The following is a 71005-nucleotide window of genomic DNA, read 5'->3' as shown; positions in this document are numbered from 1 at the left end:
ACAACATCCTTCTGCCGAACCCAGGTGATTGCATAGCCCCCGAGAGACTTCGCCACTGCACTGTAAAATAAAATAACTTTAGTGAGACTACTGTTGAATGCAACACAATGGCTCCTGTAATCATGACTTTGCAGTGCTGGCTGAAAAGAGGGCACACATCAGAACTATGTATAAGCTTTATACATTTAATTACTAAACAATGAAATCATACTTAGGCATAATCTTTGTTTACAGCATCTCAATACAGCAAACACTGGCTAAAATACCTGATACATGAAGGAGTGTCTCAAGAGAAATGTGAATATATCACCTTTCCCTTCTCACCTTCTACCATCATAGTTGTAGGCTACTGTATGAAGACTGAGAGTTGTGATATGTGTATAATCCATTTACCCCAAATAATCAGGAATGCAGGAATGCAGGATTAAAAAATGTTTGTTGACAGATGATAGATAATGACAACAGAGTCTATTTGACCTCCATAGGCAATATTTCTTACTTTGCTAAATGGCACTTATTAGATAGAACTAACTGCAGGGCACTCGGATATACTAGCAGACCTGAGGCTGAATTACTGTATTTTAAAAAGCCTTTATCATTTCATGTTAACAGCGCATGCACAGCCATTGGTTGTTTCAGACGCTGATGCAATTATATTTAATGGATACTGGACACTAGGGAAGATACAGAAAATGTCATTTTCGCTAAATAACAGATGTTTTTAATGAGACTATGGCCCATTTTAATGATGAACTCTTAAGCACCTCACTAAAACGCACACCAGTTTTAACTGCGTGAATAACGACCTGGTAGACAGTCAACGTATTAAATGTAGCCTACGTTTCACAAAATACCCACTCGGTGTTACTGATATCTAACCAGGACTACCACATCGCTTTCAGAAGAGGATCGACCCAATGCTTCCGCTAGCTTCACACAGTACTGTGTAAGCACAAGAAAACCATTGAATGGCCAAGTACCGCATGAAAAAATGTAACTTACGGAAACCCACTGGGTTATTAAAGAGAATTACAAGCGCTTCGGCAGCATAGCGGCGACACATGCCATATTAACCGGTATCCAATTACTAAAAATCATTAACAAATGAATACACTTAGTGAAACCCAATGCACTGTAATGTAATCTATTTGTATTTCCCTTTGTCTCCTCATAACACCGCCCGCATTCGAATCCATAACGAAACTAAGCAGAAATGTGCGCTACTCACTCAGATTGGTGCAGGGCAATTAAAAGAACGCCCGATAGAACACTTTAAACGCTGTTGATTCTTGTCATGTCGTGGTCATTGAAGCACACTCTTCATCTCACTGTTCTTGTGGCAGAGGCAAATAGGAAAACCGACTACGTGACTGGACTGCAATGTCCAAACGAGGTTTGCTTTAGAATGCAGGTCCGCTCCCCTGACGAGCGCTCAACAGTGCAGCCAGTAGAGGCTGCAGCTTCACGCGTATATGCAGAACTGCTGCGAAGAATCTCTTCTTACTTCTTCTGCTGATCCACTGGCGGCCCGTTCAGTTCAGAACTGATGCTGGAACATCGGTGGTGGTGTTGAGGCTTTCAGACATATAGCCACAGCTTTGGGCTTCAAGTGGGGTTTAATGTTACTCCCTAGGATGTAACCCACTGTACAGGGCGCGCACATTCACGGACAGTCTTGCATTTATTATCGGAACAATATCAGTGCAGCAACCCGTGCAGAAAAATAAATCTCTTCCATTATTTCCTAATGCTTTTGCCAGTGAAATATGTTTAGACAATCGACAGGACATTGTTTTAGACTTTCACTTCAGTTAATCACGGAATTCCAGTAGTGTGTTGGATTTGGTGAGGGTTGTGATACTGTCTATTAGGACATAGGTGTCTTCCGAAGGACCCCTGTGCTTTTTTGAAGTAGGCCTAATGCAATGATTGTATTTAAACCGCTCATGTATTTTGCCCTCTGCATTTCTCTCTAACCGTTTAACAAGGCCTTATTTTGGTTACCATGGAAACTTTCTGCCAGCTGGCATCATTGCACAACATCTCTACTGTGGCGACTTTCTCAACTATCAAACAGAAACCTGCAGGTAATCCCATAGCCCTGCAAATTCATGTTATATTCATCATGTACAAAAATGGCAAACTTTGCATCTGATCACACTGACTTATTTTGTTAACTGTTCCGTGAAATAGGTTACCGGCAGACAGCTGGATGACAGCGGAAGTGGTTTTGACATCATGGAGGAGGTGTGGGGGAAGAACTCCCGCCTGTGCGTGTAGGCAAATCCACAGGGGTGAATTCAAGTTTATTGTAGTTAGCAGAGAAAGTTGACATTTAAATGCAGTTATGGGGCATGGTTGAAGTGGCCTTCTCAGAGTCCAGATGCCATCATTTTAAATACACTTGAGATTGTGATTTTGGTTATGTAGGCCAGCTCATTTTCCCAAAGATTCCTACAATCTTACATCACTGTGCCATATAGTCTTCTACCTGAATTTATAAATATATCCCAATTTAGCTCAAGTGGTTCATTTATGAATATCATTTAGTAGTTTGTACCTTGGAGGTATAAAGTATTTCATAAAATGAATACAGTCCCCCATGCTAATGTGGACAATAAACTACATCACCATTTGACATTCATTATGTATTTAAAATAGGATTTCAAAATGTTTTGAAGGTGGTGGAGCTACCACGGTTTATGAAAGATTTGTAGAGAAACCCTTTATGCAAGACTATGTTTTAATGATTCATTATGTACTTACCATTTAGTTTCTGCCAGGGTTAAAACCCCTGTTCAAGTGTGAAACCAAATGTGACAGAACTATATTTAAGCTTACTTCAAGCAAAGTAACATTAAAAAACGGAAGCTTTTACATGGCAAACTAAAACCCATATGCTGTTTGGTTCTTCAGATGCTATGCCACATCTGATTCTGAGCACATTCTTGTATTGATTTTTGGTCTCCATCATGCTAATGCCTCAAAGATAATGGATAGGTCCTAGCCATACATTATAATGCAACATCTTAACTGTCCAAAGCCACACAAAACACTGAAGCACTGGGTCTCTATCAAATAGAGAGTTTCTGTTATGCTAAAACACAGATCCACATGACATGACTTGTGTGAAGGTACAGGGTTATGTAATGTAATGTGATATACAGACCCCAAAATGACTTATTAGAAAAGCCACTCTGGGATTTGGTAGCTTTTATTTCTATTTAAGAGCATGGTTGCCATTCTTGTGTTAAAGGTAGAGTCCACGATTCTAATCTAGTACACTTTTCAAATGCAGCCAATTGCTCGCGCTCCTCCAGCTGACCGTTCTGTGTGTGCTTGTACACAGTCCTGGCTCTATAAATAGGAAGCAAACATAGTGGACCGAGCCATAAACAATTCCAGGCAATCAACCAGGTGCTTCAGCAGCTTGGAAGGGAGGAGTGTAATTTGATTGTCTTTTGAGCTCAAATATCAGCAACCTTTTGCCAAATCGCAGACACTACCTTTACTACCCACTGCATTATCTCTGGCATCTTGTTGTGATTCATTTGACAAATTATTACTGCAGGATCAAATCAATGATATTGTTTCTTTTATTTTTCACTTAGATGTATTTTGACATTACAACCTACGTGGTATAGTACATCCTACTACTGTTTTTAGGGTATGGTTCTGCATTTCATTCCTCTGTGCTCAGTTTCATTTGTCTTTGGTTTTGTGACTACCACCATTCCCTAAATGGGTAAACACTAGGATAGAATTAAATATCAGCCAGTCCCTAAGAACTATTGATGTGTCCTTGCGCGGCTGTCAAATACTTACACTGCCAAGATCAATGGACTTCCTTTTAGAACATAGCTGTTTGGGGGGAGTGTGTAAACTGCTCATTGATTCACTTAGCAGACTTTTGCAAGAGGTATGCTTTACACATCCAGCTCAAGAGTGAAATCTGGTTGAGAGTGTTATAGTGTAAGTACGCAAAACAGGAGCTGGTTTATAATCATGGAGATGTCTTTACTAATATGATTGCCCTTGCTTGATTCATGGCAAAGATTTGTTTAAATGAGAAGTTGGGCTTAACGTATCTGCACTCGGTCTAATATCAAGACATGTTTCACCCACCACCCCACAATAATTTTTCATTCACAGGTTACGACTGTGGTCAAACTTTTGAATTGACTTAGCCTCAAGGCGTTCGTTAATTAGCTCGCTGGGGTGTCACAGGCAGCCAAGGACACTGCAGACACAAGGCATCTTGGGACAGACAGAATCCACAAGTTATTGTAACCCACCTCAGTTAATTTGCCCTCTGCCATGCTCACGCAGACCTCAGACAAGGACAGTGGGCCCTGAGCTAAGGAAAACTGCTAGGGCTAATTACACAAACCTCCCCTTTAATTAGGATTTAAATTGGTTGTCATGGGAACCTGGCCTTCAGAGTTTCCAGGTACACCCTGGCTAGATTAAGAGTGCAGTGATTCCAAAGCCATTACACGGCTTCTGTGCTGCTGCAGTGCATCTAAAGCCAGCCAGCTTTCAATCAGGTTCGGTTTTTTCTTTGCTTTTTCCATGAGGAAGAACATGAGAACATTCCCGAGGTACCTGCTACTCTCTATTAACGATGTGGTCTTGTATTTCTTGTGAGACTTCTTAAAAAAATAAACTTTGGCTCACAGTAATACTCACAAAACGATGTCCCTGGATGTTGGGTTTATGATGTAACTTTGGTGCACTTGTTGTTACACATAATACATCAGTTTACAAAAGAGCTTAGTCATTGTCAAAGATTTTTCCACTCTGTAGATTGTGACATATGATATTTTTCAGGAGAACTTGATTTGCTTATGTAAAGCTATTCTGTCTTTTTGGTGCATTGCCTCTTGTTGAGTACATTTAAAAGGGTCAGCTCCAGGGACCCTGTGATTATGCTCCTCTGCAATGAGAAGAATATTAAACTAGAGTTGCGTATTCAAACAGCACTGCACTGTAAATATCCTCTGTGCCACCTGTAGGCTCTCTGCTTCCCACTGTCCTGTGGGGTCGAAATGTGCCCTGACATGGTTGTGATAACCGCTTCACTAACTGACGCTGATGCTGAAATATAGCTGTCATTGTCAAGCTCAAGCATGGGCAAATCATTTTTGAACGTCACTGGAGCTTTTTCTCATATTAGACTCTACAAACTCTAAATTCGACTCTCAATCTGTCATACTTCACAACAGCATTTTTAAAGATGCCTTCTGTCAAAATGACAGACATTCTCATGAAATGTCTCTTTTTGCTGTGTATAGGAAATTATGTTGTGTGGTTATATTATATTTACTTGGCAGTTGGCACATACTATCCTTGCACTCATGCTCATACTCAATGCTCATCTATATTCATAATAACTCTACTCTAACATGTATGTCATTCTCTGTGGGAATCACCACAGTTTAATATCCATATCTCTCTTTCTGAGTAATTGTATAATTGAATCATAGCTATAATATTACAGTCTAAGATATCTGGGCGATGTACAGAAACCTGTCTATAATTGATTATATATATATAATAGAAAAAGAAAGTATAAATTATGTATCAGGGCACTAATGAATATTGACATTTTACAAACGAAAGCAGTTAACCCATATGGTGTCATTTGTTTTTGTTTCATAAAGCATACCATTCTCTATTACCTACTGGTCATTTTCAACTGTGGAATAATAAAGGTTTAAAGAAAATGCACTGCAATATCACAATATTGCTTAGCAGTGAATAGTCACACAAACATACAGTGGCAATGGGGTGTCATGGATACCACAGTTACCCCTCGCTGCTGACACAGACTTCAGAGGTAATTAAATTGGTCTCCAAAGAGCAGAGAAGTGGAACTGAGAGAGAACATATAATCCTTGCCAAGGCAATGAATGTGTCTGCATTGGAGGAGTAATTTCTGTTTGCTCACAAGATGATATAAAACGACATAATGAGCCTCGCTGGTTGTTTTAATAAACTCCTTATTAAGATAGAAAACTATGTTCATGATCAATTAAACAATGAGCAAATACATACTATGCATCGTATATGACCAAGACATTTATCAACACTAGGATATGCTTTAATAAAAAGATTATACAGCACAACTGTTCCACCAAACACCATTTTGGACCTAAAACAAAAAGAGGAATACACAGCATAATCTCTTGCACAGTGGTGCTCATTGTTATTTTCACTGTTTTGTTATTCACTGACAGGAAAATGATGTACTGAAATCTTTAGTTAAACTGCAGAGACTAAGTCTACATATCGCTGGACTTTCAAAGGGGGAATTTTTATTTTTTCACTTCAACCACATGAATTTTCTACTCATGCTAGACGAAGTACTAATTTGTTAAAAATGCTTCTTGGCATTCCACTGGGGCCACATACTGCAAAAGAAAATTAAATGAAGTTTGGGACAACCCACTGCGCAGGCCCTGTGTTTTTCACATACTCACTGAGAGGCACATTATGCAGTCTGTGGGATGTCTATTTAGCATCCACTTTCTGCTGACCTTTGAAATGGTGGGTGTTTAAGACAGTGCAACTGAGATTTTGAATACTTTTAATGTTCAATAACATCTAAATGAATTCAGTTGGTTTGGTCAGTGTTTGATGCTTGGACTTGAGACAACACAAGGACCTCCGTCCCCCTGGTCCAGCTTTCACATTATCTTCATTAACTCCTTTAACTCATGGACATTCATTGGACATTCTTTTGTAATACTGGCCCCACTTAGTCACGTTCAATCAAATGCAGTGTCACTCTGTCACAAACGGTCCAAAACTAAAGGTGTACCGTAACCTGATGGGCAACCACAGACACAATAAGCACTGTTCATAAGGGGTGAGGTGAGGCACTGCAATTCACATGTATGAGAGCAAAACTTGAACAGTCTCAGGCTGCATAAGTGAGAGTGTCACTGGATGTCACCAGTGCACTCACCCACTCTTTTACAAGGGCTACAGTCATGGACAAAAGTTTAAGAACACTCTTTCTTCTGAGCGCAGTGATTGCATCAGAAATTAAACTGATTGCGTGAGATTGCATCATTTTTACGTTGGCCGATTGTAGACCAGTCATTTCACTCTGTTTTGCCTTTGCTGTAAATTCATGAAAATGGGTAAAGAGTGTCACTCACACTTTCCATCTGAATAATGACTGCATTGTGAACATCTTACTACACTTTAACTAATCACTTGTTCAGAATATCCTTCCTGGTCAAGAACCACAATTTGTGCTCTCTGGACTTCGTGAGTAACGCTTTTTTCCCCATTTTCGTGGGTTTTTAGAAAAGGCAAAACACGGTGAAATGCGGCACAGTGACATTTTTACTGCGTGATGGTCGATTAAAAAGTGATTACAATAGGCTGACACAACAATGACACAATCTCATGCAATCAAGATGTTTGTCTACGACTGTAGTTCCAACAGCTAGCTCCAGTGACCTGAAACAAAGTTTAGTGTAATGAACCCCTAAACAATGTTTTATTAGCTATGCACTAAATTATATGATTAAACTGTGAGGAAACATCAGTGACGGGGTTATAGTGACAAAATTCATTTTTATACAAATCAGCATTTTATGGGTTCGAACTGGCTCAACAAACTGTCTACTGTTTAAAATCATCCTGAACCTTGCCAGGCCGACCCTGACCTGGAGTCAACCATCTGGTACATCTCTACGTCAGTCTAGTCTAGTAAACTCTCAGCCCCTGCCCACCCCATCCCTCTCAGCCCCTTGCCTGCTTCTTAGCATTTTTTAAATATTATGCAATGGGTAGAGGTAGGCTCAGAGATGGAGCTGGACTTCTGCTTGTTAGAAACAATATAATTTGAGTCTCAAAGTAATCACAATGAAATTGTGTAATGACCCAAATGCACTCTGACCACTGAACAGAGATCAAATAAGCAATAGGTGATAATATCCCCTGAATTTCCCATTGACATGAGTGGGATAAGTGGGATTGCATGTGTGATAAGTATGGGTAAAACATGGAGGAAGCAGTTGCCATAATAAGCAAGGCCATATTGACATTTTTGGTTCAGGCTACTCCCCTTATTCATTTTGCTTTTGGTCCAATTACAAACTCAGCAAACACAAGTCATCACAGATGCAGAATAGTGTTTCATTGTGTATTTTCCGTGTGTTCTCCCTTTGGTGGCAAGGAAGCCTACTGAAGTCACATTACACAAAAGAACAATAGCCTACTCCGGCGCTGTCCTGAGGTCGATGTGCAGATGCATGCTGGAAAATGCACAGCATTTTTCATCCCATTCTGACCCTCCATCCCAGCAAATGAGTGGTTTGTCTGTCACCTTGTGGCCTTCTATAGTAGTGCAGTAAATGCTTCTTTTTACGTAAAAAAAAGGATTAATTAAAATATTTTGTAATTACATTTGAAATAGTGCTAAATAAATACACACAACATGTAGGCCAATACTAACCAATAATAATAACCTATCAAAATTGTGTGACGTAAGAATAAGAAATTAGTAAGAACAATGATTCGGGCTTTTTTCATGAAATCATGAAGGATACGTTCATGTCTTAGGATGGACATGACGACATTGCAGGCCTGGGATGCAAACACAATAGACATTTCGAAATATAATCATAGATAGCCTACATAATTAAAACACTGATATCATTTTTATGTTCTGTTTTGGCGAACATATGTATTTGTTTTAAATCAATACAATTAGTGATAATTATTGAGCTAGGCTGTAAGGGTCAACGTACCAAGAACAGCTGACTGGTTTAATTAAGCAATTCAATGCTGAACATTTTGGACCTGTGGTGGTTTATTTAAGGGTGGTAAACTTACGCTTGACAGTTCAGCAATGATGCACATATTTGCTAAGTGTATCTGTGCGATTCAAAACCGTGCATTATCATGGCTATTCTCTCGACGGATCCCAGGCTACTGTGGCCTAGTGGAATGACTGGAGTCACTGGGGTCCGCGTTACTATCGCGCAATACTGGTTCTAAGCAAATCAGAAATCATTTTGCTGTGCAGATTCCGCCCACTAAGACTACGGAAGTTAGGTTGATCCAACAGCGAGAAAGCAGGTAGGATAGTTTTGATGCAACCCTGCAACTTGGTTAACTGTAATAAATAATTATTTGAGTGGCAACAAACGTTATTCGAATTAACGAGGAAGCATTCTGTCTGTATATACATTTGTTTATTTATTGTCTTAGTCACCAGTGTGTAAGAGAAGTTATGACATCCCTTTGGATGCTGTAACGTTACCGTTGCTAGCTAGCACGCTGCATGATAGCAGAGCTGATGATGGGTTGTTAGCCATGAAATGTTAGTTAGTCTAGCCTACAGTTAGGATAATTGGCTTGCTAGTTTAGACATTGACATGTAGGACTTTACCGATATTCACATCACTGTCACGTTTAACTATTACCTTCACGCTATTGATTCCTTATGGGTGCGTGAAAAATTGATTTCCGTTCAGGTCATGCATCTCCCAAAGCACAGGAAACGGGTGACATTAACTGTTAGCAATGCCATCTGGGCTGGTTGGGAGCAACATATCTATTGATGAAAGGTGTTGGTTAGCCGTGCCAGCATTTTATTTGGAAGCATTGTTTTTGGCACAAAGCAGCTTGTGAGGGAGCTTCCAAAGCCATAGAGACGATTGTTTTTCTTTCCACATGGTGTTCTAGTGTGTCTCACTCAACTCTGTCTGTCCGATATTTTGCATCAAATAGTCAGAATCGCGCTGTTGAAGGCAACGAGAAGTACAATCCAGCTTGGGAAGTGGGTGTCCACCCTTCACGCTTACCGTCACTCGGCATCATTGAACTGCAGTACCAAAGTGTCAGCTGTAGTGAGAATGCCGCTTACAAACAAGTCCAAAAACGCCGACTACAGTGCGGCCCTGCCGACTGGTTCAGATCGCGGAGAAGGACACCAGCCCTCACAACCAAGAGACCAGGATGTGCCTCCGGGGGGTGGGGGTGGTGGTGGAGACGACAATCCGGGAGATCCTGAAATTGTGAAGTCTCCCAGTGACCCCAAGCAGTACAGGTAATTATATACAGTGACTCCATATGTTCCATGAGGTCAATAAGTTTAGACCTGTAGAGTGAGTGAGAATTGAACTAAATCACTGACTGACTCATGTGATAAAATTCTGAAATTCTCTCCAATCACGTCTCAGAAGCTTATTTAAAAAATCCTTGCAGATCACTGTTACTGTTCTTCATGAGTTCATGTGGAATTTGATCGCATCCTTAAAAAAAACTGAGGCTTATGTTTCATGTTAGAATGTAATGAGATACCCTGGTTTGCAGCTCTGTCTTCAGAGTTTTGCTTGGTTTGGAACTTGTTGTCTCTCACAGAGACAGTAGCTGGGGTGTTGGGTACTGAGTGTGCATGATGAAGTCCCTTCTATTATGCCATTATATTGATTGAGGATTCAACACAAACTCAAGATTCTGTCTCTCTCTCTCTCACACACACACACACACACACACACACACTCTCACTCTCTCTCACACTCTCTTTGAAACCCAGGTACATTGTACTTGGGAACGGATTAAGAGCACTCCTCATCTCAGACTTCAGTGGTGCCGATGGTAAGGCGGCCACCGAGGATGATGATGAAACGGAGGAGGAAGAGGAGCAGGAGGAGGAAGAGGGGAGCATTGAGGAGGGAGACTCAGGAGAAGGCACCGACGAAGAGTCGGAGAATGGAGATGATGAACAGGACAGTGACTTTGAGGAGCTAGACGATGAAAACGATGGGAGGAAAAAGAAAGCAAACTCTGAAAAACAGGTCAGCAAGTCTAAAAGCTGTTCAATAATTAGAGGTGGACAAGCCTAATGGCAGTGATCCCTCAGCTGCGCACTACGTACAATAAAACTGTGCAAATTCGTTGTTATCTGTTTTACAACAGTGATATAGCAACGCCAGTCATTACTTATTTCAAACGGTGTGTAATGGTATTTGTGGCCCAAACTCGTCTCTTACAGCAAGAAGCAGCCAGCATATGAAATCACATGTAAAGATGAACTCATATTGCTGCTGTTTGGTTTTCTTGTGATGTGAGCTGTGGTCCACACTGAGAGTTGTGGCCACACAGCCGGAGCCCCATCAGCTTCTGTGTCACCAGTGCATCCCAGTTTAGAAACTGCCTCTGTGAATGATGCAACATGGGAAAGTTACATGGTATTGCATTGCATAGAGTTGGAGCCATCAGGTGTGGGAGGTGAACATGCAACTTGCACCACTATTATTTTTGTCTGCTAGTGCAGCTGTCTGTGTGTTATTACAGAGAGGAAGCTAACTGTTGGTATTTTCATGAGTAGGCCTGGGAAGTAGTCGGGTGAACAAGCTATGTTGCTTCATAAGAGGAACCGGCTAGGGATGTGTTGATAAAGTTTAGATTCACTAGATATAGATCTGCGGCTCTTGAAACCGGGTTGGCGCAAGGGTTTGTTCTGTTTCTCACACTATTTGCCTTTGGTGTTGTGTGTTGAGACTCTCACGGGTTCACTTCCTGTTTTCTTATCTGCTGAATTAGTCTGCTGCTGCACTCTGCATTGGCGTGGGGAGCTTCAGCGACCCCAGTGATCTGCCAGGACTAGCCCATTTCCTCGAACACAGTGAGTAGCTCACAAATGATGAAACATTTTGGTGTCATCTGGGTTGGTTTTCAGAAAAAAAATATTTTTTATTATTCTTGCTTGCTTTTGTATCATCTCTCTCTTTCGCTCTCTCTCTCTCCTCTCTCTCTCTCGTTCCTTCTCTGGCTCTCACCTTCTGCCATCCTCCTCAGTGGTGTTTATGGGCAGTGAGAAGTACCCATCAGAAAATGGCTTTGATGCATTCCTGAAAAAACACGGTGGCAGTGATAATGCCTCCACGGACTGTGAGCGGACGATATTCCAGTTTGATGTGCAGAGGAAACACTTCAAAGAAGCTCTTGATAGGTATGCTGTGCTGGAGGTCTGTGTGTCTCAGTTTATTATCCTCATGTAATCACAGATGTGCTGAGAGTCACAACATATAGCATCATCTGCTTCAGAAAGTAAAATTAGGAAGTCTAAGATTCTTATACCTCAAATTGATATCACCTCACAACGCTTCTTTAGATCCAATGGAAACTGAACAAATACCTTGGATATAGCCAAACGTTCCTTTATTCTGCACTCTTCATGGTGTTCATAAACAGCATACAGATGTCTACACTCTAAGCATTATCTTTGGGTGGAAATATTAAGGCCAAACTATCATCCCTGAGCAGCAGCATCCTAGTGCTAGGAAAACCTCATGCTAATCAAGATATCATGCTGACCTCACCCATGGCCTACTAAATGGAGAGAGAAAACTCAAGAAATGAGTAGATATGATGCAGACAACAAGTTTATAAAACTCAGTAGTATGCAGTTGCTGTTGCTGTCATTAGTCAGTAGTTTCATGTTACATGTAGATACAATCATACCTTTCAGCATCATATCAACTCGTATATGCAAATTTAATAACACATAAGAATCTCAGAAATAAACTCCGCTTCCTCATAGTCTCGTCTTGAGTATGACTGATGCTTCAATGTTTTATGATCTATCTGATGGTCAGTGTTAAACAGATCCTTTGGAATGGAAGAATATATACTGCAAATGTATATGATAGTTAGGTAACCGTGATATTTTTGAACATATGTAATGTAATATTTGTCATGTAATTCTAGATGGGCACAGTTCTTCGTGTGTCCATTGATGATCAAAGACGCCATTGAAAGAGAGGTGGAAGCTGTTGACAGTGGTAAGAGAACTTGTCCAAACATTATAAGATGATAGATGTCCAATAAGCATTCCAATCCTTGAAACCCATCCCCTTTCTTTCTCTGCAGAGTACCAGCTGGCCAAGCCATCTGACTCCCATCGCAAGGAGATGCTTTTTGGGGGTCTGGCCAAGCCCAACCACCCAATGGGAAAATTCTGCTGGGGTGAGAATCACTCGGTTTCACATTGAACTGGCCCCTCACTCAGGTCATAAGTGACAGCTGTCTATAACCTGTCTAACTGATAATCTAATTATAAAGTGCTGTTGATTTTGTTTTTCGTCTTCCCAGGAAATGCAGAGACTCTGAAGCATGAACCCAAAAAACAGAAGATCGATGTTTATAAGCGTCTTCGCGAGTTCTGGAAGAGATACTATTCAGCACATTACATGACCTTAGCGGTGCAGTCTAAAGGTATGTGTCCTAAATTCAGCCTTTGTCGACCCCTCTCCACAACAGAGGGGGGCTCTTCCCTCTTCCCTTTTATCTATCCGTGCCAATATACAAATGCTGCGTTCCTTTCTCACAGAGAACTTGGACACTCTAGAAAAATGGGTGAGGGAGATCTTCTCTGAGGTTCCATTCAAGTAAGTTGAGCAAAGTACAATGACCTAGTTCCCAGCACGTGCTTCCTTTTTCTGACCGTATTCTCTGATTGATGGCTCACATTGTCACTGCTTCTTCTGCTTTTTAGTGCTCAGCCACAACCAAACTTTTCTGACTTATTGGATCCTTTTGACACCCCATCTTTCAACAAGCTTTACAGAGGTATAACTGCAAATCATCTAGCTTTTTGGACACCTTGTTTTGTACGCCATATTGTCAAAGTGTTACGGCAAGAGGTGTTTTTCAATGTTTTAATGAATTGCTTAATAATTTGCTTCAGATGTTTAAGTTTGTGGCCTGCGGGATTAACCAGGACCACACATACTGATGAATACCTATCTTGTATTAAAAGTCGTTTGTCAAAAAAAGTTCTTTTAGCAACTGGTTGAGCAAAGTGCTAACAGCACCAAGTCATGAATATGACTCCTGAGGAGCAAACTGGCAAGATAGTATACTCTACCTGTGGCAGAAGCTACTTTGGATAAAGGTGTGTTCATAATAGACAACTGTTAATGGATTACCATCTCTGTTGCAGTGGTGCCCGTCAGGAAAGTTCATGCCCTCACCATCACCTGGGCCCTGCCCCCTCAGGAAAAACATTACAGGTAAACACTGGGATTCTTAACCAGACCCAAAGCTATCACCCATTGCCAGCTGGTTTCAGCATCAAACCTTGTGTGTCTTGTGTGTTTGTTTCCAGGGTGAAACCCCTCCATTACATATCTTGGCTTATCGGCCATGAAGGAACTGGCAGCATCCTCTCTTTGCTCAGGAAAAAGTAAGTGTTGCCTTGTCCAGACTCAGAAAGGAAATGACAGCCTCTAGCTTTTCCCTTACTGATTCTGTCGGCACACCGCAGGTTTCCTACATGAAACAAAGAGGGGCATAGTGTAAAGCTATTTTGATTACTAGAACACATTCATTTGGCAATATCGAATCATGCACACAGATCTATGTGCTTTCGTGGGCATTTCATGTGTTTGAGGAAGGATTTCTGCCACACTGGCACACACATTGCATATGTAATTTAATCTCTACACAGTTTGACAGCATAACATTGACCACAGGGTTAATACATTGACCAATAATCTAACTCAAGAAAATATGCTACCAAATGGCTACGTAGGCTAGCTCTACATGGCACACAGTGAATAAAAGAATCCTCTATCATTTATTCGGGGCCTTCTGGTCTGCGCAACAAAAAGTGAGACAATAAAGTATTATTTTACAGCATAGTACCACTCAGTTTGGACCACTGATCAATGTGTGGTTCTCCCAATCACCACTCTAAAATGGCCTACCATCTCTCAGTGTAGTGGCAATGAAAATGGGCCTAAAGTGAGATTGCAATTATGTGTGTGTAATGATTTATGGATTTAATTTCAACATATTTCAGTACAAAGGTCAGCTGGTTGAAATTAACACAATATGTATTGATGTTTAATTAACATCAAATTACTGCACGATTGTTGAAGCTAATTTATTTGCAATGAACGATCAGTATGCTATTCAAGCCACGGTGCGCTTTAAATGAGAACTTTACTTATTTGATACTAGACAGCTATCTAACGAGAACTATGCCTATAGCTATCTTATTTAAGAGCCACGTCTTCAGGCTACCTGTGATATGGATTGTGAAACTATTCCAGAAGAAACGCAAATGTTTTCTGGTCTCGCTGATTGAGGTCTCAGTTGGGCCAAAGATGGCCCTGGCCCTAGCCCTCGCGCTGACCACATAGTGGCAGAACGACTATCGGCTCGAAAGACACGTTTAACGACACACCCACAAATTAATATGCCACCTGTCCCACAAAGGCTCTGCGCTAGCTACACCAGCATCTTATGAGTGCATATATGCAAATAACAATTATGGTCGACAATTGTCCCTTGTGCCATTTGCGTCATTGTGTCATCATTATGGCACACACGTAAGGCACAGCTCATTGGCCTTTCCGAGTAGTGCTCTGAAATTCTTCTCCTTCTGTGATGAAACCTGCGTCTCTTGTGTCTTGATCTTGCCCTCAGGTGCTGGGCACTGGCTCTCTTCGGGGGAAACAGTGAAACGGGCTTCGACCAGAACACCACCTACTCCATTTTCAGCGTCTCCATCACGCTGACGGACGAGGGCTTCCAGAACTTCTATCAGGTCAGTAGATCCTCTCCAGCTCTGAGACCCAGTACCCATTAGTTCCCTGTCTCTGAGACCCAGTACCCATTAGTTCCCTGTCTCTGAGGCGTGATGCTTTCATTTGGCTTACAGCACACTGAAGTCCTCCCATGTAAAAAAAAAAAAAAATAATAAAGGAAAAAAAATACAAAATATGAAGCATTCTTAGATGACCAGTTGTGGCTTAATCCCAAAGGCTCCCAAACCCTCCATGTGTTATTGTACAAGTCACACTTAACATCATTACAGTAGTGCACGGCTCTCCATACACCCACTCCCCCCCCCCCTCCCTGCATTTTACTGGAGTAAATGTAGCAGGATTGATGCATGCGTCTAATAGGATTAGCAGGGCCCAGGGCCAGACAGGAAGCAGGTTAAAGCAATCCAGTATCCATTATCCACTGGGTTTATTCAGTCCTACGGCTGCTTAACGCTCCCTAATCAAGTTTAGTGCCTCACTCCACACCCGGAGCCTCATTGGTCATCTCCCTCTATACTCATAACATCGGCTAGGGAAGGGAGGCAACGCATGTCATGTGTGTAGAAAAGAGACTGCACTTAGCGGAGGGCGAGGCTAGAGGGGGTAGAGGGCTGTGGTGTTCTGTTGCCTGGGGTGATCCAGTTAGGTTGGTTCTGATGTGAGCTGAAGGTCTCGGCTGCTTTTGAGAGCACCTCCCTTCCTAACTGGCACCTGACTAGCGCTTAACTTGCACTTCAGCAGTTACATTCCTGCACTTCTTTTTCCTTTTTTCTAGGTCGTTGTTTTCTAATTCTCATGTAAAGTAGTATTTATTGTTACACCATGCTTTTTATTGCTCTTAGCTTGACTGTTCTCTCCCTTGGACGTCGCTTTGGACGAAAGCGTCTGCTAAATGACTAAATGACTAAATGTAAATGTTTTGCAGGTGATCCACCTGGTGCTCCAGTACATGAAGATGCTTCAGACCCTCGGGCCCCAGCAGAGGTAGGTTAACTGCTGTATTTTTAGAATAATAATAATGGATTTTATTTGTATAGCACACTTTAAAATACAAAAGAAATCTCAAGGTGCTTAACATAGTATAGACAGTCACAACAACAATAATACAAAGTAATAGAAGTGCTAATGAAGTGCAGAAAATAAGATAATATAATATACCAAAAAAGATAATATATTAATTTAAAATAATTAATAAGATTATAATGAGATCGAATAATATGTATTAAAAACAGAGTAATTTTGGACAGAGCAATTAAAACAATGCATTCTAAAAACAACACAGAAAATAAACTAAAACAAAGACCAGGACTTTAGGTGAAGGCAGAGATAAATAAATGGGTTTTGAGGTGTGATTTAAAAGCAAGAATAAGGGCCACTGCAAGTCACTCCTGCCCTAGAAATGAAAGGACAAAAATGAAACATGATAATTACGTGCGTTTGCTGGCCACTCATGTATTGTGTTCCTTTTCTCTCGGGTTCGTGTTTTCAGAATATATGAGGAAATTCAAAAGATTGAGGCAAATGAGTTCCACTACCAGGAACAGGTACATACCAGTCATTCTCTTAAATATTTGTTCTAATTCACAGTTGATTTTGAGCAACTAGCTCACAGAATGCAGCATGTGCGTGCGTGCGTGCGTGCCAACATTTACGTATTTGTGTTATTGATACTGTATACTTACTTGGCCGTCGTCGGCTACTCTACAGACAGATCCAATTGAGTATGTGGAGGACATCTGTGAGAACATGCAGGTGTTTCCAAAGGAGGACTACCTGACAGGAGACCAGCTGATGTTTGAGTTCAAACCTGAGGTATGTACTTGTCATGGCCTCGCTGTTTGCCTTCATCACTATTACTTCACCTTCAGCTAGCCCTGAGGTAATAGGCTGACATACTCTAATCAGAAGGCCATTTCATTTTTTCCTACTCCCCACTTTCTCTCTATTTATCCTCCCTCGTTCTCTCTCTCTCCCGGCCCCCCTCTTCTCTCTCTCCCTCAGGTGATTTCCGCTGCTCTGGCCCTGCTGACCCCAGACAAAGCCAACCTGATGCTGCTGTCACCGGAGCACGAAGGCCAGTGTCACCTGAGGGAGAAGTGGTTCGGCACTCAGTACAGCATCGAGGGTGAGCCGTGAGACACACACACGCACGTATGGGGAACGGCGGGACAGTCCAGACTTGGCGAACCGTAATCGCTGTTTACTGTCAGATAACCGAGTTCCTCAGAATGAATCGTCAAACTGGATTGCCATGTTTTATTTGTGGGCTCCCTGAGCCTTAACGCTCCCCTTGTCTCCTGGCCTCCGTCCCCCTGCAGATATCCAGAAGGAGTGGATTGAGCGCTGGGCAGGCGATTTTGAACTGAACCCAGAGCTGCATCTCCCGGTTGAGAACAAATTCATTGGTACGTGTGTCCAAGATGCTCCACATATATACGCGTGTGTCTGGCTCCTTTGCTTTTCTTCAAGGATAATCTGCAAAAAAATGTCATTTAACGGAAGTACTGTGGGCCATATTATAACACAATAGCATGATGTTAACTTGTTGGTTTCACTCTTTTATATGCAAATACTCCTCATGTTGAGGTGTAGTTTGAACCAGCTAGCATGCATTCATTTTCAAATAATTCTTAAATGTATTAAAAATGGTTAAATGTACTAAAACTAGATACCTTGCAATGGTAATGGTATATTGCCACACTGGAATTAGAGTCCCACATGTGTAGGAAATTGATGTTGTCCACCCTCTTCCCCATCAGCAACCGATTTTACACTGAAAGCATCTGACTGTCCTGACACGGAATATCCTGTCCGAGTCATCAACAGTGATCGAGGATGTCTTTGGTATAAGAAGGACAACAAGTTCAAGATACCAAAAGGTATCAGCTCGTGTTTGTTTTTCTCTGTGAGAGCAAATGAGAATTCATAAGAGAATATCTTTTGGTGATAATGTTGTTCTCTTCACCTTTAGCATATATCCGGTTTCACCTAATCTCGCCCGAGATTCAGAAATCTCCTAAAAAGTAAGTCCATATAAATGCTGTGGAAATAGGTTTGACATAGGGTTGGGTATAGGATGATTTGCTAGGGTTGTCTGACAGTTAACGGACGGATATGTGAGGACCAGGTGACATTTGTTTAGTAGTTTCTTTGTTATTGACCAACTCTGAAGTATTTGGTAGGAAACTGTCCAACTGTCCAAATAAAGTGTCACTTAAAGTTGATTTACAACCTTAGTTGTAACCCTGTTCTTGCTCGTGTTTACCACGCTTGTCTGCTCTAATCAAATGGGCTGTGAGTTGACACCTCAGCGTGATTCCTCTCCCTCAGCCTGGTGCTGTTCGACCTCTTCGTGAACATCCTGATGCACAACCTGGCCGAGCCGGCATACGAGGCCGACGTGGCTCAGCTGGAGTACAAGCTGGTGGCTGGGGAGCACGGCCTTGCCATCAAGGTCAAGGGCTTCAACCATAAGCTGCCTGTGAGAAGATATACAGGCACACACACACACACACACACACACGACACAAGTTGCAATGAGAGGACATATGTCTGAATACACCCACACACACACAACCAACACAAGCACATACATTCATTTCAATAACATTTGCAAGTGCAAAATGAGGCCACATAAACATGAAGCCTTTTGACACATGTCTGTGTTGGCATCCTGATGAGAATACACAGGCAATTAATATCAGTGGAGAATTGGGGAGTCATGTCTTCCTGTTTTCCGTGTGGTTTCAGCTGCTGTTCAACCTGATAGTGGATCACCTGGCAGACTTCAGCGCAGCTCCGGATGTGTTCGCCATGTTTGCCGAACAGCTCAAGAAGACCTACTTCAACATCCTAATAAAGCCAGAGAAACTGGGAAAGTATGTCAGGCATCTAAATATGGCCAGCATTGCTCTAAAGCATAATGTTTTCATTTAACTTTCCTCCTCCATGTTGCTTTTTTTTTGTCCCTCAGGGGCCTACTTAGTTCCACCAACACCTGCAGTAAAGACTGAGTAGGATCTAATCCTCTGTCGGCTCTGTGGGTTCTTCATGTTCTCTCTCTCTCTCTCTCTCTCTCTCTCTCTCTCTCTCTCTCTCTCTCTCCTTCTCTGTTCTGCTCCTTCGGGCCGCAGGGACGTGCGACTCCTGATTTTGGAACACGCCCGCTGGTCCATGATCCAGAGGTACCAGGCTGTTGTGGACAGGCTCACCGTGGCCGACCTCATGGACTTTGTCGACAGGTTCAAATCCGAGCTGTACGCTGAGGGCCATGTGCAGGGCAACTTTGCCAGCAAGGTGGGTGTGGACTTGTGGGTCCTGGTGGAATAGTGTTTCAAATGGAGGATTTTGCCGTTTTAATAAATACAATACCCATAACAGTTGTCATTCTCTGTCAACAGGAATCAGTGGAGTTCCTGCAGTATGTAACAGAGTAAGCATTTGTTCTTGTCTTAGTTCTATGGTGTTTTGGACTTTCAATGGAATTGGAAAGAATGTTAAGAAAACTCCTCCCCCGCCTCCTTTCTTTCAGTAAGCTGCAATTCAAGAAGCTGCCAGCAGAGGTCCCTGTTCTCTTCAGAGTGGTGGAGCTGCCGCAGCAGCATCAGCTGTGTAAGGTTAAGTCTCTCAACAAAGGGGACGCCAACTCTGAGGTCACTGTTTATTACCAGGTGTGTTCAGCTAGATCACTCTTTTGGGGGTTTATAAAGCAGTTTATTACCAGGTGTGTTCAGCTGTATCACTCTTTTGGGGGTTTATAAAGCAGTTTATTACCAGGTGTGTTCATCCATATCACTCTTTTGGGGGTTTATAAAGCAGTTTATTACCAGGTGTGTTCAGCTGTATCACTCTTTTGGGGGTTTATAAAGCAGTTTATTACCAGGTGTGTTCATTTGTATCACTCTGTTGGGGGTTTATAAAGCAGTTTATTACCAGGTGTGTTCATCTGTGTCACTCTTTTGGGGGTTTATAAAGCATTGTGTTTATTTTCTTATTGTCCTTGCTTGCTTGTAACTGCCTAGGATAGAACAATAAGCTGAGTAAATGTAACTATAAACAAAGACAATGGTCTTGCCACATAATACACCAGCAGTCTTTTAATGGACAGGTAGGAGTGGTTCTTGTGATCCAACAACATCTCACTGTGTCAAGTTGCCACTTAACCTTCATTAACGTTGCTTCATCAGAAATTGCCAAAGGGATTTAGATTGGTGTAGTTGAGTGTCTGGTTTTGATAAGCCATTTCACCTCCTCTGGCTCTCCTCTGCTTGTCTCCCTCTTCAGTCGGGGCCCAAGAACCTGCGCGAGCACACACTCATGGAGCTGCTGGTGGTGAGTAGGCTTCAGTGAGGAGAGGACGGCCATCTCAGCCACTCTGCCTTTGGCTGGACGGCCATCTCAGCCACTCTGCCTTTGGCTGGACGGCCCTCTCAGCCACTCTGCCTTTGGCTGGACGTCCTCCGAGACTAATAGTCCTCAGTGGTTCTTGAAATCACTCTGGAAATAGATGGGAAGGAGGATGTCGAGTAGTCAGCTAGTGCAAGCAGTTAACTGTGTGTGTGTGTGTGTGTGTGTGTGTGTGTGTGTGTGTGTGTGTGTGTGTGTGTGTGTGTGTGTGAGATATATAGATAGTATTTTATTGATCCACAAAGGGAAATATCAGAACATTTCTGTCAAATTTCAGTGTGTGTGTGTGTGTGTGTGTGTGTGTGTGTGTGTGTGTGTGTGTGTGTGTGTGTGTGTGTGTGTGTGTGTGTGTGTGTGTGTGTGTGTGTGTCTTACACTTCCCCTTCTCTGTCCTCATTTTTAGATGCACATGGAGGAGCCGTGTTTTGACTTCCTGAGGACGAAAGAGACGCTTGGGTTAGTCCATAATCCAGTGTTGTTTGTTTGTTTGTTTGTTTGTTTGTTTTACCAGGAGTGTTTGTGTTTGTTCATGACCGTTTCATCACTTTCCTCGCAGGTACCATGTGTACCCCACCTGCCGAAACACGTCCGGGGTCCTAGGCTTCTCAGTCACCGTGGAGACGCAGGCGACCAAGTTCAAGTGAGGGGCCCTGATTTAATTTGCAGTCTGCAAATCTACTTCCAGTGATGACTGTAATCACTGCTAAGAGGCGGATGATGAAGAGACCACAATTACCCAGGATGCTAATTAGTCGCTTGCTGCATTGTTGCCTGTCTTGTAACAGCACTCATCATATGCCCGCATACGGCTGTCACGATCATGGAATTTAAGTCATACAAATAATTGTGATTAACGATTTTATTATTTTCCTTTTCATTTCAGGGCACTATTATAGTAGAAGCCTAATTGTAGTTTAAAAATACACATACACCTTATGAAGAAGAGCCATTTCTAGGCATTGAACATCGGATTATACAAATTCAAATTGCATTTCTGTTTGCCATCCAGGCTTTGTAAACAAAAACTGCATACGGCAGATATGACATAAATAACAACTTATATATATATATATACAATATTTCTGACAGTTACAGGTACCAATAATCAAAATAAACAATGTACTATGAGCAAAACAGATGACACCATTAAAAGAGCGGCAGTCAAATCTCCAATGGTCTAAAACAAAGTGGAAACGGTGACGGAAATATGAAATTTCTGTTAGTTTCATCCAGCTGTTTTCATCCAGATTAATGTAAAACCATTTTAACGAATATGCAAAATGAATGTAGACAGCTCAGATGATTACGATCAGTCGCATCATATAAGAATTGTGACCCGGCTATGCTCCCATTCTCATCAGCACGGAGCAGAGGCTGCCAGAGCACTGATGGGCACGCCGTGTGTGAAAATGCCCAAAATTGATTCTGTCAACTCTGTACTGTTTGATTTCATTTAACTTTGATGCTTCCCTCAACGTTTTGCAGAAATATAAAATGCTGCCTTTTGTCTGTGTTTTTTTTTTTTTTTTTTTTTTTCGACCACAGTACCGAACTAGTTGAAACGAAGATAGAGGAGTTTCTGGTGAGCTTCGGGGAGAAGATGGCTGCCCTGAGCGACGAGGCCTTTAAGACGCAGGTGACGGCACTCGTCAAGCTGAAGGAGTGCGAGGACACGCACCTGGGAGAGGAGGTGGACAGGAATTGGGCGGAAGTGGTCACCCAGCAATATGTCTTTGACAGACTCAACCGAGAGGTGAGGGTGCTTGGGGATTGTGATGAATGACGTTTGTGTCATGAATAAGAAACGATGACGAGATTAAACGCATGTCTGTCTGTGCCTGCCATTCAGATCGATGCCCTGAAGCTGATGACGAAGGCTGAGCTGGTTTCCTGGTTCATGGAGCACCGCGGCCAGACTAGCAGGAAGCTGAGTGTCCATGTAAGGCCAAGGAGTATCCTTATGTCCCAACTGTGGGCCTAGGGAGTTTGTTTAGATCCTTAAATAAAGTGGATACAATCTGGATAAATCCAAAACAATGTCAGTACAGGGGGTAATGAGGTTCTAAAAGGGTTTCCCTCCATGATGAAGGGCTCTCTCTGCTGTATAGACAACTCTTGCCTAGCACAGAGTGAAATGCTTGGAGTGACTGTAAAATATCAGCTCTGTGTTTGCAGGTGGTGGGCTTTGGAGTGGAGGAGAACGACCCACCCACCGGGGAACACCACAGAGACGAGGGCGACGAAAGAGCAGGCGGCGATGATGGTGGCGCCAGCAAGTGCTTCGTCTCCTCCTCGTACGGGGAGGTGTCCAAACTCACCTTCCTCCCCGTCTCCCCGACGCTGGCTTCGGCCACCGCCATCACCGACATCCGCGCCTTCACCGCCGCCCTGCACCTCTACCCTTACCACAAGATCCTCAAATAAATGCAGCCGCCACTTCAGGGATCCGATACAAGCACGCCGTTCCCGCTCCACCATCACCGTCATCCCCCTCACACGCTAACCCACAACAGGAAACAACACCAGGTGGATCACAAGTCAATTGGACAGTGGAGATGGTGGCGAGATAAAGAGAGACGGAAACCCTTAACCAACCAAGCTAAACCTCCTGAGATTGACACACAAAAAGAAGTTGTGTGTATTTTATCGATAGCCTATATCTGCTGTGTTTTGTTTGTACTAATGCATTGGTTCTGTTCTTGCACCACTACTGGAGGTGGATCTGGCCTTGGCCTTTTGATGCCTGTGCGGTCACGTCAGCTAGTGGCCGATCACAGACTTGATTCTGAGGTTTTTATGGGCATTCATAAAGCGGTGAAGCTGCATGATTAAAAATCAGATGCCAGGGTCCCAACTCATCATTTGCATAACTTCTGCTTGGAATATGGGTGGCTTCAAGGTCACTGCTTGAAGGAGTGTTCAACCATGATACTTATTAAAGGTTTAGTAAGCATGGTCTGGTACATTTATTTTCCACATTTCAAATGCCTGCATCAGACCTGACATAGATTTAGCTACACCTCATAGCAGGCGCACGGGCGGAGTTGGCGTTGAGCCTGCTGCGGCCTCGGGGCGCCGTGAGGACGTTAGCATGCTGGCAGATGAGCGGCGGCATCTATTACGCTGATTCATGGATTCTCTCCTGTGCCTTCTACTCATGCAGCTCTGTTCTCTCCTCGTCTGCCGCTGAGTGTCATGACAAACGAGCTGCCTAAGTGGTGGGAGATGTACTTTAAAAAGAAAACAGTTAAATAGGATTAATAAATAAAGCACAAATTGGTGAAGCTGATAAGAGCGAGAGAAGAGGCCTCGCGGGGCTCTTTGTTGCCGCCGTACGCCAGCTCTGTCTGTAGGAGCCCGTTGGAACCGCTGCGAGGCACTTTTCGTGCTTGCGGTGATGATGCTAATCGAGTTTAGTGTTGTAGAATCATTAGTTTTTCCCCAGCCTTTGCACTGCTAGAGCGCGAGGTTTAATTTAGATGTGTTCACTGGGCCGGCACGTAGATGCGGCTGAAGGTGGCGCATCTGTGTGCATAGTGTGTTCTCATTTCCCCACTCTCACGAAGAGCTAATGGAACGGCACACCTCCTGAATCTGATCCTGCGGTAACTGCAATATCTTTATTCCTACCCCTACATTGGTTTATTCTCATCAATACATTATTGGGTATATGAATGAATGTTTATGAATGGTTGTCTTAGAAAGGATGGACATAGAGGGCGTCGCAACCCAGGGCTTTCCCTCGACAAGCTTAGGCGATCATAAAGATGGGTGATAGCACAGTTAATATAGGCTATCCCTTTTGCAAGACAACATGATGCAACGTACCTCTATGTTAAGTTCTACCAGCCATTCTACGAAATGCACTGCGAAATGCAGGGCACTAGGCTGTTATTATGTGTGTTACACTAGGAAAGTACGTAACAAATGTAAACCATGCAACGTCCCATAATGACAATTTAGGGCCTCTGAATTTCGAAATAAATGTATCTCTTGATATGTAACCCCTTAATTATCATCAAATACATGCACACTTTTGCTTAATATTCTCTTCTATATTCAAAGTATAACTCAGAATCATAATAACTAAAAATCAATTGTTGATTTTCAGTCACCACTAAAACAAATTCAAAATTCCATTTCATCATTGTACTTTTCACAGCAAGCTAACTGAACTGAGAAATCTAACTTCACGTCTAAGCCTGCTACGATGTGAGGGCAAAGGCCATCCATAGGGATTAGGTGAATTTGGGCCTGGTTTTTACCAGACTAAGTATTAGTGCTTCTTAGTACATTTTTAAGATGTGGTACCACCCTCTGACATGCTATCTCTGCTTGATGATGGCCCGTATCAGAGCAGTGGATTTTGAAGGTATTTTCTCAGCACAGTCCTATGGCCCCACAGATGCTGTGTGCTGTCAACTCCATTCCACCCAGCTCTCACATGTTCTACAAAAAAGGTCATTAATATGGATGCATATGAAAACCATTAGACACACTCACAGGATCACACAGCAGATGAAAACAGACAGACCTGCTGAAACTCGGTGTATGGCACCGATGGTGGTTATAGTGCGTTTCCATCTCAGTGTATGGCACCGGTGGTTATAGTGCGTTTCCATCTCACTCAGACCCACATACGTTTATTCTCTTATTCACGTGTTTTCATTCACTCTTGAGCATCGGCACTCACACCCACTCCCCTGTTCACTGCGAAGATGATCCATTTTGGCAGTTCTAATTTTGCTGCAGAATCCTGCTAGGGATTATAATGAAGTCAGGCAGTGATGCAGGGGCATGCTGTGCAGGGCTTTGTTTTTGTTCTCTGTCTCTCTGTCCCACTACCCCCCCCCCCATGTGTTGGTCTGTGTGTGATTCTTTAGCTATACATTGTTGTGTAGCATTTATGAGAAATACGGAAGAAAAAACATTAAATTGCCAGTGTAGTTTCACAAATGAATTCCAATTTAGCAGATTTGTATAGTTTCACAAATTTGCAGTAGTCACAAATGACCAACATATATATATGTATGAATGAAAGACAAAGCTCTTGTCATGAAGTGGGGCCAAATGGGCTCTGCCTCTGTTTAAAAGAGACATACCCGAGCCCAGATGGTTTGACTACACGGCAGTCACAATTTAAATCAGGACCCTTGCAAAGTATCGCTTCTGGTTGAATTGGCACCTGTCTTAAACAGTCCCAAGGAGGACTGCTCAGATGTACTATGACTTTACGAGTGAGCATGACCCGTCTGGTGAGACGGATGGTAAAAGTGCCTTATCGTGTCAGTGAGCCAGAGTGCTTTAGTAGAGCGCCTGACCAAATTGTATTCTTATGGAACTTTAAGACCACTGTCTGCAGGCTGCATCCTTCATAGCCTCGGCACGTTGCACTGTGTCACAGAGAAAGCTACACCAATCATCTGTGATATGTACGTTTCAAGGACTTCATTTGTAGTTATTTCTTAAGTGGAGGACGTCGCATGTTAAATGAGTATTCTTTGAAAGGCATTTTTTTTTAAAATCCCAGTCAGGTTTAAATGGATGTGTGGTAGCATGTGAGGTTTGACAGTTTCATTAGAGTTGATTTACGAGGCCAGGCGTAATAGATATGCATAAAAAAATGCCCTCGGTCATAGTCAGCAGCATAATCAGCCTGCTGGAGAGCACTGACTGACTGACCGAGGAGGAATGGTACGGACCACAAGGACCTGCTGACAGCTCACATAGGTTGGCTGTAATGTCTGTGGTCAGCGGCGGGCCATGCAGGTAGTAACAGACAGTGGACGGTGCATTGCAAGATCATTCAGCTGCTGTTGGTATGGGATCAACTTAGTGACAAAAAGATGTAGAAGGCTGCAGTAACGTTAGAAACGAACTGAATATGTTTTACAAACACCCCATGATTTGCAAACAAACAGAATGTGATTTATATATGCCCCAGTATTTGGAAATGTGGACAGCATGCTTTACAAACACAAAACACACATCTCAAAGAAACACAGTGTGCTTTGCAAATCCAAGATATGTCTATCAAAAAAAATACAATGAGTTTTGCACATAAAAATGCTACTTGCAAACAAATAAAGGACAGGTTCCACAAATGTAAACACAGAATGGAAATAAATAAACCACATTTTGCATGTCGGTAAATTTTTTTCTACAAGTGCACAGCAACCACGTCATTCATGGGTCACGTGACTTTTGGCACTGTTTTTCCGCGGTACGAGTTGTAAATGCAAACAACCCAAAACAGCAGGTGGCGCTACAGCATGGTGAAGATGGTGGGTCGTGGGAGTAGAGAAGAAAGTTAATTTAAAAAGTGAAATGTTCTGAAGAAATTAAGCTAAAATTGATTGGCAAAATTTGGAGCCAGCAATGTTTGGTTGTCTGTCTCTCTGCCTGCCTCTGCCGCATTGCACAAAATCTACATGGCCAATGTTCATGAAACTTAGTGGATGGGTGTAGCATGGGCCATGTAAAAACCCATTAACATTTGGAGCAGACCCACAAATTATTTTTCACTCTCACACTTTGCGAGATGGGGCATTTGGCCTTGGTGGAAGTCTGTGCTCTCTGAGTGCCCTTCTAGTTTTTATATTAATCAGAAACTATTTAGATTTTCTTTGCTTTAAATCTGTATTATCGTTATGTGGAATGTAAGCCATGCATCATAGGTAGCTGTATTTTCCCCATTAGGTTAAGCTGTATCGCACAGATTGTTAGGCTACACATAAATTAGGCTAAACATTACATTGCTATAATGTTACCTAGTTTGCCACCGGTTCGTACAGTAGCCTCATCTTAATTGTTCTTCTTTGATATCTGGAATCACAACAAAGTTTTTTAGTTCACAGAGCTCAGTCTCAGTCTTAGTATTATTTATTGTTAAGTAGGAATATACATCAGAGCTACTCCCTTACAGTCTTTTCACTATGTTCTTCATGCTAGGACGGACCTCCCGTTCCACCAAACGCCAAATGGTTGCAGTGCAGTGATTGTGCTATCTGTGTACACCAAAATTGCTGTAATGTTTGTGAAACCTCGTAATGATTTCTGCTCTGGGTGTGGTTTGTGATATGTGTTCAGGGATTCTGTTCTGCAGAGGTTGTCTTTGTCCGAATGACATTTCTCTCATTAACAAGCTGTTTCCACCCTTGGAATAATCACAGGTGTTTGTAAAACATATTCAGTTTGTTGTGACATTATGGCGGCCTTCTACATCTTTTTATCCCTAAATTGGTCCCATTGGTATTTTGGGGGCTGTTGGGTCTTGGTTTGCTGTGTCTCAGCAGTACTGTCTGGGTGTGGCAATTGAACACGTTGCTGCAGACAGTGGAGGATGACTGAGAGTGGGGCAGATGTGTTTTGTCTTTTTTTCTCTTTAAATTCCCATGATCTTACTTAGGTCTTTGTCTTGTTACCAAGAATGTTGGTTTGTCCTCATTGCCCCTCCATCAATCAATTGTCAATTGTCAATTTGAATTGTAACGTTTTTAAAAGTCCAAAATGCACATTATTGCATTATGTTACTGCTTATTTTGATTATTGCTTCTCTAATTGTAAAAATGTGAAAATAATTGGAGGATTGTGTCTCACTGGCCTCGATTTTTGTCTACCACAGACAGCTCCAACGTCGTGTTTTATCTTAGGCTTCTGTAACGATTGCCTTTTCTATCTGAGTTTGGGAAGACGTGTTGATGAGAGAGATTTCTAGAATACATACTTAAGGATTAGGTCACATAATTGCCAAATACATGTGTATCTTGTTCATCGTTAACGTTGAGTATATAATATCTCCATGAAATTCTGTCTTGCCCTGTTCGTTATTGTGGTGTTTCTCTGGGAGACCATGTGAAACGTGACGTAGCTGAAGCCGATATCTTAACTCTGGACTCCAGCTGTAGGCGTGTGAGCACTTCGTAACCTGACCTCTGCCGGTCGTATCCGACGCTCACACTGTTGCGTTTCCTTTAGCGCCCTACAGGGCTCCTGAGCCGCTCTCTGCATGGTTTGGATACTAAACCGCAATCTGGGCTACAACACCAACTCGCGCCTCTGCAACCACGAAAATGCCAAATCATTTCTCACACGACTAGCACAGCTGAGGGAGGAGGCAGACATGGTGAGGAATAATAGAGACAACAAATAATGATGTGACCGTTGTCATTTCCGAATAACATACAGTCACAGTGTGTGTGTAGCGGACGGCGGAGATTTTCTGCCAACGAAGCAAAGCATCGGGCAACCTTGTGCAGCCACCACGAGACTCAATCGGCAGCTGATATTTGGAATAATACACCGTGTTTTGACAAAAGACATTCGCAGACATTGGTAATGTTACTTTCACGGGATTTCTTTGTCTTTGCATGTATGCAGATAATACCTGAATTAGTCTTATTTCTGAGCAGCCAATAAGAAAGTATAACATTCTGTTGTTTAATATCTTGACGGAAATGCATGTGACTTCCACTGACTTTATACACCGCACTGATAGTATGTCCAAAGATACCAAGGCTGTTCTTACTATGTTATTGATAAAAATGAACAAAATCCTATTCAGTCTGTGTACATAGTAACCTTTTGCATTACTTAATTACTGTGTGTGATAATCGTAGTAATAGGACATTGCCATGTTGCTATCTTTTTTTGTCAATTGGCAAAAAAAATGGAGAGAATGGTGGCTGCTAACCTGTGTGTCCATGCACTTTCCATACATTTTCAATGCACATCTCAGTGTCTCCAGCACTAAGTGCTGTGGCAGTGATGTAATGCCTCCCTCTCGGGGTACTTGTGGTATCGCTCGTCAAATCAGGAGGTGTGTGTGAGGTTAGATCCTCAGCCAGTCCAGATTGCTCAAGCTGCTTAAGATGCTTCTGATGTTTGCACTTGTTTCAATGTGTTTGTTTTCGTTCTGGCTCTGCATGGTGGTCCCTTGTGCAGGCTCTGGCTTGGCAGATGTGCTGCTCGAGGGAGAAGGGGAGGATGGCATGTTTGAGGCGGATGGCTTTTAAACTGAGCCGTGTAAAGTTTACATTGCAGCGTCTCCAGGCGGGTCTCTGCACCGGTGGCATCCCATCAAAGTGCCTCACTGAGTGTGGCTCTCAGGCAGTGCAGAGTGCTGTCACCGCCTCAAAGGAAGAGGTTTCAAAAGCCCCCGATAAAACTGGGCTCTGTGTAAACATCAAGTTGAATCAACGAGGAGCAAACCGTGTTTCACTTCACAGCAGATGGAGTTGAGAGCCAGTTACCACAGCTGTAGAACAGCCTGCATATCAGAGTATAACGGATCCATTATGGGATTCTGTTTCATCCTTGTCACAACTTGTCCTTGCCATTTTGTCTTCAGCTGATAATCAGACAATAAGACAGAACTGGCTTTGATATAACATGTTGCCAGCTCACTGTATAGACACTGTCATCGAGACGTGATATACACAGGCCAGTCTATGGAATGAAAGCAGTAACCTTCACTTGAGCTCAGTTTCAGTTTCTGGTTGGCACTGATGGCGTTGGTGTTATGACAAGTTATTCATATTGTGACACGTGGTTTGCAATAGGACCTGGCTGATGAGAATAATCCTCCATAACCTTCAGTGTATTTGCTTGTCTGTCTATTTAGTTTGGTCTACATCAAACCATAGAGAGACTGTCATCTCAAACACTCTCTCGTAGTTACCATTGATGGTTGTTCAACAACACTTTTGTGCATCACAGGCTGTTGGCCTGATCAGTCTTCCCTGCTTTATCTGCAGTCTACAATGGACTTTCGATCAGCAGCCAGTTCTTATGACAGTTGAGGTGATACCTGCGCATGGGGACATCTAGTGAATGCCATGTATAATATCAGTAAAGAATTATGGCAGTCAAAGGCCTTTCGGCCTCAAAATGGGACAATGACAGTTTACAAAAATGAACTATCAAGCCGCCCATATGTGCAGAGGTGTTCAGAGCACATTTTTCGAATGCCCTCTGACTACAGCAGCGTTTTCCAGAGGTTTATAAGTCAAGTCCTTAATGGGATCGGTCATGGGCACTGAATCGTTCTAAAACATTTAAACTCTGGTATGGAGGTAATCATACTGCCTTTAAATGAGGCCGGTGCAAATTGCCACGTGAATTTAAGCCACGTGATGTTCTTTACGCCCCATGTGGAGGTTCTGATTAGATTCCAGATCTGGTTATCAGCAGTGAAATATAGGGGTACTATTCCTTCTTTGGCCTTCCTTTATTCATCTGTGCTAGTGGTGCAGCTGTCCTAGATTCAGATGTATTTTCTTCTCCTTACACGCTGGAGATGAGTGCTTTTGAAGAGGATGGGGGGAGAGAATGTCTTGACTTGGACTACCTGGCTAAATTGCCTGGTGATGGAAAAATATTGTTACTGGAATTATATTTAAATAATTGAGCAGTCTTGCTTTAAAATTGCAGGCTCACCGTGATTCCAAGTGCAAAGTTAGAGGCTACCTCGCCGAAATATTCATGTCATTATTTAACAGCAGATATATCAGGGCCCGGGATTCATTCAAAAATGATCAGGTCTCCTGCTTCCCCTGTCTGCTCTGGCTGGCGTTGGCTCATGTGGCCACCGGAGAAAGGTTCATTTGAATAATGAAGAAGGACGTGCGCCTCACCCCTCTCCCTATTGCCTTGTGTTAGATGACATCATGGATTAGTTAAACAAGCAGCTTCTGGAGGAGCCTTCAGGGCGAGATGATGCTGTTTATGTTTGCTTGCCGCCTGAATAATGGAACAGGTATCAGAAAGGCAACACATTTTGGCATGTTTATGACGGAGGAGGAGGAAAAAGAAGAAGAGGAGGAGGAGGAGGAGGAGGAGGAGGAGGCGGCAGCGAAAGTCAGTGTCTGACTCATTTACTCGGGTGTTTCAGGATCTACTCGAATGGAAAAACACTTTCACGTCACATCACTTCAAGCTGATTGTTTCTGAGCTTTGATTTAACACTGCACATCTGGTGGATGTGTTGTGTTGTATGTAGTCCTTCAGAGGCCACAGACAAGGCAGGGACTGTGTGGACTCTCTTCCTCACTGACCCCATTAGTAGACTGAGTACGATAAATAAGGATATTGGAAGCACACATTTGACTGCTATTTAGATGTAGATGAATCTAAGCTCTGCAGGATTTATTTCATTATTGCACTATGTGAAGACATTGGGAGGATCAACAGTGGCCGCCATGGGAGAGAAAAATAAGGATATGGTGTCAGTGACCTCATAAATCATTGTATTTGTAAAACGGCATACAGTGGCATACAGCTGTATTTGTAGTGTGCCAGGTGTTAGGTGACAAATGTCCCACCCATACTGTATGTTTTGTGCTGCTCAGGAGGCAGTGAGCAGACACACAACGCTGGTTCAATGATCATTTCAATTTGGCCAATTTAACAGGAATGCACAGGAAGTACACATGAAGTCCTGTTCATGCTTTAAAAATAGAATTGAGCGAGATTCAGAAATGATGGCATGAGATCAGTTGGGACAATATAAAAATCAGGCAACCTAAACACACACCCACAAACACACACAAACACACACACACACATACATACACACACACACACAGAGGCAAAAGGAAGATATGTGTTTCTGAACTATATTCTCTGTTAATGCTTGCGTGTCCTGTTGAATGACTCTGAACCCCTTGGACTGTCTCCTTTTTAATGAATATAATCAGCAGCATATTATTTTGCTTTTCTGTGTGGATGTTGTTCCTTTATGTGCTTTAAATAAACACTGTCCAAATTAAAGCAGCACCGCCTCAATTGCTGAATAAGTCCCAAGTCAGCAGCTGAAAGGTTGCTTTACTGCCTGACATCTGAAGCTGTCTGTTGATTTGTCCTTGGAGCGAGATGTGCCTATTGGACAGCCATAAATCTGCCAGCTGAGCTCCACTGGTACACACACACGCACGCACGCACGCACGCACGCACGCACGCACGCACGCACGCACGCACGCACGCACGCACGCACGCACGCACGCACGCACACACACACACACACACACACACACACACACACACACACACAGGCCCAGCTAGAGTCTGGTACTCCTTTCAAACCAACAACCAGGGTCGGACCAGGGTTATTTGACCAAAGGTTTACCTCATGTCTGTTCAATTCAGACCAAGCCTGTCAACAGGGGCAATCCAGATAGGACCTGGATCACAACCTGGCAGGTACGCATATATCTTAACTGACAGTCTTGTGCAGGAATTTAAATTTCATCGCACAATGCAGTTCAACAGATGATGAAGACAAGAGTAGGGTAGAGGTAACTTTTAGAATTGAACAAAAAAGAGAAGGTTTGCTCATGTGTGCATGTGCAGCTCTTAAATTGTGTGAATCTTAAATTGGGGATCTTGCAGCATATTTCAAGGAAAACTGAACGCAACTTGTTAACATTGTGTAATTGCCAAGGCTAAACACATTTCCCCATAGAATTTGAAAGGCTCTGTATTCCATATAATCACTCTTTCTTTATCCATGCTGCCATGGCAACATTTACAGTGTTGCATGTTTGATGTGTCAGTCAGTCACCGAACACAACTGGTAGAGCTGCTCTTTGTTCAGCTTTGTTCAGCCGGACTTACAGTTGGTCTATCATTTGTACATGATTCAGCTTCTGCAATACCAGGTTTTCAACAACAAAGTGGCTATTGTTACGGATTCCGTAGCTATAAGATTGGCAATATTGCTATGGATTCTGTAGTGATAGTCCATTAATAGTCCACGCCCTCTGGTGTCTAAATTGATGTTCATGATACAATAGCTAGCATGGCTGTGCTCCATTCAGTTGAGCCAGGTTTCAATCAATGCAAAAGTGTCCAACCAACCGGGCCATTGGACCCTCTGAAGCGTGCCCTGTGACGCAGCTGGTGTAAAACGGCCCAACACATATTCGCCTTTTGCCTCTGTGTGTGTGTGTGTGTGTGTGTGTGTGTGTGTGTGTGTGTGTGTGTGTGTGTGCGTGCGTGTGTGTGTGTGTGTGTGTGTTTAGTTTGCCTGATTTTGATATTGTCCCAACAGATCTCATGCCAGCTGGCATAGCTGACTAACATTAGTTATGTGTCTGTTAATTCTCTGAATCACTGAGACTTAATAAACGTCAGTCTCTTATTTACTGAAAATGTGATTAGGTGTTTCAAGCATTGGCATTAATGGGAAGTTTTGATTTTGGGTATTGTAAATGAACTATTAGCAAGTTATGCCAGCCTACAAAATTCCATAGCCTACACTTCTTATTCCGGGCATATAGACTTCAAAACGGAGTGAGGCTATGTAAGACTTTGGATAGGATTAGGATTCATTGTCCACACACAGTCGCCAGAGGATGGTGTAATGAAGTTAAGTGAACCAATGAGTTTCATTTGTACCGTCCTGGTTGTTAGCAACACAGGCTGTGCCTATTCATACCAAAATCAACCCACGCTGACTCGTCCGACTCAGGTCGAGAGGTGGGTCGTAGAGCTTGAACAACTCGGGTATAATTCAATTCAATTCAATTCAATTCAATTTTATTTATATAGCGCCATAACAATACAATTGTCTCTAGGCGCTTTACAGAGCCCAGAGCCTGAAACCCCCTTAGTGCAAGCACAATGGCAACATGGGCAAGAAAAAACTCCCTGTTAGTCAGGAAGGAACCATGGTTGAACCTCGGTTTGAACGGGTATGACAGAGGGGGCTCGCGGAGCCCTTACTCATGGAGCAGCCACTTCTGGCGCAGATTTGGCCCTGATCTGGCACAGAACCGGTGATGGCAATGTCAGATCAGGGACACATTCATGATCTGGCACAGAACAGAACCGGTGATGGCAATGTCAGATCAGGGCTAAATTCATTCCAAAGCCCGCTGTTATTACATCTTATCCCGTCAAGTAACAGAGGGTAGGAATGTCTCGTAGTTAATTCTCTGTAACTCTTAAGATGCCACCAATATAATGGTATTTTTCCTGCCATAACATGAAGTGACAGCTTTCATTTGGAGAATCTGTGTTTGTCATATAAACCAACAGAAGAGAGTGGAGTAACATAACATGAGGAGATTGTTTGGATTTGAGCCATAAAGGTGGAATAGTTGCCATTTCTTCTCTTTGTTTGCTCTAGTATAACTTGCGTTGCAATCTGTCAATCTGTCAGGGGTGTACACAAGCATAAAAGATGGAAAGGCCTGCATGAGTGAGCTCTGTCATTATGAGCTTACATGGGTTTCTCAGCTGCTTTCGATCACCATTGCCAGATCACTCGTAATTCGACGATTCAGCCATGACATCTATCATTCCAACGTCTTGGCTCAAATCCATCACACTCACCAAGAGTTCTGATCATTCTGAGATGTTTCCCTTTCTGCCCCGCATGCTAAACCCTCTATACATTTTCTTCCCGCCACAAAACTACGGCCCTTTTCATGCTGTAGATTAAAACAAAAATCCTATTTCAAATGAAGTTGCGTGTACCATAGATAAGAGTGCTATAAAAAGATATTGCTGTTGAGTGTAGGGTCAAAGCACCACATCACTGAATTGCTCAAATGTGGAGTGATTGTGGATCCATAGCTTGCAGCCTGTCCCTGCCAAAAAGACAATTACCAAGTATGTGAGAACTGCACAATCTCAGAGGCCTCAGTGAGAGGAGACGAATGCTGGCAGAAAACAGAGCCCTCCTTACCCAGTGCCTCGGAGCGACAGCACAGCTGGGCAGCGCCAGTGCTTCTGTCTATGCCTTGTGCCAACTCAGACGTTTCACTCGGCTGTGGTGACCGGTGCGCTGCGTAGGGGGGAATCATTCTCTTGGCTTGTTCCGTAATACTGGACGGTTGTTGTTCCATGTCTCCTTGACATTGGATGGGTGTAGCGTACTGTACTGTTACTGTACATTCTTTTGTAAAAAAGCTACTTTCAGGCTTAAAGTGATTTTTTTGTTCCCCTGATTTTCACCCTTTATTTCCACGTCTTTATTTCAACATCTATGTCAGTTTTTAGTCTTCCAGTCCCGCTGGGTAAAGGATGGGCTGACACTGTTAGAATTCCTCAGAAGAAGGGCCGCTTTGGGGGGGAAGGGGGGGAGGGAATCTCATGTGCTAGCGCTTGACAGACAGTTATAGTGATGAGCGAGATGCCTGTCGATGATGTACGAGACAGAGAGAGCATCTCCCCGTATTTCACTTGGCTCGTGCCGTCATGTGTCACCACACCAAGTGCCAAACTCAGGATAGAGCCCACTTTGTGGTCAATGTGGTCAATGTGGTCAGTTTGACTGCCTGTTTTGACCACTGGCGAAAGAGCCACAAAAAAATGATATACTGACATGATTTGTTTCCTGTCCAGGTCCTCTTTGCACTTCTCCGTAAAAGTCAAAAGAGTTCAAATATCTCCTCCTAATTCTCTCTGCCAATTCTCATCGCTCCCATTCTCAGCTCTCCCTGCAGCGAAGAGAGAAAAAAAACGCCATTTATAGGAAATCTCAAGAAGAGGCTGGATTTCATTTTCGTTTTTTTTTTTCTTTCTTTCTTTTATCACAACAGTAACTAATTCATTAGAGTCAGTCGTTTAAGTGTTTGGAATAAAAACAGGCCCTGCAGTGAGATTAAATGAAAGCTCGGACTACTTACTAGCGATGGTTCCCCCAGGCTATTCTTGGAGTGCGGCATCAGAGATGGCTCGATGCCTTGTGATCTGTGGGAAAGCTCAGTGGTGTGGGAGACACCACAAAAGCCTAGAAGTGTGGCAAGAAAGAAAACCTCACCACGGGGCCTTCTTATTTGAGAATACAAAAAACCATAAGATGAGATGTGTGGAATGTTTGGAATGTCGTGGAATGCTTGTATGGGCTTTAATATCCTCCTCTACTGTGCTCGCCTGGTACCATTCCAAAGGCTGTTAAATCGCAGAGGGGAAATGAATGACTAATTGTAATTAGAGTTTATTACACATTATTTGATATCTTTACGCTCATTATTTCACACATCTTGAGAAACAGGTCTGAGGCTCCTCCTGCAGCCTGTGTGTTGTCATTTCCTCTGCACCTTGTCACCAGCAAAGCTCAATCAAGTGCCAGGAAGAAGCAAAGGTGCACATTTCATAGCTGCACATTCCATGAAAGAAATTTAGATTTCATTTATTCAGACTTTTTCCCCTGATGATTGAAATGACTTAAAACATTTAATGTATGCTTATTGCATCAATAAGTTCAACTCTGTCTGTAGAGAACCGCCTTTAGAACACAATAATGATATCAATAAGTTCAACTCTGTCTGTACATAACTGCCTTTAGAACACAATAATGATATCCATTTGTACGTGCTTTGCATTAATAAGTTCAACTCTGTCTGTAGAGAACCGCCTTTAGAACACAATAATGATATCCATTTGTACGTGCTGTATTTCATTAGGGATAACCTGGGTGGACATCTGTGGTTCTTTCAAACAGAAGGTTGACACACATCTATTATAAAAGCTGCCTTTGGGGTGAAAACACGACCTAGGGCTAGGGCTGCACGATTTCATGAAAAAGTCATGTTGCTATTCACGACAATATTGTGATTCGCGACTGATTGCAATATAATAAACAAAGTGGCATCATGTGAACTACATGTTTTCTTTAACTGAGCAATCAAAACAATTGGCATGATATTAACCTGTACATAATGGGTGGACTTTGAGCTATCACCAGGGTAAGCTGACTTCCCCCGTGACCCCTCCATTGTGGTCCTTCCTGTGTTGTTTGCAATGGCTAACTCCATTGCCTGTGAAAAAGTAGCAGGATGTGACCCTCCTCCGGTTTTCACAAGCTCAACCTATTTTTTCTGCTAGCTGTTAACACATGAATAGGCTGTTAGAGTGTGGGCAAGACATCTCATCTATACGCAGCAGCATTAATGAGTACTATTAATGCATAGCCTACCACTTGATATAAAAATATTCGATTTAATCCTGACTTGTTGCAGGTGTGCTTTTAACTGGAGTTGCAGCTGAAACGATTGTTAGAATGAAGACAAAACAGACAGTATAGATAACATAGCCGGGCCTATGGCAAGAAAACTGTATCAAACGAATTGCAGATTTACTCTGATGGCAATGCACTGCTAACAAGCCTCTCTGGCCTTTTTGGCCGCCATGGTGTTCGGGTTAATTTAGACTCTTTATAGCCACAAATTATAGTACATTCATTCCCGCGGTGCACAAGCCATTGGTCATGAACTCGGCCTGCGTTGGTGATTGTGCCCATTTTATGTGAACGTGCACAAAACTCCAGTTAAGTAACACCGGGTCAACCGACATATTAATCACTGCTGTAGTACTGTTTAACAGCAATTGAGGCAATCAGAGTTTGTCCTACCCTAACTATCAACTATCCTTGATAACCCAGAATTAAATCTGAGTAGGTTGAACTCCTTTCATAGTGGTCTCTGGTCTCTGGTCTCTGGTCTCTGGTCTGTGCGTATACACTCTTCTGGTCACTTGACTGGTCTGACTGACTGGTCATCTCTTTATTTATAGGCGTAGATGATGAACAGACTTGACATAAACAACAGAACAAGTTGTCATGTTCAAACATGCACATTTGTTATTTAATCACATCGCAGCCTTTCGGTTATGTTGTGAGTGCAATCATGACTGCAATATATTAATGGTGCAGCACTCTACTTGACCCGAGTGAAAATCATCCCTGTGCATCTTTGACAGCACAGTGATCAGAATGAACTCTGCCCAACCACAGAGTAGATCTCACTGGCGTCAAAGAGACAGCCTGTCAGAGAGGAAGAGAGAGAGAGAGAGAGAGAGAGAGAGAGAAACAGGGAGAGAGAGAGGGAGAGAGAGAGAGAAACAACAGGGCACTGACAGGCAGGAGGGGAGGCAGGAGATGAAGTCAAAAGAGCGTTACTGCAGAGAGCTGAACTGAGCTGACCGCTGACATTACAGAAGAGGCATCACAATAGCAAGGAGTAATAAAGGCCATCTGATCTGATGTGTGTGTGATGTGTGTGTGTGTGTGTGTGTGTGTGTGTGTGTGTGTGTGTGTGGTGTGTGTGTGTGTGTGTGTGTGTGTGTGTGTGTGTGTGTGTGTGGTGTGTGTGTGTGTGTGTGTGTGTGTGTGTGGCCATCTGATCAAAAGATGAGGAGTCAGTCCAACAGCAGGCTAAGAGAGAGAGAGAGAGAGAGAGATAGAAAGAGAGAGAGAGAGAGAGAAAGAATAGCAGTGATACAGAGACAGAGAGGATGTGGAGAGGGATTGAGGCTCTGAGAGAGAGAGAGGATGTGGAGAGGGATGGAGAGAGAGAGAGACAGAGAGGATGTGGAGAGGGATAGAGAGAGAGAGAGAGAGAGACAGAGAGGATGTGGAGAGGGATAGAGAGAGAGAGAGAGAGAGACAGAGAGGATGTGGGGAGGGATAGAGAGAGAGAGAGAGAGAGACAGAGAGGATGTGGAGAGGGATAGAGAGAGAGAGAGAGAGAGACAGAGAGGATGTGGGGAGGGATAGAGAGAGAGAGAGAGAGACAGAGAGGATGTGGAGAGGGATAGAGAGAGAGAGACAGAGAGGATGTGGAGAGGGATAGAGAGAGAGAGAGAGAGAGAGAGGATGTGGAGAGAGAGAGAGACAGAGAGGATGTGGAGAGGGATAGAGAGAGAGAGAGAGAGAGACAGAGAGGATGTGGAGAGGGAGAGAGAGAGAGAGAGAGACAGAGAGGATGTGGAGAGGGATAGAGAGAGAGAGAGAGAGAGAGAGGAGGAAGAATAGCAGTGATACAGAGACAGAGAGGATGTGGAGAGGGATGGAGGCTCTGAGGGAGACAGAGAGGATGTGGAGAGGGATAGAGAGAGAGAGACAGAGAGGATGTGGAGAGAGATAGAGAGAGAGAGAGAGAGAGAGGATGTGGAGAGGGAGAGAGAGAGAGTGACGGAGAGGATGTGGAGAGGGATGGAGAGAGAGAGACAGAGAGGATGTGGAGAGGGATGGAGAGAGAGAGAGAGAGAGAGAGAGAGAGGATGTGGAGAGAGATAGAGAGAGAGAGAGAGAGAGGATGTGGAGAGGGAGAGAGAGAGAGTGACGGAGAGGATGTGGAGAGGGATGGAGAGAGAGAGAGAGAGAGACAGAGAGGATGTGGAGAGGGATGGAGGCTCGGAGAGAGACAGAGAGGATGTGGAGAGGGATGGAGAGAGAGAGAGAGACGGAGAGGATGTGGAGAGAGAGACAGAGAGGATGTGGAGAGGGATGGAGAGAGAGAGAGAGACGGAGAGGATGTGGAGAGAGAGACAGAGAGGATGTGGAGAGGGATAGCGGCTCTGAGAGAGACAGAGGTTGGGGTGTTAAAGGAGAAGTGGGTCAGTGGCCCCCGAGGCGCCATGGTAACGGAGATATACGAGCGTCTGCCTATTGATCTGCAGACTCATTGCTGTAACAGAGGGAGCCGGATGATGAATTGGCACACTGACAAGGGCTCGCTCCAGGTCACGCTGCCCTCCCATCCACCTATCTCCCCCCACCCCCTTACTGCCTGCCTGCAGCCTCCTCACAGCTCGATGCAGCTGCACAGAGGCTCCAATGCTGCCCTAGCCTCCCCCGCTCCTGTCCGCAATGCCGATTACACACGCACGCACGTACGGAGACTGAGCTTTTCATTAAGAGACTTCGGCGTCCACATCATAAACGGGCCGCTGAAATGTAATCCGCCAGGGCAGTGTTGTGGAGCTTGAGCACCTGTGGTGTCTCTTACTCTTTGCCTTGCATAATTGATGCTCCATTTACCAGAGGACTCTCTAGGGGAAGCAAGGACCAATTTAAGGAGCCGTTTACTTTAAGCAATCTTTTGTTTTTGGCTTGGTGGCGAAGGCAGACTGCAGACAGTGCAGCCGTGTAGGCTCTTATCTGTGTGGTCCTTTGCACTCGTTGTGTGTGTGTTGGTGGTTGGTGTTTGCCTTTATGTTTACTTATGTTAATACTTTCCTGGCTGCTAGGCTCGCTCTTGTTCTTTTTAGTTGTGTGGGCAGAGGGAAAAGCCATCCATATGTCCAAATTCCCCAATGAACAGCATTTCATTATAATAAACCCAACCCTAACGTGTATTATGTTCTTAAGAACACTCTCACCATTTCATTGTTCTCCATTCACCTGCAAGTGTTCACCTACAAAAAAAATCGGGTATTACACATCCATTTTGAAATGGTGAACTGAGGCGAACAACAGACCTCTGTGCTGGATCCCTCTCGTTCAAACACACATAGATCTCGGCACTGTCTGAATGGCCAGCTATTTTCAAAGCCATGGCCGCCTCTCTTTAGGATACAGCTTTGGCAGCTTGCATTCCCACGAACAGGACATACAGTCCTTACAGCCCTTCTACTCTTACGCATCAGTTGTCAGTTGGCTTCTCCACAGGCAGGGCCAGCTCTCTACACCACCGTCACAGTGGCAGGACGTCTCCTGTTGGAAGACACCTGTCTCCGTTGTGAGGAGGCAGAGCGCCCCAGAAGGCCTATGTCCTCTGCTCACATCCCTCCTCACGTGGGTCCTGGAAGAGAAGGAAGCAGAGGACGAGGAGGTGGAGGAGGAGGAGCTGTGGAAACAGTGCTTGGACACGTTCCAGGGAGAATAGATGGCACGTTGCTTTTAACCACATTAGCATTCCCCGTCGCTCTATATAATTTAGTGCTCTTACTTAAACCAAAATGGACAGGAGCTAGCTAGGGAAATTGGGCTATCTGTGCTGCTACACCAGTGTTCTCTTGCCCCAGAGCTGGTGTTCTCTTGCCCCAGAGCTGGTGCTTTTAAGGCCAGAGTGGGGCTGTTTCTTGGTGCCCCTTCGCTGTGGGTCGCATGGAGATCACATGTGTGGTACCCGTCGCTTTGGGTATCAGGGTAGCATGCTGCTTCAGGCCAGGTGGGATAGCAGTGGCATCATGTTTCCACTACAGCAATGTGACATTCAGTGTCATTTCTCTACGTTTTTTGCCAATCATGTTTGCTTAATCTTGTCACTTCTCCATTCAGTACTCAGATTTTTATCGGAACAGTCATGACTGATCTCACTGGTGCAACAGTTCATGTTGAACTGTTTCTTTTTCTTTGCTCGACAACGAGAGATAAGGTATCAATGGCAAAATAAGTATTTATTATGCGTATGTATTATTTGTATATTATTCAATTATTTATATTATAATACATGTTTAAAGCGGTTCCTTTTTTTTTGAGTATGCAGTTAGTGCACCCTCACACCATCTTGTGGGTGATTGTGGTACTACTGCAAACAAGACAAAATGGGTGTCCAAGAGTAGCAGTTTGTAACTAAAGGCTGTCTGCACAGTAACCTTGGTGCTCTGAGCAGAGCTTATTTTAATTGGCGCTGTTTTTATTGTTGTTGTTGTTGTTGTTATTCTTTGTTCCCTGTGCCATGTGTGAAACAAGCAGGGGCTCCATCCAGTCGAGGCGCTGTGACCCATGCCCCGTGCCCGGTGCCTTTGAAGCAGCTGTGCCCACAGGCTCCCTGGTGCCCTCCTGCCCCTCCTCTCCCGCTGTCCTGATGTAAGTTCACCTCTTATGCTCTGTTGCCCCCCCCCCCCCCACGCGCTGCACTCATACAGGCACTTACGTCTCTGTGCCACTGACACACGCTCTGAGATCTGACAGCCTTCTCAGCAGCACCCACTAGCGCTGGCGTGGTGGTTTCTGTGTCAGCTATGCATCATGCTGTAAGATTGTTTAATGGTAACCATTTATTATCTCGGCAGGTACTAAAAGCACACATTGCTGAACGTAAGTGATTATCAATGTCTTTTGGGGGTGTTTGGAATACATTAAAGCAACAAATGACTTGTTTTTGTTCTTAACATGAGAGATGAGACATTTCAGTTCTGCGCGCCTAAACGCCTGATGTCCTGATGTCCTGATGTGTGTGTGGGTGTACAGGGTTTGATGGAGATCTGGTCGGATGACAGCTGGAACGGTTGTCATAACTGGAGGAATTCTCGCCACGGTGATACTCCTGTCTATCATAGCAGTGCTGTGTTACTGTAGACTCCAGGTAATTTGACCTCACCTTGTTTTTAAAATGAGCAGACATATGATTTGGTGAAATCAAAACACATTTACATTTACATTTACATTTAGTCATTTAGCAGACGCTTTTGTCCAAAGCGACGTACAAGGGAGAGAACAGTCAAGCTAAGAGCAATAAAGAACATGGTGTAACAATAAATACTACTTTACATAACAATAAATACTACTTTACATAAGAAAATAGAAAAAAACGACATAGAAAGAAAAATAAGTGCAGGAATGTAACTGCTGAAGTGCAAGTTAAGCGCTAGTCAAGGTGCCAGTTTAGGAAGGGAGGTGCTCTCTGAAGAGTTGGGTCTTCAAAAACACAGTTTCAGGTAATCATACGTGCACACACACACACACACACACACACACACACACACACACACACACACACACACACACACACTTTTCTTTCTTCTCCTCCACCTCCTCCTCTCTCCCCTGAACTCTCCTCAGTATTACTGCTGTAGGAAGAATGAGTCTGAAGCGGACGCTGGCTCCACCGGGGACCCTCAGCCACAGTTCGCCTGCAACGCATGCAGTGCCCCTGGGGTGGACGGCTCGGCGGTCACCCCCCTCGCGCTGCCCTACGACCCGCCGCTGCCACTACAGCAGCCTCCCAAGTTCTGCCCCACCTGCTCGCCCTACTACATGCGTTCCATGGACGACTTGCGCAATGGCGGCGAGCGGCTGGCCTTCATGCCCGCCCACTACGAGAACCCGGCCGCGTCCTTCTCCATGTCCTCCCTGCACTCAGCCCCGCTGAGCAGCCGCACCACCCCCGACTTCTACACCAACACCCGCGCCATCAGCACTGACGTCTGAGCCAGGGCCTGGGATACACCCGCGCCATCAGCACTGACGTCTGAGCCAGGGCCTGGGACACACCCGCGGCAGAACAACCCACCCAGCCCCTCGCCAAAAAAATAACAATCAATTGAAAAAAAAATCAACTCTGTCACTCCATCATGGTACGGGAAGGGCAACTGATCTTGACACCTCAGGGGTCACCTTTAGAGGTTATCTCCAATACAGACCAACCGACCAACCCCCCACCCAACCCCCCACCCCACCCTCCACCCTCCTGCCCCTGAACTAGTGCCCTCACTTGTCCTCAGTTCTTCCTTTTGCTGTTTTTGATCCAGTTTATTAATTTTTGTTGTGATTCCTCCCTCCTGTAAGCTTTCCCTCTCTGCTGCCAAACTTCTCTCTTTTTGTTTTGACAGATGTGAAGTGTGAGGGCTATGTGCAGCAAGCTATTTTCCCTTGTCACCCAACCGGTCCGTTTTATCTTTCTGTGAGCTGAAAAAAAATAACGTTAGATATGTGTACACATACAAATGTGTAATCATTGCTCAAGAGGGAGATTTTTACCTCTAAGGATCACTTTTTTTTTTTTTTTTTTAGATCTGTAGAAAACAGAAAAGAGTCAAACTATTTTAGGGTTGTCTCTATGCAAGTACTGTATGCCAGTTATTCAAATGCAGAAGAGAGCAAGACTTCCAAAAGACCCCTCTGAGGCATAAAATGTTAGGAAAGCGCAGATTTGTACATATAATTTACATTTTTCAGGGCTGCTATGTCAGGGTGAAAGTGGATTTGAATTGTTTTATTATGAAATTACCTCTACAATTCTTTCCACATTACCAGTTTATTTTTTCCAGGAGGATATTGCCTCTTTATTTTGAGACAGCAAAATGTGCAAGTACAAAATTGTTATTCACACGTATTATGTTTTCTATTCATTTACAGGACGACATTTTCTGCATTCACACATTCTTTTATTTTGTATTTATTTCTCATGGAGTGTGTTCTTCTGAAAAGCATTGTGTCTAGTGTTAAATGAGTGACATATCTGTTTATTGTATGTATGGGTTCCGTCACTGTACCACTTAAGAGTGTCCAGTTCTGTTCATCTCCACCGTACGTCTCACTCCCCAGTTCTTCCTGTGTTTTGTTCTGTTCCCTTTTGGACATTAAGTATCCCTGAAATTGTCATTATAAATATTATCACACCTTCACCAGGACACAATTCCCTGCTGTGTTATAAATGACTGAAAATTGTTTAATTATTAAATATGTTGAAATAATAATTATATAAATACTGTTATTAAAGTTTTTTCACTGTGTTCACAAAGTGTTGTGAATATCCACATTATAGCGTTATATAAAACCAGCTATTAATTCAACTCTATGTCATGGGTTTTATTCAATTCAATTATTTTGTTTGATTTTATATCCATGCGACATAGCCATTCAACTGATGTAGTCTTTCTTTCTAATATGGTGTGACCCACAGCTATAAACACTACAGAATGCAGCAATTTACTGCAAAGCACTTATAGTTTCCCCTTAAAGTGTTTTCACTACGTTTCAGAGTTAAAACGTTATTTAATCTACGACACGCATATTTCCTCAAGAGCATTGACCACCTATTTCACAGAATGTTTCCTTTTGAATATGAATAAATATTTATAAATGCCTGGACACTTCTTTTGGATTTGATTTCGTGCCTACTAATATCTCCATGCTCTTAATTACCGCAAACAATAACTGGGTTTCTATCCAACCTCAATTCTATCCTGAAATGTGCATGAAATCCTGTAAATTGAATAAGATATGTATTTCCTATAAGGGGGTGGATTAACTCCTGATTCGCATAGAGTAAAATGTGAATAAGGTTCCATGGAAATGGATTTATTCATATCAACACGTTTTTTTTTAACCAACTTTTGAGTTGTGCATGAGTTGGATGGAAACCCAGCCTGTCTGCAGAGTTGTCCCTGCTAACTAAACATGATTCATTTCTTAGACAGTCCTCTAGTTCAGACTTTTTCTATACAAATGACAACCTGACAGGTTGGATGAAATGTTCTACTTGAATGGGTCATTTGAATCTCTGACAACACCTGCAGCATAAAGATGACAGGTTGGTCAGAGGGCAATGTTTTACATCATGCATCAGGTGCAATCAGCCACTACTCTGTGATGTAGGCTTTCACATTACAAGGAAACCATCACACCTTTTGGAACAACCTAAGGAGCAGGAAATTCATGCACCGCAAAAAACACACAGCTGTGCTCCTTCAGAAGAAGAGGCCACCTACTGAATTGATGTCAATGCGCAGTGGCTGCAGAGTGCTTGGCATGTTCAAATCTCTGCTGAAGCACCTCTGTCAGCCTCAGGCAGAGGCTCTGAATGACGCAGTGTTACTTTGTTACAAATGAATGGTGAGGTTGAGACAGCGATGGCTCTCAGACACTCTCTGAGGTCTCCTCTGTCACACTGTCTGTAGTTACCATGCTGGTACAGTTTCACTGGGAGGCTGGTGTCGGGAGCCGAGGGCTTATTATTAACGCTTTCATTTTGAATGCACTTAAGAAACCACACAGGAATTTTGTCAGCTAATGAGAAAAGTGTACTCTCCAACACTAAAGTTGTATAAGCTTTGATGCTGAGCAGGATTTCAAACAGGTCTTACAGGTATCATGACACAGTGAACTCCAAGGACCACTGAATGTGAATGTGAATGTGAATGCACTTAAGAAACCACACAGGAATCTGTATGTAGGAGGATTTTAGTTGTGTCTATAAAAATATGTCAGGTGAGAGTTTGGGATACACTGACGTATTGTAGTATATTAAGCAATATATTATATTATTACACAATTATGAATGTAGCAATACAGGTATTTCTGGCACAACAGGAAATGGGATAAATATTGGGAGTGACTCCTTGATGATATCTCCGTTGCAAATAGTGCAGTGACCTATATATAGTAAATTGAAGATAAGAGTTAGTTTGTCTCAGCAGTTTGTTAATAATAAACCACCAAAACATCTATGTTTGCAGTTAGCAGAGTGTGTGTGTATTCAGGTTTGCATTTTTGTGATTGCATGTCTTCACATTCAGTGGTCCTTGGAGTTCACTGTGACATGATACCTGTAGGACCTGTTTGAAATCCTGCTCAGCATCAAAGCTTATACAACTTTAGTGTTGGAGAGAGAGTACACTTCTCTCATTAGCTGACAAAAGACCTGAAATGTGGTATCTCCCTGAGGGGCATTGCAAAAAACATCTGACATTTTCTTTTGTACATCTATTGCATGGTATGTACTTTGCAGCAAAGAAAGGATTTTTCTCTGTGCTCACATGTGTCAAAGGATCTAATACAAACGTTGTCCAATTAGGTTTACCCCAAAACAGTGGCTTAGTCATAAGGTGCAGCCATTTAGCACAACAGTAACTATGTTCATTATTTTCTCTTTTAACTTAGATATGGGTTTTCATCATGATTTATATTAGTAATGTTGAGCTGCCCAACTTTTAGTGTATGAAATGTCGTGGTGGCTGTATCATGTTCACTTTTAATTCCTGTGCTAGTTTGGAAGAATGCACTCTGTAATATGACTAAGGATTGACTGGGGTGGCCAAACCCATACGAATCACTAAAGCTAGAAACAGAAACTTGCTTTTGCGCTCACGCCTTCCCACCATGGACTGCTATGACTCTTAAACATGTAATCTCCGTTTTTGTTCACACACAAAGCACTGGCTGTATCACAAATCTGAATGTGATTATCAATGCAAAGTTGCTGTTTTGTCAGGTGCAGTTTCAGGTGTTCATGTGAAGAGCTGAAAAGGTGTGTAATTACTGCCTCATTGTGTTTTCACTATGCCAGGATAACTACTCCCTATACACAAAATCTCCATAAAGCCAGTTTCTAACTTTTAACACCCTAACATCTCCCCCCCCCTCCCTCTCTCTCTTTATCTATCTATCTCTAACAACTACCATGTTTGCTAATTGATAAGATTATGGAGAATTCCCATAGGAAAATCTCGGTTCTAAAAGATGGATCTTTGATAGCTCAGGAGACCTTGATGATGATTATTGTTTCAATTATGTTTCAATTTAATCACAGATATTGCTCTAAGCAGAAACAGTTTTGAGACAGAAATTAGATTTTGGCATTTTTTTGTAAAAATCTACCACAACTGACAAAAAAGATAACCTAGCTACTCCTCTCCACAACAGCTTTGACCAGTCTTCTTGTCATAGGCTGGTGAAATGCACTTCATTGTGAAACTGTGTGCCACATCCCCAAACACCAAGGTCGTCTTCTAGAGAGAATCAGAGGTGGTAATATCAAGATAATATAACTATTTAGTAAAAAAGGAGCATGCTTTGTGACCCTGTTGAGATCTCTCCTTTAACACCACAGGTGCAATTTGGTCCATTTATAAATCCTAAATCTCATTTTTAATCTCATTGTTATCTTGGAGAAACTAAAGGGATCATTTTCTTCTGGGTTACTATGCATATACCCCTCTGTAGTCTGGGCCTTGCTGAGTGTTCACTGAGAGCAGTAAGTATTAGTGTTAGAAACTCATCAGATCCTGCCGCTCACAGTCTTATCATGAATCTGCCATTCTGACACACCCACTGCTGTTAATGGGCCCAATAAAACCACTGACCTACAAACAAAGTGCAAGGAAACTAAAAACAGCAGCGTACAGGTACATTATGTTATTTTCTCTTATTTAGAATGAGTCTACAGTTCACCCTCTGCCTCTCTGGTTCCCACTGAAAAAGGGGAGGAGAGAATAGGCTCGACTTAGGGACTGACTTAAGCAGCTTATAGGGTTCAGGAATTTACTGGCACCTGCTCCCCTCGGAGAGACTGGGGAGCATTTATGCCAGGGGCACCCCGAGCTGTTTACAGGGAGAATTGGAGTTTCACATGTTTTATCAAAAAAAAACTACTACACAGACACATGCAGTGAGGAAGAAGGCAAGGCAGGTGAGGGGATGCTGGTATAAGACTTTAAAATAGGTGTTTTCAAAAAGAGAGGTCTTCACTTTTTCTCATGTAAGTGTTTTGAGGCACTATCTTTGGAGAAAGGGGAGTTGCTGCCAAAGTCATGACTGCTGGTATGAGAGGAAGGATTTTCTGAAGAACTGCCACCATCAGATACACTTAGACAACTTAACAATACAAAGGTGAGTCCAGCCTTGTTATTTACTTTTACGTTTCTGCAAGGCTACTTTGTTACGGAACCCTCTTCTTTGCTCAGTTTCAAGACTCTACCAGAAAAGTCAAGTTTTTTTGACAGTGTCACATGTGTAACAACATAGGAGACCATGAGATGCACCGGCTATTCTGTTGCATGAGAAGACAACAGTATGAGCAACAACAGAGGACAGAGGGTGTGAGCCCAATTCTTAAGTGTGGTCCCTCCCCTCCTCGTTGGACTAGAAGTTGCCATGTGACAGGGTGACAGAGGTGGCACCTGCCTAACCTGTTACTGGTGTGTCTCTCTACTTCAGCCTGACTACTGCAGGTCAACTCTCTCTCTCTCACACACTCACACTCACACACGCTGCAAACATGATGGAAGAAGTGTCTATCTCTGTGGCTTACAATGCCCACATCATCAACCAGATGTCCGAGGAAGAAATCCTGGCCAGCCTAGTGGCGGAGTCCTTACCCAAACAAACAGTGAGTCCTGCCTCATACATCAGTGTGATACATTGATAATGTCTATCAGAAATACTGCATAATGTGCCGAGTAGAAAGATATGGATTTTCAAATGTCTGCTGTTGCTATTACACTTTGCCAGTGTCTATTTCATCCTTCAGGTATGGAAAGACAAGGCACATTTATTAATGAATATTGTACTTTTAAAAACAACAATGTTGTACAGCGAGTCACAAAGAAAAAAATATATACACAAGACTCGATTGCCAAGCAATAATAATATTCATAATAGATTTCTAAAAATAGAATAAAAAGCAATAAAACAATTCAATAATCAAGTAATGTTATGCCCAGGTGTTAAACAATGGAAATCCTCGTCTGTTTTGGTCTGCACACCGCTGACAGCAGGTTTAGTGGCCTCTAGAGGCTGGATGCTCTGCACACTGCTAATGCACACAGTGTGTCATACCATCTGAGACTTTTTTTTTAGGCCATCATTGTATTTAACTCCTTTGTTCAAGGTGAAAAATCTATGCAAAAATCTTTGCTAACTTCACAATATGAATGGGCACAAGGACAGAAGAGGGTAGTAGAGAGCAGGCTCTGATGATATTACAGCTACTGTCTTACACAGTATTACAGCCGTTTACATCCTCCACCCCCGTCCTCTACGCAGGTCCCCTCTAAGAAGCTGAGAGAGGAAGACCCCCTTGACAGATACCAGGTGAGCACTTCCTCCTTCCTTCCTCTTCCTCTTCCATTCCACCCCCACGCCCTCTCCTGAGCCTCGAGTATCACTTCAGAGCCCCGGGAGCACCCCCACACCCCCACACCCCCACACTCCCACACCCCCACACCCCCACACCCCCACACTCCCACACTCCCACACCCCCACACCCCCACACACTCCCACACTCCCACACCCCCACACCCCCACACACTCCCACACTCCCACACCCCCACACACTCCCACACCCCCACACCCCCACACCCCCACACTCCCCCGCCCCCACACTCCCCCGCCCCCACACCCCCACACTCCCCCGCCCCGCCCCGCCAAGCACCCCCACACTCCCACACTCCCCCGCCCCGCCAAGCACACAGTCTGCTGTTCCCCCTCCAAAGAGAGACAGCTGCATCTGAGTGAGGGACTTTAGAGGGGTGGTGTCAGCACGGCACGGATTTAATGTAATCTCAAACTCGAAATGTGTACACAATGTTCGAGTTCACCTTTTCATTTCACATTTAGCTGTCAATAATAACATAATGATACAATATTATCACTGTACTGGTGGTAGGAGGAGTAGGAGCAGGATTATTATTACTGTTAATGTCAATAGTCATTCTAAGTTGTTTTGGATAAGTCTCTACTACATAACTAAACTTAAAGGTGCAATATGTAGTTTGTAAATGTAAATATATGCAATAAAAGTCCTGAAACAGAAAACCAGAATTCACAGAAATACTAGAAAACTATTTTTTACCATTCCTTAAGAATGAAATATTTTGTAAAGGAAACTAAAGGCTTTATTTACAAAAACTACAACTGCACCTTTAAATCAAGACATCTGTTTGGTGTTACGGTACGGTAATGCCCAGCTGAGATACTGTTTGCAATTGACAGCAGGAGAACGTGCGCCTCCACGAGACCAGTCTGCGTCTGGAGCAGGAGAACGATCACCTGGCCCACAAACTCGTCACCAGCAAGATTGCCCTGAGGAATTCTCTAGATCAGGTCAGTCAATACAGACTTACCGTTTGTTTATAAATGAAAAAAGGTGATGGGTGAACAACATATCAGAGTCTAAATGTTCTTATCCAGGTTCTTTTGCCTGTAACATTTGTTGTGTGTCTGTGCAACATATATGTTCTCAGGCTGAGGACCAGGTTGACGAGTTAACTCAAGAGCTTTCCAAAGCCAGGCACCATTTGGAGGTGACAGAAAAAGAGAAGAGAGAGAAGGAAGCGGAGGCCACTCAGGTACAGTGGGTCTTCTTATTTCCTTGATTTTCACTTTTCAGATTTCCAAATGTTACCTGATCACCTTATTTACTTCAGTGGGTTGTGTGTATGGCAATGACGTGCTTATATGTCTACAGCTGAAGGAAGTATTTAGGAAAGAGTTGGACAAAGCAGGTGCAGAGATCAACAGGTCAAACAGCATCATAGCAGATTACAAGCAGGTATGTTGTGGCAATCTCTTCCTGCACTGTAAACTGCAAAAAAAAATGTTTCCAGTATAAATATCTATTATCTGTCAGGAAAATAATCAAAAATGGCTACTTTTAATATTTGTGTGCCTCATCTTTAGATCTGCTCCCAGCTCAACACACGCATTGAGAGGCAGCACACCGCCAACACTGAAGAACTTGCTCTAATTAAGGTAGGACTGATTTTATGTTGTGCTAAAATACCACAGTGTTCCCATAGCAACAGTGTGACTGAATAAATACGCCCAGTACTCCAACCAGTGGTGTTTGTTTACATGGATGCATTCAATGGAAGCTTTTATCTAAACTGACACAGACAAAAAAACATATATAAATTACATATATAAATGGTAAATATATCAATGAGTATTTTAATAACAATAAATATGTTGTGTGTTGTTGTTGTTTCCATAGAGCAAAGTGATGGAATGTGAAAAGTGTTGCAAGCTCTTCAGTGAGGACGGCACACTTCAGCAAGATGACTCGAGAAGTCTGATAAATCCCTCAGCTTGCAGAGAGAGGGACACGCTCCAAGACCAGATCCAAGACGTGGAGAGAGAGTTGGCCCAGACTAAGCTTCAGATGGTCGAGGCCAAGTGCAGGATACAGGCAAGCTCTAGTTCATATTATTAATCTACATTGAAAAAAGTTTTGCTGATTATCAGAGAGCTAGAATGAATCGAGTTAATGAGTGGTATTGTGCCATCCCACAGGAACTGGAGCACCAAAACGGAGCGCTGATGACTGACCTCCAAGTCGCCAAGAACGGCTGGTTCAGAAAGACCCTCGGTTCCTTAAGGACAGCCACCACCAGCAGCGCACAGCCCCCCACACCCGGAGACGAGATCCTGGCTCCGGTCAGCAGATCGCGCTCTGGGTGGGTGAACACCAGGAGACTCTCCTGGGCCCTGAGAGAGGGGAGGAGAGCTCAGGTGTGAGCCCACGGAGAACGGGGAACCAGCACTGTTTTACAAGACCTCAGCGCCAGAACACGAGAGACAAGCTTTAGAGGTGCTGCTTCCCTGAGCAAGGGTGTGTTTCTCTGGGCAAATACCGCCATTAAAAGATAGAAAGACTGAGATAGAGGAAAGATAGAGGGTCTGAATTATCTCTCTCTTAGTTTCAATGTTGGAAACACAGACCTGGTCAGGATGGTCTGCCGGGTGTTTTTATTTAGCCATTTTCTGGCATGGGAGTCTCCTTTACATAAAGACTCTCTGAGGAAAAGACAAAAGACAAAATTGCCCTTCTGATGAATTGGACACCAAGAATCAACATTTTCAGGCTGGTGTGCGCCAGCTTATGTTAAGCTGTTTGTAATTTTCTTTTTTAATGTGCCAGTGTGTCAATGTCTTGTGTACAATATTTATTATCCATTGATTAAAACTATTGAAAAAAGTTTTCAAATTCCTTCAACAGAAAAATAAGGAAGTCCAGCATGCCATAAAGGTTTGGAACAGACAGAGTAAAAAAAATAGGTGTGACACTCACTCCATGCTAGATTTTCCTTTAATTAACAGATTCACCAGACTTACAAAGAAAGAAAAGCCGCTCGTGAAGGTAACACAGGTGACCAACATCAATATGAATTACAGGTGATGGAACATGAAGGCTAAGGCTCTATGTAAAAGAAAAGGAAGAAGCCAAGTATCACCAGAATCCCTGCATAAGCTGGATCAACTGTCAAGTCCAGAAAGTTTAAACTAAAATATAAACTATAAATAAACAGGAATTTAATTTCCATGTTGACATACTCCAACGCTCTGATTCTTATTTGACCCAACTATGTGATGCATGGTTTACAGGCAACATCAATTTCAAGCCTAACAAACTTCAGTGTAAATTGATTATTAAGCTATCGAGCCATATTCACGTCAGTATTGAGGGTAAACCATGACTCAAATGTAAATCAATCCTAAACATATGTTGATTTGTATTCAATTTAAATGTTGGTGCTTCAGGAAATTGCGCTGTTTGGAAATAATACATGGCTGATCTAGTAAGTTGTAGGACACAGTGACAGGAGAGAAATGTAATCCATAGCATGAGAGTTCTCAATCATATCCTGTGTCAATAACAAGTGGGACTACACAAAATGTGACTTCTAGTAGTCAGTCTTCTCTACTTCGTCCTGGAAGAGATCATCAAAGTAGCTCTCAGCCACCCGAAGCATCTGGTTGACAGCGTTGAGCAGCAGGATGTCTGTGAGTGGGTCCAGCTCCAGCTCCTGACTGTAGTTCTTTACCGGGATCACAGCTGACATGGACACTCCCAGTTGGACGGCAGCCTCACGCATCTACAAGAACACAGTCCCAAGCCAGATTACTGTAAATGCATACTATGAAATGGAAAGCCACTAGTGCTATCAATCAAATAAAATGTTCCCTCTTAAGACTGAAGCTTGTAATAATGGATGTTTAAATGTAAAATCACAGAATTAATGCTGAATCAACACATGGACGTATATTTAAATGCAAATGCTATTGTTTAATAGCATCTTTTCAACTTTGAACATAGATTCTCTTCTGTGAACTACAGATTGCCAATAAAACCATCTAGGTCATCAAAACTGATCATCAGCTTGACAGGCATATTTGTTTTATGTGTAGCTAGAGTGACCAGGTGTCCTGCTTTATACTGCACAGCATTTTCACCCTTTGTCCTGCATATCAAGATGATGTCCAGAATATCCATTGGTATTTTGTGTACAAATTTCAGAAATAAGAACACATGGATGCGTTCTTTTCCCCGCTTGGCACATGAGTTGCTTATGCGGTTGTGGCATAGGTTTTTATCTATTTAATAGCGCTACATAAAAAGCAGGAACCAGGGACATGTCCAGCCCCAACAAAGCGTAGCAAAACATTTATTAAAATGGAACCGGTGGTGCGTTTAACATCCTGTTGTGTTACCCAAGCATTGCAACCATGGGCGTGCAGTTTGGTTTGAAAAGTACTCGGGACATAGATGGGATTTTACATGATCACAGGGCTATTGCGTGTCTGCCTGTGCTATTATGATGAGGGTAGCCCAAATACAAATGCACCAAAGGCTATTGGGATTGTGTAGGGCTAAACTAAAATGTTAAAACGTGCTAAAAACAAGTGTGATCTTTGTCAACTAGTGGCCAACGGATAGAGAACTTGACAAAAAACAACTCAGAAAGTTTAAGAGACATGCTAGCGACCAATAACAGACTCAAGGGGTCTTGGTGTAATTATGACTGATTGTAACACTTACAGTGCAAACCCATGACTGCGACGCGATACGCTTCCATCACTTTGAGTGGGCGTGTTGTAGCGTGTGGAAATAGCATTTTCAAACTGTCAGAGACGACACCAAACGTTCTGATTGGCCGCTGCGGAAAAAATCGCTCCTCATTTGCATAGGATTCAACATTTTCCAACTTTTATCGGTCGCGTCGCCCAAAAAGGTGGTCTACGTCACAATGGATTGGCTCTCGTTGAAATGCATGGGATTAGAATATCGCGTCGCTCGTAACGGTGTCATGGGTTTCCACCGTTAGGCTAATGTTACACACAACTCTAATTTTTGTGTATCAATTTAATTATCATCTGTCCACAATGATTAAGCACATTGTTTGAGAAGCTTTCTATTCATTGTAGTGAGATTATATTTTCAATGGTCAAAACCCAGGCATCTGTGTTAACTACTTTTGCAACACTAATAAATACCTAGATGTGTATGTACTCCTGGTAGAAAGCTGGACTTGAGAGTTAAACAATAATTACTTTAACAAAGGCAAGGAACTAAAACCTTGCTCATTTGGTGACTGTCTAACAGACAGTAATAATGGTACAAAGGAAGTGACTGTGAAATAAACAAATACGCAATGACTCATATTGATAAAGGCTTCCACATATTCAGACTAAAAGGGTGTAGTAACTGAACAGAGGGGAAAAGATATATACTCCTCACCATTTTCTCAATGTTTTTGCTGCAGTAAACATGTTTCAGGTCCTCTGCAACTAAAGGACAAGCCTCATCCACCTTGGTCATGAGCACAAGTTGGGGAATACCTGTGACACAGAGGACAAAATAATCTGCTTTTCTCTCTCATACATATAATCTCTTATGTATGTACAATTCACATTTAATACAGCACATTTGGTAGTAATAATCATTAGGGATGACATGTTTTACACACTGACCCAGCTGGTTGGCTTTCCTGCGGAGAGCTGCACATTTTTCTATCATTTTGTCTGGGAGGAGTTTGACTTTGGAGGCGTCAATCACAAAGGCCACACAGTGGATCTTGTCCTTCAGCGTCACAGATTTGCGGAAACCTGGAGCGTCTTCTTGCATAGGCATTGATGGGTTGAGCTGGAACAGTAATACAGCAGTCTCTTCAGCTCATATTATGAACTGCGAGAGAGAGTATGGTCTATACCTATCATCGGCAGTTTAGTCTAAATTGATGAAAATCTATTCAGCCGAAAGCTATTCCATAACACCCGATATGTTCTACTTCCAGAATATTGTAAAATCAAAAGTACTAAACCATACAACAAACCAGTGTTACCTGGTAGCGGTCTTGCACATTTCCCTTGAGGATGCTTGTGAAATCATCTATGTCCAGACCAGCATTTGCCCCTTCTTCCAGTCCCATGGTGTCACACAGAACAACTGGCAGGGGCTTTCCCTTGTAGCCTCCTCTGATAGAGTAGGTGCGGTACTGACAGATACAAAGACATTCAATCAGGTAAGCAGTACCTATGCCATGCAAGCGTCCCGTGACAAGGCTTTTTAACATGAAATTTAGCAGTATCATTCAAATGAGAGTTAATTCAGATGTGAACTGTGTGTCTTGTGTACTTTAATCATAAGTACCTGTGTGGTCAGACTGGTCCCTGCAGTGCCTGTGTTGGCCTGACTTGACACGTGTCCTTTGAAGACTGAACACACAGAGTTGAAGAAGCTTGACTTCCCAGCCCCCACCGGACCAACAAGCAGCACACTGACCTGGTTCACCGAGTTAATGACAGGCTTCCACTTTGCAATGGTGTCCATAAGGTCTTTTCTCTTCCTAAAAACAATAATTTTAACTATTCATCTCTCTTCTTTGTATTATTGCAGCACAGATGCAAAAAGCCCAGACCAACAGACCATTCTAACTAAGTTATAGTAGAATAAAGGAGTCAAGCCTTAATTAAACATGGTCATTTTCTCATAAACCCATCACAACACTACAACTACATATTAGGTCCATAGTAAGTAGGTAATAAATAATTACATTGCCGGGGTAGGGGGGTAATATTCCAAACCTGATGGCTGCTGTGTAGCTTCTCAGTTAGACAGGAACGGTTCCATTCCCATCCCATTGGCACAGCTTGTTATGCGTTATCATCTTTTATTAAAGTGTCTTTGTCTATCTTATTTGTGCCACCGATCAGTAGTTATGAAGAGAGTATGAAAGTATGGGAGTTCGGGGACATGCTAATGCAAAGTTGTTTTTCTCGTAAATTGATCTTGTCTTTAATCTATTAAATTGTGAGGTTCATTCTTTAAATATTATCCCCGACCCCCGGAATTGTTTTCACCTACAGTGGCCCTAATATGCCGTTGTACAAAACACCAAGGACAGAGAAGGTAAGTGTTCAGTGTGGCTTATATGTTTTTAAAAAGTAAAAATGATATACTCATGATTCCATGTGACAATCCTCCAAGGCTTTTCCAGGAGAGCACCACACTCTACGGGAACACAGGAAAGAGATTCCACTTTAAATACACTTTTTTTTATAAATACTGCTAACTTTGCACTAACAATATTTGACATATTATAATAATATAAACATTATGTTGGCTAACATCCTACTTACCTTCAACTCTGTAGACTTCACATTCAGTCAACTGTAAATCATTTCCATGCATCTTTAATGGATCAAAGTTAAAAAAATCCCCAGGGTTACTGTAGACGGTGGCATCATCGTTGTAGAGGAAAATCAGAGATCCAAAATTTGGACCAGTGTTTCCATCAGTGAAGGAAGCCTGGCCAGTGACACTTGTGACACGATAAAGCTCAGGGTTCTGCTCCCTTCCATCAAGGCTGAACAAAAAAGCTTTTTCATCAACAACATTGGCCCCTGTTTGTGCAAAGTCCTTACTAATGTATCCTCCAAATATGAATCCTGTATTGTTGTATGCAACTGTCAGGGTAGGACCTTGCTGGTTGCACTTATAGTGAAAATCATCATTATCATAGCCATGGACACTAGCTTTGTATATTAGACTGAGTCTGGCATGGCCAAACATAGAACTGATCTTCTTCTCTTGATTTCTGGTCAGTCTGGAAGTTACAACGCTCATGATGGTTCTTGATGATGGCAATCTACAAAAACATTTGCGGAAAAGTTAAATTACTTAATAATACTTTGCACTAGCAACACTATTGTAGAGAACACAAAATATTGCAACAATTATTGTAACAATGCAACAGTTTTAGTTAGTACAACAATACAATGTTTTCATTGTCATCCACCAAGCCACCATGCCACCATACCCTCTAGGAAGCTTGTAGCCTACTCTAGGGAAGGGATATGAAATACAATGTTTCACGATAATTGCAAAAGTTGTAATCAAAATCTTTTGAAACAAAAGCAAAACATGCTGTATATAATACACTGACCAATAACCATTGTCTATATCCTTATTATAGCCTACGACCTATTTATCAAAATATCCTGCTATCCTGCTCACAAACGTCACATTGTGTGTGAAACATTTGGCCTCATATTTACTCCATACTATTCCTTCAGATGAGCTTGCCACTCCCTAACTGTTTTCGCAGGCTGCGTCACATTTCACAGTATGGGCAACGTTTCAGTTGGTCTTTGCACTTAGCCTATACGCTAATTAACCTAAATTAGCATTTGAATAAACATCTGTAAATAAGAAGTCTAAGACTAGTCTTAGTTAGGCTACAAGATGATACCGATCGGGCAGTTTTGTTTTCTTGTCCACAGTACAGCACTTCACAGCCTACTTGAATATCTGAACGTCTATCATCATGAATTGCCACTATACTTTGTAAAGCATATGCCACAGACACGTTTACATTTCAATAATACAATGCTTACCAGTTTCAGTGCTCCAGTAATAATGTTATCCACAGATCGGTTTGTTTATGTTAAAAGTTTTTTTGGAAGGGCTGCGTTATTTAGGAATCACAGGTAGGCTACAAAGGATGCGCTTAGTTTTCCAGGCTAAGATCAACAGCTGTACCACCGTTTCTGAGAATCGAAAGTTAACGTGCAACGTTCTATTTCATATCTCCAGACCGCCTGAGGCTATAACCATAAAGGAAGATATCATGCGCTCGCACATTGACTACGAGAACTTATTGATTGGTTGTCATCTCGTGACGCACCAAGTGTATATAGCCTACACCTGCGTCATGCTCTTTCTCCATATCATTCTCGCCTGGCAGAGAACTATCTTTTTCTGATAGACTAGTGCAGCTTAAACTTTGGGCTAAGGCAGTGGTTTTCAAACTTTTTCTGCCATTCCCCACTTTGAACTAGTGGGCCTTTTCAAGCCCCACCTGTCCCTCATCGCTCCAATGAAATGGTAGGCCAAGCTTAAAAATGTCAAATTTATTGAAATAACGATAAGTTCTAAATCTTAATCAATAACAAATAACATCAGTTCAGAAATAGAGAAAATAAAAGTGCAATACTTGCCTCAAATGGGCTAAGTTCCAAAAATAAAGAACAAGGGCCCACTATGCAATTGTGTTATCAATGGTAGGCCAAGTGACAGAATCTCAATGAGCACGCTTAAGTTGAAGAAGGGACCGGAGAGTTGAAGTCAGGTTTCTGTAGTTTATTTCGGCGTGGAGACCCCCCTCCCAGCTGGTGCTTAGAAAAAGGCCTACCTGATAGCAGAATGTGTTGGCATTTATACATTTCAGTCAGGTAGAATACAATAGGGGAGGGGATGACCACACCCTTTAGGTGAGACAGTGGGGTGAGGGGTTCACCTATGGGGGGAGGGGGGTGATACCAGGGTACAAAGAGTTTTAGCAGGAAAGAGGTTATCTGGGGGGGGGGGGGTTCACATGCCTTTTGTTCAGGTCTCAGTGAGACAGATCCAAAATGAGTTGCAGATACAAAATAAGGAGTTAATGTCTTACAACAACAGAATAGCAATATTTCCAGTTCCATCACAAGCTTAAAATCTCCCTTGTATGTTGCTTTGGATAAAAGCGTCTGCTAAATGACTAAATGTAATGTAAAATTGTCAAATGTCAACCTTTGTATTTTGTGTCACAAATGTATCCATAACGTCAATATTAGCCTATCGCCCACTACACTTTCATGCTCCGGGAACGTTTTTTTTTCATTGTCCCGCTGCAATTAATACGCCGACGTCAATCAAAATTTCCGCACTATGGTTCCAGGTCACATTTTCATCCCGGTCCCCCATCTAATGTTAATTCAGTGTTGTATAATGGTGCGGCTCCTATAATGTATAATGTATAATGGAACACACGTAGGCTACAGGGTGGGTGTGGTAGAGCGAGAGAGAGAGAGAGAGAGAGAGAGAGAGAGAGAGCGAGCGAGCGAGAGAGAGAGAACAGCGATGCAAACGGATAGATCAGATGTAGCGCCCGGAGCAAAGTTATGTTGCTGTAATGTTGAACTCTGTGCAACCAGTCTGGAGAATAAATCCTCGGGCCAAATCAAGTTGCCATTCATTTGCTCATCAACCGCAGACCGAAGGGAAAGGGAGATAACCCTGGAGTTTAGAATATAGAACACTTCGGCCCTTGAGCATTAATACAATACACTACTTGATAGGCTAATTAATACAATATTTATTTGTTTGAGTGTGGTTGTATGATCGTTATTGTCTATAAAGGAAGGCATTGCAACGGGAAAATCTCCCGTTTATCGCGACCATTCGCGCCCCACCTGTCACGTCTCTGCGCCCAACACTTTGAGGAACGCGGGGCTAAGCGTTAAGCTTCCCCTTCTAGCTGCAGTCAAAATCAATGGGATTATTCAGCACTTTGATTTAGGACCTTGTTGTCAGCTAAGACTTGGAGTCCGGTGAGTAAACTATTATTCCAGCGAATACCTATTGGTTTCCAGGGTTCCCTCGCTCGGAATCATTGCTCTATTTCCAACGAACCCCCTCGGTTTTCAGGGTTCCTTCGTTGGTGAAAATAGTAGCCTAAACTTCGCAGCTACACTGTTGTGACTCAATTAAGACATACCCGATGTGTCGGCTCTGTGTCATTGTTCAGCGCTTTTCGGGAACACTGCAAAATGGAGCATTCTGCTTATTGCACGCAATGCTTTGCTAGTATGGACATGTTTGATGGGCATGACCGCTGTCCTTTGTGTTTGGGCATGGAGCATCTTGAAGCGGCGCTATCTAACCCCTGCCCTGAATGTAGCATTATCCCGCTTGAGCGACGTCAACTCCGCTTGTCCAGGACCTCACAGCTCAGGCTGAAGGTGTAGCACAACTTAAAGCTCTCTCCCCTTGCCTGATAATTCCCTTGACCTGCAGCCACAAGACACTGATGCTCTGTCAGTGGCAGCCACAAATTCTCTGTTTGCTGAACCCCATGGTCAGCCTCCCATGGATGCAATGCTAGCACCATCACAGCGGTCCTCATTGCACTCAACTAGTGGCAGTGAGCCAGACACTGGGAGCAAAGTCTTTTCTGCAGCTTTGTCACTGTGTGACAACATCAATATTGCACTCGCAAAGCTGAAGCTGGACTTACCCCAAGCTCCATTGGGCCCTACCAACCTACTGTGCCGCTCTGTGCCAGGAACAAAGCACGCTCACGTGTCTCACTGTAAAGACTTCACGGAGGTGGTATCGACAACCTTCCAGTCAGCCCTGACGTTCCGGCCAGATCGTGCTGCTCGCCTGTTGGCGGACACGAGCGCACCAGATGCCACGAGCGCACCAGATGCCACGAGCGCACCAGATGCCACCGGCCTTGGCTCGATGCCTGCGTAGGAGCCCTATGTAGCTTCTCTCATCGTTTCTCCCAATGAAGCTCTCCGCCAAGATGTGCGATGCCCCAATAAAGAATGTAGGCGTACTGATGACCTACAACACTGTTGCTAGGTTGAGACGCGTTGGCACAACACAATGGGACATTTGCAGTTGGCCTTACATTCCACCTTGGACTCAGCCCCTCAAGATGTTGCTATGTCTGGTCTGCTTGGCGCCTCTGTCCAAGCACTCGGTGCAATAGCTAGCGACCGCGGCACAGCACTGGGTCTCCTCATCCACTGCAAGATGACAGGTGTGGCTAGCGCAGTCACCCTTACAGGAAGTGTGTCGTAACAACCTGCGTCAGGCGCACAGGAGGCTTTGGAAAGAAGGATGCGCGTAACCGAATCACGTTCACATGTTGATCGGCGCCAAGCCTTTGGAGAGCCACACCCTGGCATTCATGCACACCGCCACATCTCTACAACGCAGCGTGCACCAATGCACACATGTGGTCGTTTTTTCCCAGCACAGCAGGCCGCTTTCAGGATCATCTAAGCCAGCGGTTCTCAAACTGGGGTCCGCGAAAAAGTCTGGCTTCCAAAGTTTTTTTTTTATTATTATTATTTTTTTTATTTTTTGCAATACAGTATACAAAACATGTAGACTAATGGTACACGGTGTACTGATACTGGAAAGTTTTGAAAGGTATAAGTATAGTTACTTCATTAAAATAGCACGCAATCAGAGCGCACTCACTGTTCCGCTCCCTGTCAGGCTGCCTGCACGCATTGACTGCAAGGGGGGGGGGGGCTGCCCAACATGCAACAGACAGCCTTCACTCACAGCGAGTGATCTCAGGGGAGACATGGCCTCATGTGCAGGAGCTCTGGCCGACCGTCCTCGGCTTGTTTTAAAAAAATAAGTGAGATCTGTAAAACATGCTTCAAAGCCACTCAGGCAAAGGGAGATAACACGTCAAATATGGCTAAGGACCTCTCAGACAGACACCCCGAACTTTTCAGAGAGTTCAAAGAACGACAGGTTAGCAAATGTGGTTATAAACATGAACACCCTCAAGGTCACCCATATACAGCCTAACACGAGTAGCCTTAGCCTAGTTTAGTGACAAGCGATTTTCCCCATCACAGAATTTTGACTATGCGTAGTACAATGATCATAATGCCGTGTGGTTAACGTAACTAAACTGCACTTTTCACACTAGTAATGTTAACTGCCATAATCTGCAAGTGATGCATTTATTTCTTCCATCAGTACGGGTCGTGTTTATCGTTGCAGAAGGCCCTTTTTTAAAGGCATATCGGATGGTCCTATTGCATGTAGCTATTCTCGTTTAAGACGTTGATCTAGCTTTCAATTTGGCTGCAAGAACGTTGGTTTTTATGTAAGGTAAACATTATTTAGCTTCTCAGCACATTTTCCAAAAGATAATTTACAAATCTATCCTACATACTGTCAAGTAATGCCAAATGTAATACAATGATTATCTAAAACTCTTATAATATTAGTACTATATGATTTTAGAGTAAAAGAGTCCAAAAGCATAAAACATTACAAATAGCTATAAGCCTATATGGTTTAATTTGGGATGCGACTCAGAAAATGTTCTACCCTTTGAGGGGTCCCTGGCCCCAAAAAGTTTGAGAACCCCTGATCTAAGCCAGGGGTTTTCAACTGGGGGTCCGCGACGGCATTGCAGGGGGTCCGCGAAATGAGCCTATATTGATCAGTTCACCATTGAATTTTTTAATTTTTTATAAATTCGCTTTGATATTTTAACACATTTCCAGATTACTCTTGCATATCGTGAATATGTGCGCGGGGGAGGGGGCGTGGCGAAGCGGTTAGTGAACTACCCTGATAACTGCACATATTTAAGTGTTAATAGGCAGAATATCTGTGCAGGGGGAGGGGGCGTGGCGGTGGCTAGCGATGTACCCTGATAATTTCACATATTTAAGTGTTAATGGCAGAATATCTGTGCAGGGGGAGGGGGCGTGGCGGCGGCGGTTAGAAACACGCACACGCGTGCAGACACATCAGTGGGCCGCGAATTACTTTCTAGTCAGAATGGTGGTCCCTGGGACAAAACCACTTGAAAACCCCTGATCTAGGCTATGCTTTGTCCCATCCGGCACACCTACCTCACCTGCTCCCAGTGTATGACCATCGTAGATCTCTGACAGCTCTAGGAGCTTGTCTTCAGTCAAAACCTCTTCTTCCTCTCTTAACCTCAGGAACTCTGATGTCAGGTTCTCTAAGTGATGGTTTAGCAGAAGAAGAGGGAGATGCCATCATTTTACCATCTTTAGAGCAAACCCTTTCAGGATCATCTAAGCTAGGCTTACCTGCTCCCAGTGTATGACCATCGTAGATCTCTGACAGCTCTAGGAGCTTGTCTTCAGTCAAAACCTCTTCTTCCTCTCTTAACCTCAGGAACTCTGATGTCAGGTTCTCTGGTGATGACACAGGGGAGTGATTCGGAACATCACCAGACAGAATATGATTATGTTGTTCTTTGTTAGATTTGTGGTTTATTTTTTTACATTCAGACTCGTTGCTGTTGTGTGCCCCATCCACCTTTGCATTGTGTCGTGGCTGATCATTCCATTTCTTTTTGTTATCAATGTATTTTCTGAGACTGATTGTAGAGAAATCTGATAGTATTTATTGTAATCGTTAATGTCACAATAAGGAGACGTCCATGGTCAAGCTCGATCTCAGCGCATGTACTGGTTTCTTGATACTATTTAAGCCTTGTTTTTGTGGGGCGTTGTCCCATATTAATTACCCTAATCATCTGTATTTGGGCTTGTATCGACTACCCCCAGGGGGTCTATTTTCTGAGGCCACCTTTGACCTGACAACTGTCTCTTCAGAGAGCCAGACTTCTTGTCTACTGTACACTTGGCACTTTTTGCTATTCTAAGAGTTCCTTACTGTAAGCATGTCCTTATCTGGCGCAAGTGTTCTTATCTATTCCTGTACTGTACCTTGCGCTGAGAACCAGTCCATTCCATATTCACATTAACATAAAAAATATCCCACATAATCCCCCCTATGTGTCTAAATGACACACAGCACATTTTATGCTATCATAGAAAGTACACACTATCAATAAACTAATCAGTACTAAGAGCATATCTTACTGTCTATGCAATGTAAACCAATTGTTAACCTTATTTTAAACATCATATGCATATGAGCCATTAGTGTACATATGATCATAATAATTTTAAACTAAACATTCCCCTACAACACATTATTATTTCTCTAGATTAATAAACATTCAACAAGTCAAACGACCATTGGGTCAGTCCCAAATGGCTAAGGCACACATCATAGTATTACATTATAGAAGGTACAACATATGAAGGCATGTAAAAAGAAAAACATCAATTCGGTGTCCATTTATACGGACACCTTACTCAACATTTATACTGAGGTATATGGTCGTCCGTGTACCTCTTTCCACAGACCAAATTAAAATATAGCACCATTTCTTATGCATCCCTTCACATTTTCCTGAGATATCTTAAAATTAATAAATCAATCATCCCCAGGTAATATTACCCCGGGAGGTCTTCATACATGTAACAATACCTATGCTAATAGTTCCCAAAACCCCCCTATGTATATAAGCATGCATAATTTCATTCTTCATAGGACTGCTCCGAACGGGTCATCAGTGTATGAGTAGTCCAGTGAATGTATTCAGTGTTGTTATTGTATGTTATGGCATTGTCCGGTGTGGCAAGGTCTTCAGCTCCTTTGAGCCTGCCCGAGTGAGTCAGAGGTTGCGTCTGTGGCGAACCACACGGCCGCCCTGCTGGCGAGGCAGGCTAGCACTTGACTCTGGCGTGTTATTTGTTCTTTTTTATCCAGGACTTATGTGGTCTGGTCACCCAGTTCCCACACGTCACCGTTGGAGTCAGGTTCGCCTCCTGACTCATCTTGTTCTTAATTGCTCATCACCTGTATCATTTCAAGGACTTCATCATTACCATGAGACATTGTTAGACCAACTCTGCTTTCATTCTTATCAACTACTACTGTCATTTGAGTAAATTTAGAAGCTATTGCTCGAACTGCGAGAGACTTGAAACAGGGAATAAGACAACATACTATTAAGCAGAACACTAATATTATGAGTGCAATGATGCCAAGCACAGAAGCAAACCATGCTCCCCAGGACCCAAAAATACTTTTAAACCAGTTGGATAATAGTGAACCAAACTCAGGAGGATTCTCTTTCATCTCATGGCGTAGTTTGAATAGTTTGTTCATTGCTATCGTGAAGTTCCCATCTGGCGCTGTGTTATTGGGAATGAAGGTGCAACAGTAACTCCCTATTTTAGCACAAACTCCTCCCTCCTTTGCTAACATCCAGTCGAGTACCCATTCTATTCTGCATGGTCATTCTTGAAGTGGCATCTAACCTGCTCTCCTAGTGCTTTTAATGCGTCTGACGTGTAGTTGATGAACCTCTGCTGATTGTAGTAGATATAATTTATCCACTCTACGTTTTTATTAAAGCCCCACCCAGGGAAAGATAGACTCAACCCTGCGGTCACCTCATCTCGAGCTTTGTATTGTTGGGGAATTCCCCTAGGTTGCCCTATGGCATTCAAATAACCCCCGTATGCGAAAGGTTGATCCTCCGCCTCCGCATCTTTAGCCTCACTATCGTACACCTCCCTCTTATACCTGAGTTGAGTTTCTGCAAAATCCGTCTCTTTCTGGTCCTGAGTCGTCTATATTAATAACTTTTGCTGGCTGCATTATGGCTACTCTTGCACATTTCCCCTGTCCCAATCTGGTGGTAAAGTGTTTCTTAACCCCCACTCTTTCCCACAAGCCCACCATAAGTCAGCCCAGTGAGCATCCTGCAACAGATAAGGGAACTTGTCTGCATACATATAGTTTCTTTTTTTGTCGATAAATTTATCTTGCTTAGTACATGCTTGGCCCGCCACACACCTGAGGGGAACCATTCCTCTTAATTCCCATGCTTGTCTGTAAACACTGATGTGCCTGTGGTAGTGTTGAAAGGACCAGTAGTAACCATGGTCCAAGTTTCTATTTACAATTTCCTTCAAACACGCCCACATCTTCTCCACCAAGCTGTTTATCTGTCATGTCAAAACATTCATAATTAAAATGCTCTTCCACTGTGTAGTCCCGGATTTCCCCTAGGTCAGTTTCCGGCCAAGTATGTATCTGTAATTTACATGAATCCCGTAATGTATAGCTTATACCGTTTTCTATATTAAAGGTCATATTTCTATGTGAGTGACTTCCCATATACATCATGCATTCAAAAGGACTATATGGATAAATAGAGATGTGGTCTTTATAGTCCCAATCATGTTGAGGAGAGTCCTCCGACCTCCAGGGTACCGGAATGACCACCTTTTTCTTCCAATGCCATGGAACACACATAACAGTTCTTTCCTGGTTCAACAGTTGTCGCGGTATATCTTGCCCACTTATACCAGAGGTTGTTACCTCTGGCTATGATTTTTTCGGCTTCATTACTACCCTTCCATTTCTTTAGAGGACTTCTCATACTCACGGATCCACCCCCCTCTGCTGCTCTCTGCTTTCTGCAAGCTCTATCCTTATCCAGACTTTTTGGTTGGCCCTTTACCTTAGCCTGGACCTCAGTGGGGGCGGTGGCCTGGATCTCACCAGAACCATCATCCAGGACTTCCACAAGTGCGGGAATCGGGATTGTGTCTGGCCCAGTTAATTGGACCTTATTCCTGGGCACCATGATGGTGAACGGGACTCTGAAAGAAGGGTAAGGGGTCATACTGATACTTGACTGCTCGTTCCGGGTGCTCATGGAGGGCTGCGGGGTCCAGGGGCCTGAGTAATTGCCATGGATGCTGGGGACCCGAAGCACCTTGTTGCTCGGTCTGGTCTTCCTGATGGGCGGCCTTTCCTCCCACAAGGTCGTCTTGCGTTGAGGGAATGACAGGCACACTATCATCAAACATATTAAGATCCCTATTATTGACCCTACCAGAAACCCGTTCCTCCACCATTTCATCCCGTAGTCCTTGTCCAGGAGAACTCGAACTCTCACTTTCTCCTGTTCCACTGGTTCGAAGCTGTCCTGTAGCAGTAGCCTCCCTCTCTCTCGTCCTGCCCGGGCAGCACCCCCTGTATCTCCTTCGTGCCTGCTCCTGTCCATTGCGCTGGACCACATCTGTTTGGCTCTCCTCCGGTGCTATAGCTCTGTAACAGAAGTTAAGATGGTGCCACACACTTGATCCTTGTACTCTTACCGCTGTTGGAGTAACCTGTGTCACCCGGGTAAGGTCCCTCTGTCCTTGGCTGGAGACTTTTTCGCTTGAACTTTTCACAAAGACCCAGTCTCCAGGTTTAACCGGTCCTCCTGTGTCCGCCTGAGGGTTGTTCACTGGTTCTTGTCTTTTTGCCTGTGTATAAATGGTCTTATGGATTAGTGACAATTGTTGTACATAGCTTCTAATTTCTCTTTGAAGTTGTTCCAGGGACGGGCCCTTATCGTCTCCCCTGCTCCGGGGTGTTGGCATAACCCGTCCTGTGAGCATCTCATGTGGTGTGAGATGTGTGATTCTATTCTTTTGAGATCTCATATGCATCAATGCTATGGGTAAGGCATCCAACCAGTTAAGGTTTGATGATGCACATATTTTTGCTATCTTAGCTTTCAAAATCCCATTTGCCCGCTCAACCATTCCCTGACTCTGAGGATGATATACACAACCTAACCTCCTTTTTATCCCCAAAGCCTGCATTATTTTATTCCATGTTTTTTCCACAAATGCCTTACCATTGTCACTTGACACCACTTCCGGGATTCCGAACCTGGGTAGAATTTCACGTGTAAAAAATGTAATTACAGTTTCTGAGTCCGGTCCTGGACTAGGGCATGCTTCCACCCATCTTGAGAATCTGTCCACCACCACCAATACATACCTGTGTTTTCTGATTGTTTTTCCCATGTCAATGTAATCCATAACCAGATGTTTAAATGGACCCTCTGGCATAGGAATATGCCCTAGAGGTTTTGTTGGTATACCCTGTCTTACATTATAGGTATTACAGACATAGCATTGTGCTAATTTGTGATCTATAATTTCTTGTAAGTAGGGTGACCAAAATCCGTCACTCAAAATTTTGTTACGTACAACCCCCCTAGCGCTGTGATCAATATCATGATAATCAGCGATTAATATGGTCAATAACCTGAGTGGAGCCACTACGCGGCCATCGCAGTACCTCCAAACCATATCATTGCCACTTGTTGCCCCCCTTTGTATCCATTTAGTTTGTTCCCAAGGACCAGCATCCTTCTGCATTTGAATAATGTCTGTAATACCTATAGTTGGCTGTAAATAAACTACTGGACCCTGGACATCAGGCAGCCACGGTTCACATGGCTTACCACAACATAAACGACAATCCCCCCTCTGACACATAGCACAACATAGAGGATCAATATGATGGTCATGACCTGGCATAAACATTAACCGACACCATTTGCATTCAGATTCACCAGTGCCAACATATGGGCATAGTGAGGGGCATGGTAAGGTGTTACCATCCCACGCCCCCTCCACTAGGACCACAGCATGTGTTGTCTCTGACTGAGGTGGGACTCCAAGTTCCCTAGCCTTTAATGCTGCTTCTTTTGCACTCTCGTCAGCCTTTTCATTACCCAGCGTGATGTAGTCACCACCCTTCTTGTGTGCTTTGCACTTACATATGGCCAACCGCTCAGGGCGCATCATGGCTGTTAAAAGCAATTGTATTTGTTCTTGATGTTGTATCGGAGATCCATCGGATTTCTTAAATCCTCTTTGCTTCCATTGCGCACCGTATACATGACACACATTATGGCTGTAAGCACTGTCCGTGTGCACGGTTGCTCTTTTCCCTGCAGCTAAACTACAAGCCTCAGTTAACGCCTTGAGTTCAGCCAGCTGTGCTGAACACGGCTGCTTACAAGGAATACACATTACTGTAACATACTCCCCTGGCCTTACCATTTGCACCACGCTAAACCCAGCCTGTGTTTTATTATCATAATGATGACTTGACCCATCCACGAAATAAACTACCTCTGCGTCACACAACGGTTCCCCCTCCAAATCCGGTCTGAGTTTGGAGAAAATCACAGAGTCAGCCACACACCTATGCGGGCTTCCCTCGTAATCAAGAGGCACTCTGTCTGCTGGATTACCCACAGAGTCACAAGTTTTAACAGTTACATCTGGACAGAAAGTCAAATCATAATATTTCAACTGCCTCTGTGCAGTGAGACAAAACCTCCCCTGTTCTGTAAGCTGAGCAATAGCATGGCTCGTATAGATAGTTATTGGCCACCCCATGGTTATTCCTGATGCTTTAACATATGCCATATATACTGATTCCAACCCCTGATAACAAGGTGGGTAGCCCTGAGCTACAGAATCCAACCTAGAGCAGTAATACGCTATTGCTTGTTTGAACTTCCCCTGACATTGTGCCTGCATCAACACACCTGTCATGTAAGCATCACACCCTTCTTTTTTCACTGCAACATACAGAGCAAAAGATTTAGTATAATCTGGCAAAGCCAATGCGGGTGCCTGTTGTAGTTCACTTTTTACAAGATCAAAAGCCTCCTGTCCATCTACCGTCCATGTTACGTGGTTTCTCAAATTTCCTATTCCTGCTTTGCTTATCATAGCTCGTAGTGGAGCAATTTTCTGTTCATGACACTCTATCCAGTCACTGCTAAATCCTATGAGGCCTATGAACGCCATCATCTGTCGTACTGTAAGAGGCTTGGGAGCATCTGTCAATGCCTGAATTTGTTCAGGTGCTATTCGTCTTTTCCCATGTGAAATTAGTCTCCCCAGATATGTTACCTGTGATTCTGCAAACTGTAACTTTTTCCGAGACACTTTATGACCTCCTTCTGCCAAAGCTGTCAACACTTTAACCGTATCTTTCTCACAGGTGGAGACATCAGGTGAACAAAGAAGTACGTCGTCCACATATAAAAGTACAGTAGAATCCATTTTTAAATGTTTTAAATCATGTCTAAGCACTTGATTAAACACATGTGGACTATGCTTAAAACCCTGTGGCATCCTAGTGTATCTGTACACCTGACCCATATACTGAAACGCAAACAACTTCCTGCTCTGCTCTGCCAACGGTATTGAAAAGAACGCTTGCGTTGCGTCAATTACGCTAAATGTATTAGCTTCTGCTGGTATG

At 43.2% G+C, this 71005-nt stretch overlaps 5 protein-coding genes across 5 annotated transcripts in view; 3 read left to right on the top strand and 2 right to left on the bottom strand.

Moving 5' to 3' along the window:
• The window catches only part of slitrk3b (SLIT and NTRK-like family, member 3b), a 4936-nt gene extending 3358 nt beyond the window's left edge, over positions 1–1578 (bottom strand). The window contains exons 1-2 of the mRNA XM_012834239.3: positions 1229–1578; positions 1–60 (exon numbers count right to left, since the gene is read on the bottom strand). The exon at positions 1–60 is cut by the window's left edge and continues 3358 nt beyond it. Of these exons, the coding sequence (XP_012689693.2) occupies positions 1–60; position 1229 (61 nt within the window). The 5' untranslated portion in view covers positions 1230–1578. The remainder of the gene's footprint in view (positions 61–1228) is intronic.
• A 7413-nt stretch (positions 1579–8991) lies between these two features.
• nrd1a (nardilysin a (N-arginine dibasic convertase)) lies at positions 8992–23945 on the top strand. Its single transcript, XM_012834252.3, has 31 exons — positions 8992–9099; positions 9754–10072; positions 10562–10823; positions 11572–11653; positions 11827–11980; positions 12739–12812; positions 12901–12996; positions 13123–13245; positions 13361–13418; positions 13526–13599; positions 13973–14042; positions 14138–14215; positions 15463–15583; positions 16510–16568; positions 17074–17128; positions 17292–17396; positions 17586–17709; positions 17903–17989; positions 18344–18463; positions 18556–18607; positions 18915–19065; positions 19335–19462; positions 19718–19880; positions 19985–20016; positions 20116–20254; positions 20868–20915; positions 21394–21446; positions 21547–21630; positions 22536–22743; positions 22840–22929; positions 23166–23945. The coding sequence occupies exons 2-31, from the start codon at positions 9879–9881 to the stop codon at positions 23412–23414; spliced, it is 3333 nt and encodes a 1110-aa protein (XP_012689706.2). The 5' UTR covers positions 8992–9099; positions 9754–9878; the 3' UTR covers positions 23415–23945.
• A 4895-nt stretch (positions 23946–28840) lies between these two features.
• On the top strand, positions 28841–45537 carry fam163aa (family with sequence similarity 163 member Aa). Its single transcript, XM_012834240.3, has 5 exons — positions 28841–29324; positions 42418–42531; positions 42738–42762; positions 42916–43030; positions 43507–45537. The coding sequence occupies exons 4-5, from the start codon at positions 42938–42940 to the stop codon at positions 43873–43875; spliced, it is 462 nt and encodes a 153-aa protein (XP_012689694.2). The 5' UTR covers positions 28841–29324; positions 42418–42531; positions 42738–42762; positions 42916–42937; the 3' UTR covers positions 43876–45537.
• A 3817-nt stretch (positions 45538–49354) lies between these two features.
• On the top strand, positions 49355–52827 carry rabgap1l2 (RAB GTPase activating protein 1-like 2). The gene is made up of 7 exons (XM_031559403.1): positions 49355–49555; positions 50212–50259; positions 51160–51270; positions 51411–51515; positions 51635–51718; positions 51847–51918; positions 52160–52827. Exons 1-7 carry the CDS (start codon positions 49445–49447, stop codon positions 52376–52378), a joined length of 750 nt encoding a protein of 249 aa, XP_031415263.1. The 5' UTR covers positions 49355–49444; the 3' UTR covers positions 52379–52827.
• A 409-nt stretch (positions 52828–53236) lies between these two features.
• LOC105906147 (interferon-induced protein 44-like) lies at positions 53237–59182 on the bottom strand. The gene is made up of 8 exons (XM_031559335.2): positions 58843–59182; positions 57586–58094; positions 57406–57457; positions 56597–56792; positions 56289–56441; positions 55918–56089; positions 55685–55785; positions 53237–54041 (listed from the first exon to the last, which is right to left on the bottom strand). Exons 2-8 carry the CDS (start codon positions 58070–58072, stop codon positions 53850–53852), a joined length of 1353 nt encoding a protein of 450 aa, XP_031415195.1. The 5' UTR covers positions 58073–58094; positions 58843–59182; the 3' UTR covers positions 53237–53849.
• Between the last annotated feature and the right edge of the window lie 11823 nt (positions 59183–71005).

The sequence above is a fragment of the Clupea harengus genome, chromosome 22 (genome assembly GCF_900700415.2).
Source record: "Clupea harengus chromosome 22, Ch_v2.0.2, whole genome shotgun sequence".
Classification (NCBI taxonomy): domain Eukaryota; kingdom Metazoa; phylum Chordata; class Actinopteri; order Clupeiformes; family Clupeidae; genus Clupea; species Clupea harengus.
Note: the sequence above shows the minus strand (reverse complement) of the source record. Positions and strands in the feature narration are given on the sequence as shown.

Excerpts from the sequence above, each read along its gene's own strand:
- nrd1a (XM_012834252.3), top strand. The coding sequence starts at position 9,879 with ATGCCGCTTACAAACAAGTCCAAAAACGCCGACTACAGTGCGGCCCTG. Across the intron at positions 12,813-12,900 it reads GGTGGAAGCTGTTGACAGTG|AGTACCAGCTGGCCAAGCCA; the intron begins GTAAGAGAACTT and ends CTTTCTCTGCAG. Across the intron at positions 13,246-13,360 it reads CTTAGCGGTGCAGTCTAAAG|AGAACTTGGACACTCTAGAA; the intron begins GTATGTGTCCTA and ends CCTTTCTCACAG.
- fam163aa (XM_012834240.3), top strand. The coding sequence starts at position 42,938 with ATGACAGCTGGAACGGTTGTCATAACTGGAGGAATTCTCGCCACGGTG. Across the intron at positions 43,031-43,506 it reads TGTGTTACTGTAGACTCCAG|TATTACTGCTGTAGGAAGAA; the intron begins GTAATTTGACCT and ends AACTCTCCTCAG.
- rabgap1l2 (XM_031559403.1), top strand. The coding sequence starts at position 49,445 with ATGATGGAAGAAGTGTCTATCTCTGTGGCTTACAATGCCCACATCATC. Across the intron at positions 51,271-51,410 it reads TGAGGAATTCTCTAGATCAG|GCTGAGGACCAGGTTGACGA; the intron begins GTCAGTCAATAC and ends ATATGTTCTCAG. Across the intron at positions 51,919-52,159 it reads AAGAACTTGCTCTAATTAAG|AGCAAAGTGATGGAATGTGA; the intron begins GTAGGACTGATT and ends TTGTTTCCATAG.
- LOC105906147 (XM_031559335.2), bottom strand. The coding sequence starts at position 58,072 with ATGAGCGTTGTAACTTCCAGACTGACCAGAAATCAAGAGAAGAAGATC. Across the intron at positions 56,793-57,405 it reads ATTGTCACATGGAATCATGA|GAAGAGAAAAGACCTTATGG; the intron begins GTATATCATTTT and ends TATTGTTTTTAG. Across the intron at positions 55,786-55,917 it reads CAGGAAAGCCAACCAGCTGG|GTATTCCCCAACTTGTGCTC; the intron begins GTCAGTGTGTAA and ends TCTGTGTCACAG.